We start from the raw sequence: 72,089 nt of genomic DNA on the forward strand, positions 1-72,089 counted from the left end.
TAAAACCAACAATTAACATAAATAACCTCAGCAATCTTAAAAATGAAGAACAAAGTGGGAGTTGCCACATTTCCTGATATCAAGCTGTACTAAAAGGCCATTGTACTCAAAACAGTTTGGTACTGGCATAAGAACAGGCATACAGATGAATGGAACATAACAGATAACCCAGAAATAAACCCATGCATTTATGGTCAATTAATATTTAACAAAGGAGACAAATGTATATAATGGAGTAAACAGCCCCTTTAATAAATGTTGGAAAAATTGTATAGATACATGCAAAAAATAATGAAACTAGATCACCAACTTAAACCATTTGCAAACATAAACACAAAATGGATAAAACAGTTAAATGTAAGTTGTAAAACTATAAAAATCCTATAAGAAAACACAGGCAATAGACTTTCAAACATCTCTGAAAGTAATATTTTTACTGGTATATATTCTTGGACAAGTGAAATAAAAGAAAAATAAACAAATAAGAATATATCAAACTAATAAGTTCTTGCACAAAAATATACACCATTGATAAAATTAAAAAAAAAAAAACACTCAATGAGAGAGATATTTACCAAAACATCTAATATAGGTTTAGAAACCAAAATGAATAAAAAAGTTCTAAAACTCAATACCAGGAAGGTAAAAAGTTCAATTAAATAATGGGCAAGGAAACTGAATAGACACTTTTCCAAAAGGACATAAAAATGGTCAACAGGCTTTTGAACAAATGCTCAATGCCACTAATCTAATCATCAGCGAAATGCAAATTAAAATGACAATGAGATATCACCCCACACCTGCCAGAATGGCTTTCATTAAAAAAAATCAACAAACAGAAGTCTCCAAAGTGGCTCTACTAGGTAAGGAGATCACAACTGGAAGAAGCCTATAAGTTGTACAGAAAATAATGGGTAAGCAGAGAAGCAAAAAGTCCTATGCTTCAACAAGATAAGTCCTCAGAAAAAACCCTGGAAGAATCAGAAGTAATTAAATTATCAGATGCAGAGTATAAAATAATGATTGTTAGAATGCTTAAGGATTTCAAAGCTACATTAGATGGACTTAATAAACACCTCAATAAAGAAATTGTAAGCATCAAAAAGGGCATGGAAATCATAAATGAGAACCAGACAGAAATGACAAACACAATATCAGAAATGAAGACCCACTAGAAGGAATTGAAAGCAGGCTGGATGAAGCATTGGGATTGAATCAGCAACTTAGAGAACAAGATAAGTGAAAAGATGAAAGCAGAAAAGCAAAAAGAAAAGAGAATCATAAAGTCTGAGGAAACCCTGAGAGAGCTCTGTCACAACATGAAGAGAAACAATATCGACATAATAGGGTTTCCTGAAGGAGAAGAGAAAGAACAGAGACGAGAGAAGCTCTTAGAAGAAATTATAGATAAAAATTTCCCTAAATTGATGCAGGAAAGAGTCACACAAGTTCAAGAAACAGAGAAAACCCCATTAAAAAAAAGAAGCCAAAGAGACCCACACCAAGACATATCATAATCAAAATACCAAAGCTAAGAGATAAAGAAAGAATGTTAAAAGCGGTAAGAGAAAAAGTCAATCACCTACAAAGAAACACCCACAAGAATGACATCTGACTTCTCAACAGAAACACTTGAGATCAGAAGGGATTGGCAAGAAATATTCAAAGTAATGCAGAACAAGAAACTACAACCAAGACTTCTTTATCCAACAAGACTGTCATTTAAAATTGAAGGAGAAATAAAAATCTTCCCAGACAAAAAAAAAAAAAAAAAAAAAAAAAAAAAAAAAAAAAAAAAAAAACCTCAAGGAATTCATCACAACCAAATCAATGCTGCAAGAAATGTTAAAGGACCTGCTGTAGACAGCAGCATGTAACATGTTCATGGGTAGGAAGAATAAACATCATTAAAATGTCCATATTACCCAAAGCAATTTATAAATTCAATGCAATTTCTATTAAAATACCAAAGACATACTTCAAAAATATAGAACAAAGATTTCAAAAATTCATATGGAACCAAAAAAGAACATGAATAGCCTTAGCAATCTTGAAAAAGAAGACTAAAGTGGGTGGCATCACACTCTCATACGTCATTATACTACAAGGCCATTTAACTCAAAATGGCTTGGAACTGGCATAAAAACAGGCATATATCAATGGAATAGAACAGAGAACCCAGAAATAAACCTGCACCTTTATGAACAATTGATATTTGACAAGGGTGGTGATAGCACACAATGAAGTAAAGAGAGTCTTTTTAACAAATGGTGTTGGGAAAATTGGACAGCTACCTGCAAAAAAATGAAACTAGACAACCAACTTATACCAGTCACAAAAATAAACTAAAAATAGATAAAAGACTTAAATGTAAGTTATGAAACCATAAGCATCCTAGAGGAAAACATAGGCAATAAGCTCTCTGATATCACTCACAACAATATATTTGCTGATGTATCTCCATGTGCAAGGGAAATAAATAAAAGAATAAACAAATGGGACTACATAAAACTAAAAAGCTTTTGCAAAGCTAAAGACACTATGAACAAAATAAAAAGGCAAACCACAAAATGGGAAAACATATTGAACCATACGTCTGATAAGGGGTTAAAAACCAAAATTTATAAAAAACTTGTAAAACTCAACACCAGGAAGATAAACAGTGAAATCAAAAAATGGGCAAAAGAAATGAATAGACACTTCTCCAAAGAGGACATACAGATGGCCAATAGATATATGAAAAAATGCTCACATTAGTCATTAGAGAAATGCAAATTAAAACCACAATGAGATACCACCTCACACCTGTCAGAATGGCTCTCATCAACAAAACAACACAGAATAAGTGCTGGCGAGGATGAGAATAGGGAACCCTCCTGCACTGCTGGTGGGAATGCAGACTGGTACAGCCACTGTGGAAAACAGTATAGAGATTCCTCAAAAAATTAAAAATCAAACTGCCTTTTGACCCAGCCATCCCACTTTTGGGAATATATCCCAAGAACACCATAGCACTGTTTCAAAAGGAGAAATGCACCCCCATGTTTATGGCAGCATTGTTTACAATAGCCAAGATCTGGAAACAGCCCAAGTGTCCATCGGTGGATGAGTGGATTAAAAAGCCATGGTACATAACCTGACCAGGTGGTGGCTCAGTAGAAAGAGTGTCAGACTGGGACACAGAGGACCCAGGTTTGAGACCCCGAGGTCGCCAGCTTGAGTGTGGACTCATCTGGCTTAATCAAACAGCTCACCAGTTTAGACCCAAGATTGCTGGTTCAAGCAAGGAGTTACTTGGTCTGCTGAAGGCCTGCGGTCAAAGCACATATGAGAAAGCAATCAATGAACAACTAAGGTGTCACAATGAAAAACTGATGATTGATGCTTCTCATCTCTCTCCGTTCCTGTCTGTCTGTCCCTATTTATTCCACTCTCTGACTCTCTCTCTGTACCTGTAAAAAAAAAAAAAAAAGCAGTCATACATATACACAATGGAATACTATGGGGCCATGAAAAGGAAGGAAATAATATTTTTTGTGACAACATGGAATAATCTGGAAACTATTATGTTAAGTGAAATAAGCCAGGCAGAGAAAGAAAAAAATATGATATGGCCTCACTTATCTGAGGAATCCAACGAACAGTATGAACTGAGGAGCAGAATACAGACAGAGGCATGACCAAAGGATCCAGAAGGAAAGTGGACAGAAGTAAAGGGGATGATAGGATGGGATAAGAGCAGAAAAGCAAATCCTGGAGGGAAGGGGGAGGGCATTATTGGGAGGGGGACAAGAGGGATGTCCTAGGGAATACAGGGGAGAGGAGGTTGAATTCAGGGGAACTTAGAATCTATGTAAGCACAATAAATTAATTTAAAAAATAAAAATATCAATGAACAGTAATTGCTGACCACGGTGTCGAGAAAACGGAACCCTTTCGCACTGCTAGTGGGAACACAGATTCATGGAACCACTGTAGAAAACACTATTGTATTACATCAAAAAAATCAAAACTAGAACTCCTCACTTTTAAAAATATATCCTAAGAATGCCAAAACACTAATTCAAAAAAAATACACACACCACATATTCATTGCAGCATTGTTTACAATAGTCAAGATCTGTAAGCAGACCAAATTTTTATCAGTGGATGAGTGGGAACTAATGTGGTGGTACATATACACAATGCAATACTACACAGCTGTGAAAAAGAAGGAAATTTTACCTTTTGTGATGGCATGGTTTGACCTGGAGACTATTATGCTAAGTGAAATAAGCCAGGCAAAGCAAGTCAAATGTCATATGATCTCACTTATATGTGGAATCTAATGAACAAAATAAACTGATGAACAAAATAGAAAGAAAGAATGGGTTACAAGGAACAGAAAAGCTGTCACAGGAAAGAGGGTATGAGATTAAGGGAAGTGAAGGGATTAGCTGAATTATATATACGAAACACATAGATACAGACAACAGGGCATACATTCCCAGAGGAAAACTGAAGATAGAGGTATGCAGTGGAGAGGCAAAGAAGGTGAAACAGGGGTGGAAAGAGACTACGCATAGGGCATCAGGGGGCATGATGTGGTGGTATATAGAGGGTGTTATATTGAGTGGGACTCTTGAAACCATGGCAACACAATTAAAAATAAAAAAAAGAAAAAGAAATAAAAGAAGTGATTCACAAACAGATCTGCCTACTTTTAAAAGCAAAAGGGTAGTAAACACTAGGAAAATAAATACTTTGACTTTATTTTTGTTTTTGTGAGTATATATGGAGGAAGGATAGAGTTGTCAGAGTACTCAATAAATTGAAAATAGAACTTGGGAATCATTAGGATGTATGTGTCTCTCTCATTAAGGCTGATAACTGCATATTATTAAATTTTTATAAATGGTAACTGCATTCAAACTCACTTTAATCTTGTTTCACAGGTCTCAAAATGATGTTATTTTAAAACTTTTTATCGATTTACAAGTTAATAAAAGCTCTCTCTGCACAAAGAAGATTGTTATCTTTTTGAATAGACTGCACTTTTAATTACATGAAATGATCTCCAAGTAAAACTTTACAGAGTTGAATCTTTGCACCAATAACCTCTGCTGTTTTGCAGCTAGTGGCCTTTGAGTACACTTATTTTTGAGGGCTTTCATTTTCTTAAACAGTGATGAAATAATGAAGGGAAGATAGATGGAAAACCAAGATAGGCGACATAAAAACAAGCTGCTACACATTTGATTATTTTCTGATTATCAGAAGCCACTAAAAGGAGGAGAAGAAAAACTCTCTCTTGGCAGATATAAATTACATTTTCTTACTTTTTAATTTTTTAATAAACCATATTCTATTGAGGAAAGCTCTTATATTCAATATAGAACACTATTATTTTAATGCTGGAAAGAACTTTAGATATTATTTAGTTTTACACTTCATAACATAGTTAGAAAACCAAGATTCAGAAAGAATATATGTTACCCATGCTGAGTAAGTGGTAATCAAGACTAGAACCCAGATCACCTGACTTTCCAGGTTTGTTTATTACATTGGGCTACATTATTATATATCGTGTTCTTACATGATGATAATAATAATAACTAACATTTTAAGCACTTATTAATTGCTCTTTAAATAGTAACCAATTTAAACCTTACCCCACATTTCCAGCTAATTGCTGTTACTATACCTTTTACATATGAACACTCTTAACTCCAGAAAAAGTAAAATAATTTTTCCAGGATCACCTAGCTAGTAAGGTGAAGTCATGATTCACAGCCAGTCAGTCTGGTCACAGAGACTTTTGTTAACACTTTGCCATATATTGTGATATGTATATACACTTAGGTGCATATCCTTTTTCCCAACTAGATATAATTCAGGTACCACTGTGTCTTAAATATTGTACAGATAAAATCATGGACCATATATTTATTTTTTTTAATAATTTTATTATTTTAATGGGGCAACATCAATAAATCAGGATACATATATTCAAAGATAACAAGTCCAAGTTATCTTGTCGTTCAATTATGTTGCATACCCATCACCCAAAGTCAGATTGTCCTCTGTCACCTTCTATCTAGTTCTCTTTGTGCCACAACCCCTCCCCCTTTCCCTCTCCTTTGCCACCCTTCCCCGTAACCACCACACTCTTATCAATGTCTCTTAGTTTCACTTTTATGTCCCACCTACTTATGGAATAATGCAGTTCCTGTTTTTTTCTGTTTTACTTATTTCACTTCGTATCATGTTATCAAGATCGCACCATTTTGCTGTAAATGATCCGAAGTCATCATTTCTTATTGCTGAGTAGTATACCATAGTGTATATGTGCCACATCTTCTTTTTCCAGTCATCTATTGATGGGCTTTTTGGTTGTTTCCATGTCCTGGCCACTGTGAACAATGCTGAAATGAACATGGGGCTGCATGTGTCTTTATGCATCAATATTTCCGAGTTTTTGGGGTATATACACAGTAGAGGGATTGCTGGGTCATATGGTAGTTCTATTTTCAGTTTTTGGAGGAACCACCATATTTTCTTCCATAATGGCTGTACTACTTTACATTCCCACCAACAGTGGATGAGGGTTCCTTTTTCTCCACAGCCTCTCCAACATTTGCTATTATCTGTCTTGTTAATAATAGCTAATCTAACAGGTGTGAGGTGGTATCTCATTGCAGTTTTGATTTGCATTTCTCTAATAGCTAAAGAAGATGAGCATCTTTTCATATATCTGTTGGCCATTTGTATTTCTTCCTGGGAGAAGTGTCTGTTCATGTCCTCTTCCCATTTTTTTATTGGATTGTTTGTTTGTTTGTTGTTGAGTTTTATGAGTTCTTTGTATATTTTGGATATTAGGCCCTTATCTGAGCTGTTGTTTGAAAATATCATTTCCCATTTAGATGGTTTTCTGTTTATTTTGTTATCAGTTTCTCTTGTTGAGCAAAAACTTCTTAGTCTGATGTAGTCCCATTCATTAATTTTTGCCTTCACTTCTCTTGCCATTGGAGTCAAATTCATAAAATGCTCTTTAAAACCCAGGTCCATGAGTTGAGTACCTATGTCTTCTTCTATGTACTTTATTGTTTCAGGTCTTATGTTTAGATCTAAGACTGGCAGAGTTAAATGACCAAATTGGAGGAGGAAAATAAAATATCAAGAATGAAGATAAGAGAAACAAATGAACAAATATAATAAAATGGGATAGGTTATAAAGTCTGCAGATTATTCTTGATTTTGAGAGGTTATCTTCTTGCTTTTTCTTTTCTCCCCCTCTTCCTGGTCGGTGACTCCGTATCCCGGTTCTGCCCCTTTGGCATGCTCAGGTAGAGGTTTGCTGTTGATAAGTCTCTATGGCGATGTCATGTATTGTGCTTCAGTCTCGTTGGCAGTCAAGGCTCATTAGCATTTATAGGCTCCGACAGTGAGAGAGTCCATGTTCCTGGAGCCTTTCTCCTAGTTTTTCCTTCCTCAATTTGTAGTCTGATAATCCAGCTATGGGGTTGCCGCTGCCTCTGCCTGGATAGTAAGAGGCTCAAAGAGCTGGCAACTCCCCACTCTATTCCCACTCTGCACAGGGCTCTGGGTAAGGCTCAGTCAGTCAGAGCTGCTAGCATAATCAGGTGGGGCTTCCGCCCACTCAAAGACCTCTGGCTCTGCCGCTCTGTCTGGTAACACGGGCGGGCACCCACTCCCGGGGCGCTTGGAGGAAACTCTTGCTCACTATCTGCACGCGCAGACCAGGATATCAGGCCAGCAGTCTCACACTCTGAGTGAAACCCCCAACGGCATGGAAAAGTTCCAGTGTTGAAATTGGCTCTGGCTCAGTCCTTGTGCGTGGCTTTTGCAAGGCGCTGGGGTGGCCCGAGACTCTGCTTTTGGCCCACACAAAGGCCCCCATCTCTGCCCCTCTGTGCGATAACACGGGCGTGCACTTCCGAGGCACTCGGAGGAAACTCTCGCTCACTATCTGCGCGTGCAGACCAGGATATCAGGCCAGCCGCCTCTCCCTCTGAGTGTAACCCCCACCAGCATGGAAAAGTTCCACCGTTGGAATTAGTTCTCGCTCCGTTCCATGAGCGGCTTTCCCAGGGTGCTGGGGTGGCCTGGAGACTCCGCTTTCGGCCCACACAAAGGCCTCTGACTCTGCCTTTCTGTGGGATAACACGGGCGCCCACTCCCGGGGCTTTGGAAGGAGTCTCTCACCCACTATCTGCAAGTGCCGACCAGGAGATTGGGGAAAATGGCTGCCCCACTTGTCTTTCTTTGTCTGGGTTTGGCGCGAGTGTTAGTTTGTATTGCCCAGGTTGCCATAGGAACAGTTTTTTCTCGGCTTGGATCTCCGTGCCACAGCCTGGTTCGGCCATTTGTGCCGCGGCCTGGATCTATTCACCCCTTTGCCCACCTCAGTTTCTATATTCACAGTTCCCAGTGAAAGCCTCCCTGTTTAGTGGACCATATGTTTAACCCTGAGGAAGGTAGTAATGAAGACAAAACAAAATGAAGTTTGGCAGGTGACAAGGTAAGTTTATATCAGAGCTACCACATTGGCTCTATTTGTAGGCTTCGACTGCCTGTCCTGGGCCTCTCCTGCCAACAGTGATGAAAATATACTTCGATTCAAGTTTTTAATCAACTTCCCTTTTCAACATAGTAAGCTGTTGTTATAATAACTATAATAGATGCTTTCTGATGGCTTCATGGAAAAAAGGTGAAGGTTTGAGTACAGGTAAGGTGTAACTTGCCCCCCCGTGTCTGACTTTCCTAAAATTAAAGTGGTTGTACCCAGAAGAATCAAGCTGTCACCACTTGTATTACAAAGAAACACTGAGAACTCCATCAATTGAAGGCACTGATCACATACTCGTGATGACCAATCAGTCATTATATACTTCCCCTCTGCCAGTCACTCTGCCATGTGTTGTGGAACATGCAGAAGTCAAAAAAGACTCAACCCTTTTCTGTGGATCCCTCACAAATGCTTGTGACAGGCTTCTAAGTAAGAAACTGAGACTAGACGCAGGGTAACATGACTGTCAAATAAGAGTACTGGCTATATATATAATTGGCACAGACAAGTAATTCCTTTTACTTCGAATAAGGAAAGCTTCAAAGATCAGGTAAAATTTGAGCTGAGACTTGGAAAATGAGAAGATTTCACAGGCAATGTTGAGGTAGAAGGGAAGAGAAGAGTTCTAGAGTGAAAAGTAACAACAAAGACCTGTAGGTAAGAAATTTTCAAGCATATTTTGATGAGCCTTCAGTTTGTTATTAGGAGTGGTAAGAAGGTAAAACTGGAAAAGCAATTAGAGCCTCTAATGTAGAGGGCCTTAAGCATGTGACCAAAGAATTTGACTTTATTATTTTAGAAATTTAGCATCATTTAAAGTTTTTTATCAGAGAAATGATAGAAGTACAACTGTGCTTTAAGAAAGGTAATGACATTCTTGTGTAGAATAGATTAAGGACTATTTAGGAGGTTGTTATGATTAAAATAAAATAAAATAAAAAGTGATACAAACTGAGCAGAGTCATGATAAGTATATCTTTGGGGTACTTCCACAAGTACTTACAGACCACCTAACTGACCACTGTCTATCCCCACCAATAGCTGTCTCAATATATTCCCTGAAGATCATGCTATGTGAAGAAGAGGCAAGATGAAATGAGTTAATCATTGATGTTTCAATCCCAAGTACACGTAAGAAAACAGACTTTCTCACTACTATAGCCAGTATGTTCATTTAAAAGAATCCCAGGCCCTGACCAGATAGCTCAGTTGGTTAGAACTTTGTCACAATATGCCAAGTTTGTGGGTTCAATCCCCAGTCAAGGCGTATAAAAAATCAACAAAAAAATGCATGGATGAGTAGAAAAATGAACTGATGCATCTTTCTTTCTCTTTCTAAACTCAATAAATAAATAAATAAATAAATAAATAAATAAATAAATAAATAAATAAATAAATAAATATTTTAAAAATCCTGGGATGACAATAGCTGTATATCTAGAATCACCATGAGCTAAAGTGAGACTGAGGTCGCTAAACTTCACAAATAAGTGGTCAGACATAGATTTACAAACAGCAGTTGTGCAAGTATGTGGCAGGCTTTAGATGAACCCCTGAGTGCAGGTCAATTATGAAGAAAAAGAAAATTGCTTGTGAATTGTGCTTTTGTATTCTCTTGTCTTAAAGTGAACATTTATTTCACAGAAATATTCCAGTGGAATTAAAACCATTTAAGAAAAAAATATTTCTATAATTTTCAGATATATTTGAATTTATCCATCTTTGCATTTCATTTCAGTGAGAATTCAGTCCAGAAATGATTCCTATCACTCTTAGCAAGTAAATCTAACTGCTTTATAGAATTTCTTATTCTTTTTTTATGCTTTTCCACGTGATCAATTTCAGTTGCTCTGAGGCTAGAATAAAAATCAAGGCTTCAGTAATATTAGGGGTGAAATTATTTCTTGAAAATTGCTGCAGGTCTCTCCTCCTTCTGAATAGGTGGGAAGGAAAACATTTGAGGAACAGCTGCCTTCAGGAAGCATTATGTTTCAAACTGGCTTCCTTTGCTCATGGGGGACATTAGAAGAGTGAAGGCAGTTAAAATTTGTGTGCAAATCAGCTATTTCCTTGTTTGATTCTATGAAAAATGCACCACCACTTATCTCACTGGTCTTAAATCAAATTCTGTCATTGTAGCACTAGCGTTTTCTGCCTCTTTGTAGTCTGCTTTCTGTTTTAATCTTTGAATAATTTCAAGGGTTGTGCTTTGAGAATCTATATTTCCCAAGAATTCCACAAAACCCTGAACATTTTCTAAAGAAAAAGACATATTTGCACTCCAGAGGATGTCACTGATATAGATTGCAATGGGAATGATGCTGTCTAGGAGTTATGTAACACTGAAGTTCAGCAATAGCACTTATCCTCCAACCCAGATTTTCAGCTGAAAACAAAAAGAAATTATGTAAGGGTTACTATGATCAGCTCTTTGTCATCTTCTTTATTCTACTTTCTCCCTATCATTTGTTTTTCTTTGTGGAAAAGACAATAATATATGCTGACAAAAATTCATATTCTTTCTTCCTTTCTTCCTGAGAACACTATTAGACTATACTTTTCACGTCCCTTACATCTACATAGGATCATGTGACTAATTCTCAGCAATGGGCAGAAAGGCTTAGATCACCTCTGGGCCAAAGAGCTTAAGAGTGAATACATTTTCTGTGTTCTCGCCTTTTAGATGCCAGAAGGATATGAGAAGATACTGAGGCCAGATGAAAGTTGCATAACACGGAAGCCCTGCATGTTTGTATGCCCTCCCAGACCTTTGGGTAAAAACAAAAGGCAACCATGTAATGGTATTATGGAAAGTCCTAATGTGAAGAGCCTGAGCTTAACCAGGCATTGGCACAGTGAATAGGGCATGGGACTGAGACACAGAGGACCCAAGTTTGAAACCCTAAGATTGCCGGCTTGAGCGCAGGCACATCTGGCTTGAACACAGGCTCACCAACTTGAGTGCAGGGTCACGAGCATGAGTGTGGGACCATAGACATGACCCCATGGGTGCTGGCTTGAGCCCACGGTCACTGGTTAGAGCAAGGGGTCACTCGCTCTACTATAGTCCCTCAGTCAAAGCCCATATGAGAAAGCAATCAATGAACAACTAAAGTATTGTAACAAAGAAATGATGCTTCTCATCTCTCTGCCTTCATGGATCTCTGTCTGTCCCTATCTGTCCCTCTCTCTGACTCTCTGTCTCTGTGAAAAATGAAAAAGAAAAGAAGCTAAGAGCCTGATGACTGAGTAGAGCTCTCCAGCTGTCCTGTACTGGAGAGTGACATGAAAAAGACATATACTTTCTTTATGTTATGCTAATGAGATGTGGAGATTTTTGGTTATATCAGATATCATAAGCTGATTTAAATATATTCTCAATCTATTTAAACTTACCCATTGTCCTAACTGCTTCTACAGATCCCACCCCAAGCCTAACCCCCTCATCTTGTAATTGAAGTATTTATGCTCCTAGTCTTTTCTAAAGTAACTCTGTTCACTGTGAGCTGAAAAATTTTGATCATATAATAGCTGTTAATGAGTTTGACAGTTCCTTTGGAGATAAAGGATCTGGATGAGGATAATGTTTAGGATGGTTCATTTCTATCATGATATCACTTGGTATCCAGTAAGGACCTTAGAGCCAGAAATGAGTAGACAATCTAACCTTTATGTCAGTCAGATAAACTAGACTGAGAACTCTATAAAATCAGGAACTGAGGCTGTCATTAAAATAAAAAAGGAATAAGTTCAAATCCAACTTTGTCATGTGATCTTAGATAAATTACTTCCCTAGGTTGCAGTCTCCTCATATTACAAATATAAATGATAATATTAGCTTTTTGGGGGGTTATTTAAGTATTAAAGATGATTAGGTATACAAAATGCTTAGCATATTGCCCACCATATAAGAACCACACAGGGAATGACGTCAGGGAAATGGCGCCATGAGGGTTGCTCCCAATATCTCCTCTTGAAATTTCAACAAATTCAATAACTAAAGACAGAGAAAAAATCTCAGAAGCACCTGAAACATACACACACCAGACAAAGCTATCATTGGATGAAAAGGTGGCTCAATATATAATCCACTCTGGAGGAAATAAGACAAAGAACGGAGTATTTAATTTTCCTCACTGATCTGAGGAAAGGGTGCTTTAATCTGGAATGGAGAGAAGTGAAGGGTCTGGGGCTTAGGGAAGAAGCTAGGTTAGGGTGGATGATCAAGCAGAAGAGAGAGTGCACTGGCTTGGTCTGAGATCGCAGATGTGAGGCGAGCACGGGCAGCAGACTCTGAGAGAATTTGCTGGTGCAAGGTACATGCAGAAGCCAGCACTGGCACCAGAAACTTTGTGCATTCCCAGGTCCATGATCGTGGACAGTGTGCAAGTGGTTCCATCTGGCACCTCTGGCATGGGTGTGTGTGCTCACGGGCTTGAGGGCTTGCCCAAGATTATCACTGGTGGACATCTGCAGAGGTTGTAACCAGCATCTTTGTTTTGTCCTGGCTCCTTGACCAACAGCACAGACAGTGCACAAGGGCTGGGATACCTAGGCCTGGACTTGTCTGGGTGGGGCACCTCCGTGAACCAATACAAGTTTCAAAGCACACTCTTGCATTCCCAGCTCTGACTGAGATCACAAGCACTGTGCACCTCAGTGGGTGGGAGCAGACCTCCGTGTGCACTCTAGAAGTCATGAAGGCTGGGTGCACATGTGGCTTGCTGTGGGCTACCAAACAGTGTACAATGGAGAAGCCTGTGGAGCACTGAGATGCACTAGACAAGCCTGGGGGCCCTTAGAAATGTGCTTGATCTGCAATCAGCTCCCAGCATGGCATACTGAGATGTGGTAGACCTGTCTGCCATCCCTTAGAAAGGCACTAAATCGTCATTTGGCTTCCAGCCCTGCCTGCTCTTGCTGGCAGCTCTGGATGGCACAGCTTTACCCAGAACTGTGCTTTGAGTGGTACTGGAGGAAGGACCTGGCTGCTCTTAAAGCCTCTTGCTCTGCAAGCACTGGCTGGGGCAAACCTCACAGCTAAGTAGCCAGGCTGCTAGCTCAGGTGGGAGAGACATGTGGAAAACTAACTGAGTCTCCGATTGTCAGATCCTCTAAGCCCTAACAAGCCCTGCCTGCCATAGCGACACGACAACAAACCTCTGCTCAAGAACCCTACAGGGGCAAAACCTGTAACAGCAACACCTGCCAAAAGAAAAAAGAAAAATTTGCATTTTTTATCAATATAACTTTTTTTTCTTTTTTTTCCCCACTTTGATCATTGTATCTCCCTTCCTTTTTATTCTTTCCCTTTTTTTTTGAACTTCATTTTCTATAGTTGTTTCATTCTTTTTTTTAATGAGGGCTACATTTTAAAACCCTTAACTATTTTTTTTTCTTTTTTTCTTTTTCTTTTTCTCTCATTCAATTATCATTTATCAACAAATTATTTTATTTTGGATTCATATTTTTTGTGGTATTTTGCATGTTTTTTAATTCATTTTTTTTTACCTTTTGGTCATTTTTCCTCAGTTTCTGCTCCCTGGTCTCTGTAGTTTTTGTTCTACATATCATTATAGAATTTTAATTTTTCACTGTATCTTTTCAATCTTTACTTTATTTTTTAATTATCTCTTATTAGTGTTATTAGCAACACCACTTTCAAATGCCATTAAAAAAAAGAAATCAAATATCATGAATACAAAAGACAAAGATGTATCTCAGTTTGATGATGAAAAATCTTTAGAAAAACAAATTCAATTGCTTGGAAACTTTGGAAATAAATGACAGAGAATTAAAAATTGAAGTCTTAAAAATACTAGGGGAAATAAAAGAAAGCACAGAAAGGCAATTTAGAGAGATCAAAAAACAATTCAATGAACAAAAAGAATACTTCAACAGGAAATTGAAACTATAAAAAGGAACCAAACAGAGATGAGAAACTCAATACACAAACTGAAAAACGAGGTAACAAGTTCAGCTAATAGAATAGGTCAGATAGAGGAAAAAATTAGTGACATAAAAGACAGGAAACTAGAGGAACTACAGAGAGAAGAGCAGAGAGACTCACGAATTAAAAAAAAATGAGAAAACCCTACAGTAATGGACTCACTCCTTCAGGAAGAGCAAAATAAGAATAATGGGTTTATCAGAAGAAGAGAAAGAAAATGGAATGGAGAACATATTTAAACAAATAGTTGATGAGAACTTCCCAAGCCTGTGGAAAGAATTAGAGCCTTGATTCCAAGAAGCAAATGGAACACCGAGTTACCTTAACCCAAACAGGCCTACTCCAAGGCACATCATAATAAAATTATTACGAACCAATGACAAAAAAAAAAAAATCTTCAAGGCAGCCAGGAAAAAAAATAATACAACATAGAAAAGAAGGCACATTAGGCTAATATCAGATTTCTCAGCAGAAACTCAACAAGCAAAAAGAGAGTGGACCCCAATATTTAAAGTACTGAAAGAGAAGAACTTACAGGCAAGAATACTATGTCCATCAAAGCTATCCTTCAAATACAAAGGGAAAGTAAAATTATTCACAGACATAGAAAAGATGAGGGAATTTATCATTAAAAAAATTCCCACTTCAGGAAATACTAAAGGGGGTTATCTAAACCAATACAAAGAAAAAAACAAAACAAAATTACAAGTAAAAGCTCCAATAAGATCACAATAAAAAAAAGATTAATCTGTGATAACAAAAGCAAAAAAAAAGGGAGAGGACAAAGATTAGCAGTAACAAAGGAGGATGGAGTGCAGAAACACTCATGAGATAATGTACTATAATTAATATGATATATATCCTTTTTATTACCTAATGGAAACCACCCCTGAAATACATGGCTTAAAAAAAGAAGAAAAAGAAGAAAGTATAGAATATAACCAAACAAAAATGAATGACAGAAAAACAAAAGAGAAGAACCAAATAAGATACAGAGCTATCAGAAAGCAATATATAAAATGGTAATACAAAACACTCAAGTGTCAATAATTAAATTAAATGTAAATAGATTAAACTTTCAAATAAAAACACACAAAGTAGCAGAGTGGATCAAAAAATATCCAACTGTATGCTACCTTCAAGAAACACATCTAAGGTATAAAGATAAAAACAAATTCAAAGTGAAAGGTTAGAAAATGATTCTCCAAGCAAATAACATACAAAGAAAAAGCAGATGAAGCCATACTCATGTCTAACAATGCTGACTACAAGACAGCAAAGGTAATCAGAGACAAAGATAGTCATCTCATAATGGTAAAGGGGACATTGAATCAAGAAGATATAATACTTCTTAATATATATGCACCAAACCAAGGAGCACCAAATTATATAAGACATATACTAACTTATCTAAAAATAAAAACCAACAAAAATACAGTAACACTAGGAGACCTCAGTACATCGCTAATAGCTCTAAATCATTCATTCAAACAGAAAATCAATAAAGAAATATGGGCCTTAAATAAAACATTAGAACAATTGGATATAATAGACATCTACAGGAAATGTCATCCCAAAATGCCAGAGTATATATACATGTTTCTCCAGTGTACATGAAACATTTTCAAGAATTGACCATATTTTTTGCCATAAAACTAAATCAACAAATTCAGAAAGATTAAAATTATAACAAGCATATTCTTTGACCATAAAGCTTTGAAAACAGAATTCAACTGCAAAAAAGTAAACAAATGCACAAAACTGCAGAAATTAAACAACATACTTCTAAAAAGTGAGTGCATCAAAGAAGAAATAAAAGCAGAGATCAAAAGATACATATAGACAAATGAAAATAACAATATAATATATCAGAATTTCTTGGATTCAACAAAAGCAGTTATGAGGGAAGTTCATATCACCACAGACTTATATGAACAAACAAAAGAGAGCACAAGTAAACAACTTAACATCACATCTTAAGAAAATAGAAAAAAAAGAACAGAAAACCCAAAATCAACAGAAAAAAAGAAAATAATAAAAATCAGAGCAGAAATAAATGAAATAGAGAACAGAAGAACTATAGAAAAAATCAATAAAACAAGGAGCTGGTTCTTTGAAAAGATCAACAAAATTGACAAACCCTTGGCAAGACTCACTACGGAAAAAAGAGAAAAAACTCATATAAACGAAATCCAAAATGAAAGAGGAGAAATCTCCACAAATATCATAGCTACACAAAGAATTTTTGTAGAATACTATGAAACACTATATGCCACCAAATTTAACAATCTAAAAGAAATGGATAAATTCCTAGAACAATACAATCTTCCTAGACTGAGTCATGAAAAAGTAGATAGCCAGAATAGCTTCATAAGCATGGAGGAAATAGAAACAACTATCAAAAACCTCCCAAAAAATTAAACTTCAGGGTCAGATGAGTATACTATTGAATTCTATCAAACATTCAATGAAGACTTAGTTTCTATTCTACTCAAAGTCTTCCAAAAATTTGAAGAAGAAGCAATACTTCCAAACACATTTTATGAGGCCAACATAACCCTCATACCAAAACTTGGCAAGGATGGCACAAAGAAAGAAAACTACAGACCAATATCTCTAATGAATACAGATGCTAAAATACTAAACAAAATACTGGCAAATTGAATACAACAACATCTTAAAAAATAATTCACCATGATCAAATGCGAGTCATTCCAGAATCACAACGATGGTTCAACATTCATAAAACAGTTAATGTATAACACCATATCAACAAAACAAAGAACAAAAAACATGATCCTATCAATAGATGCAGAAAAGGCATTCGATAAAATACAACATTATTTTATGTTTAAGACACTCAACAAAATGTGTATAGAAGGAAAATATCTCAACATAATAAAGGCCACTTATGACAAACCATCAGCTAACATCATATTAAATGGCAAAAATCTGAAAATGTTTTCTCTAAAGTCAGGAATAAGACAGTGCTGCCCACTCTCTCCACTCTTTTTCAATGTAGTGTTGGAGATTCTAGCCAGACTACTAAGACAAGAGAAAAAATAAAAGACATTCATATTGGGAAAGAAGAAGTCAAGGTTTCACTTTTTGCAGATGATACTTTCCTGTATATCGAAAACCCCAAAGACACCACAAAAAATACTATTAGAAACAACAAACCAATATAGTAAGATAGCAGAATACAAAATTAATATGAAGAAGTCTATTGCCTTACTATATGCCAAGGGTCGGAAAACTATGGCTCATGAGCCAGATGTGGCTCTTTTGATGGCAGCATCTGGCTTGCAGACAAATCTTTAATAAAAATAATAATAACGTTAAAAATATAAAACATTCTCATGGATTACAATCCATTCATTTCCTGCTGCTCATGTCCATGGTTGCGGGTGGCTGGAGCCAATCACAGCTGTCCTCCAGGACAACACCAAATTTTTATTGGATAATGCATAACGTACACGGGTCGTTGTATGGCTCTCATGGAATTACATTTTAAAATATGTGGCATTCATGACTCTTTCAGCCAAAATGGTTCCCGACCCCTGATATATCCCAACTATGAAAAATCGCAAAATGAACTCTAAAAAATAATCCTTTTTAGGGTTGCAACAACAAAAAATAAAATACCTAGAAATAAACATAACAAAGAATGTAAAGGAACTATATAATGAAAACTACAAAGCATTGTTAAGGGAAATCAAAAAAGATATAATGAAATAGAAAAATATTTCCTCCTCTTGGATAGTAAGAATAAATATAGTTTAAATGGTCATATTATCCAAAACAATACACAAATTTAATGCAATTCCTATCAATATTCCAATGTCATTTTTTATAAAAATGGAAAAAAAATAATCAAGTTTATATGGAATTATAAATAACCCCGAATAGCCAATGTAATCCTAAGGAAAAAGAACAAAGCTGGGGGCATTACAATACCTTACTTCAAATTATATTATAGAGCCATGATAATCAAAACAGCATGGTATTATGTTATTGGCAGAAAAATAGACACCCAGAAATGAAACCATATATATATTTATATTTATATTTATATTTATATTTACATTTACATTTATATTTATATTTATATGGTTGAATCATCTTTGATAAAGGAGCCAAAAACACACACTGGAGAAAAGAAAACTCTTTAAGAAACTATGCTGAGAAAACTGGAGAGCCACGTGCAAAAGAATGAAACTCAACTATAGTTTGTCTCATTGTTCCAAAATTAATTCAAAATGGATCAAACACCTAAATTATAAGACCTGCAACAACAAATTACATAGAATAAAACATAGGTACTAAACTCATGGTCCTTGGCCATAAAGAATATTTTATGAATTTGACTCCAAAGGCAAGGAAAGTGAAGGCAAAGATAAAATAATGGGACTACATCAGACTAAGAAGCTTTTGCACAGTAAAAGAAACTGACACCAAAACAGACAGCCAACTAAATGAGAAATGAGATTTTGAAACAACAGCTCAGATAAGAGCCTAATATCCAAAATATACAAAGAACTCACAAAACTCAACAACAAACAAGCAAACCATCCAATAAAAAAAAAATGGGAACAGGACATGAACAGACACTTCTCCCAGGAAGAAATAGAAAAAGACCAGTAGAGATATAAAAAAAATTCTCATCTTCACTAGCTATTAGAAAAATTCAAATCAAAACTACAATGAGATACCACCTCACATCTATTAGACTAGCTATTATCAACAAGACAGGTAATAACAAGAGTTGGAGTAGCTGTAGAGAAAAAGAAACTCTCATTCACTGTTGATAGGAATATAAATTAGTACAACCATTATGGAAGAAAGTGTGGTGGTTCCTCAAATAATTAAGAATAGAACTACCATATGACCCAGCAATCCCTCTACTGGGTATATATCCCCAAAACTCTAAATTATTGGTACGTAAAGACATATGCAGCCCCATCTTCTTTGCGGTATTGTTCACAGTGGCCAAGACATAAAAACAACCGAAAAGTCCTTCAATAGAGATTGGAAAAAGAAGATGTGGTACATATATACTATGGAATACTACTCTGCCATAAGAAATGATGACATAGGATCTTTTAAGACAACATGAATGGACCTTAATAACATTACACTGAGTGAAATAAGTAAATCAGAAAAAAAACTATGAACTGTATGATTCCATACATAGGCAGGACACAAAATTGAGGCTCATGGACATGAACGAGAGAGTAGATGGTTACCAGGGGGAGGGGAAGAGAAGAGAAGAAGGGTGTGGGGGGAGGGGAGGGGTATAAAGAAAACCAAATAAAAGGTGATGGAGGACAATTTGACTTTGGGTTATGGGTATACAACATAATCAAATGTCAGAATGATCTGGAGATGTTTTCTCTGAATCTATGTACTCTACTTGATCAATGTCACCCCCTTAAAATCAATTGTCTAAATAAAAATTTTAAAAAGAACCACTCAGTAAAAGGTGATTATTATAATAGAACGCATATCATGGTATAACTAGTCAAAACTTTGGCATTTTGTTATACACCTTATGTATAGAAGGTGAACTAGAGTTTCAGAGGAATAATAGAATGCTTTTTTTCCCTTCCCTGATCATTCAGCCCCGAATAAACAAGTTCCATGAAAACTTCAGATACTGCTCTCACCTTAATTCCCTTGGCACTTGGACATGGCTTTATTTCTTTCATTCTTTTTTTTTTTTCTGCATTTGCCTCTTTGATTAGATGTCATTGTGGCTGTATCTTTTGGGTTAATTTATTGGAGGTAGACAGGAGCAGATTTCCTCTATCTGTAAATCTCTCAGTAAAACCATGAACAGTTCAAGTGAACACAACTCTTTTGCCTCTAGCACACTAGAGTTTCAAACAACAAAGAGTGGACTCCCTGTCCATTTGCTCTACTGACTAGACTACTGATCTTAAGAGACATTAAAAAATGTCTAGTTTTATTTTTATTTCTAAAGAAAAAAAAATCATGGTATAGTTTATAAATCACATCTTAATAAACTGCTTAATTACCAACAGAGAATTCAGTGGATATACACAAGAACCAGACTTTTTTATTTCTCTCACAAGTATCTCAATTGGCACCTTTTCTGTCAATTACTCAGTTTTGTATTTAGGCTTCAGATTAGTCATGGCAACTAGTTCCTAATTTAACAGCAATAAAAGAGGCTTTCAACTACCCTTTACTTCCCAAAGCTGCAATCAAATCAATAGCTGCATTTACTACTTCCTGGCTCTGTGGGGTTGAGCCAGCCACAGCCACTAGAACAATGACAATGTTCAGGGCTTTGTTATTTTTCATAGAAAGAGATCTCACTATTGATCACTAAGGCAAAGAAAAGCTGGTGGCAAGATGAGGGAGATAATGGAAAAAGATGAGATAAAATCCAGCTGGGTATCCTTGAGTTCATTCTATGGATAACTGATGAAAGTTCAATTGAGAATTTGAAAAAGCAGGAAAAGGACCTCAATTCTTTAAGAACTGCAAGAAATATCTGACAGTCCTTGCTGTCTTAGTGTATTTTATATTTTTCACAGCTGAACTACCCTAATGATCAAACATGACATACTTTGTGCTTACTGTTAGATTCAGGGAGTACTGACATGCTGGGGCTGCCAAGAGTGTACAAGGTCCCTGTGACGCTGAGAACAAAGAGTTCAGCAACATCCTGCATTGAGTCAGAGACCCTTATCAGAAGTTTATGTTTGAAATTCTCCACTGAGTAATACCCCCCCGTAACTGTGCACGACCTCCCTAGCCAATGACTAACAGCCACATCAGCTTCTGTATGATGCTTGCTCATCCTAGATAGCCACCCTATAAAAAGGAGCCATTTTAGAAGCTCGTGGCTGCAGTGCTCCAGTCTCTTTGGAGGTGTGGGTTGCCTGCAGTCCCTGCGCAGGTTTGGGGGGCTGCAGTGTTCCCCTGTGTGGGTTACCTGCAGTCCCTGTGCAGGTTTGGGGGGCTGCAGTGCTCCAGTCTCTTCGGAGACATGGGTTGCCTGCAGTCCCTGCGCAGGTTTGGGGGGGCTGCAGTGCTCCAGTCTCTTCGGAGGCATGGGTTGCCTGCAGTCCCTGCACAGGTTTGGGGGGCTTCAGTGTTCCCCTGTGTGGGTTACCTGCATCCCTGCACAGGTTTGGGGGGCTGCAGTGCTCCCTTGCATGGTTGCCTGCAGTCCCTGCGCAGGTTTGCAATAAAACTTATAAAATTTACTTTGTGTCTGCTGTGGCCTATCTCTCCTGGGATGTAACAGATGGAGGTCCCAGCGAGATAGACCGTGTAAGACCCCTCCTCACAGAGTGGGCTGCAGCAGATGTTGGCAGCTGGCCAGCCTCCGGCAGTTGCCATTTGGAAACTGAATTTGGCTGATTTGAAACCTTTGGAGTCTTGAGACTGTTTGGTAAGAAAGCTTCCTCTTTGAATATTTGGAAACAGAGCTCTGGTTAGAAAAGGGTGTAGTGGAGCAGGCGGGATGCCACCTGATTTCTCCCCACATGGTCAGTCGGGGAACGCAGGACACTGCCTTCTCCCTTTGGTTTTGGTTTAGAAGTTTTGTTTGTTTTGTGTACATATTTGGTTTGTTTGTCTGCTACTGGAATGGCCAATTTAAGAGCAGACTGGCCAAACCAAGGATTGCTTAGACCCATGGCAAACATAGAGAGTTTAGCGTACTATCACCAGCACCCACCTTCAGGCAGGTGGCATGGTCAGTATGCAGCCAGCATAGCAGCAGAGGTAGAGAAAGAAAAGGCAGCCAGGCTGCAGCTGGCTGCAGGAGAAGTGGCAGGCTCCCCTCACAGTTTCAGGCACTTGCCCCTCCCCCTTGGGCACCAGCTCAAGGGCTTAACCACTGCTTAGTCAGGCAAAAGATAACAGTGCAGTAAGCTAGAGGTTATCATCACCTTGCTACAGCCCCTGCCCTCCTCTTCTTTGGCTCCGGGGAATCCCCACCTGCTATCTGGAGCCAGCCCCGAGGAGAAGATTTAGGGGAGAAGATTTAGGGAATACAGCCCCTTCTAAATCCACTGCTTTAGGCTTCTTTAAATACAGGATTTTCAATTTTGCTCTCCTAGTCAAGCCCCTCAGTGAGATCTTCTGAGCATGGCTTTTAAGGTCTATAATAACCAAGGAAGTAACAGAAAAGGCAAATAAGGCCCAAAAGAAGTCAGGAAATACCAACTTTTGGCTCCAGCACCCTAAGGCGCTTCATAGCATGTCATCAAGGCCCTGCTCCAGAGTGGAAAGAAAGGTCATTGAACTGAAGCCTGCCAGGCTTCCCATCCCCATCAAGGGACACGTCTGTGCTGTGGAAAGAGGGACATAAGAAGGTAAGCTGCCCCCTTGCTCCATGGAGGGAGGGTTCAGTCTCTTCTAGCCCTGCTCCAGCTACCTGTGACCTGACCTTGCCCAGCGTGCTGGGAATTGCCACTGAAGGCCCAAGGACATCGTTCACGAGCCTAAGGTATTTCTTCCAAGTAGCAGATAAGCTAATAACACAAGGGCCATCTACTATGCCTTGCTTGAATATTTAAGTTTTATTTATCCCTCAAAGATCTCTACTGTGGGTATTGACAGTCTGGTTTTATTGCTTTATGTTTAGTGTCTTCTTTATTTCTCTTATCTCAATGCCCCATGCCTATTATAGGCTGGGACCTGCTGCTAATTCCAGCTAGAAGCAGTAGTCACTAGGACTTAAACTCTAACTGCAAAGTGTAGAAATGTAACACCCTTTCCCTAAGTACTTGTAGGTTTTATAGGTTACTCAGCAAACTGTTCAAAGACTATCCAAGAGGCACTTCTAGCAGTACACCACCCAAGGACTGACTCCCACGTAGACGGGTCCAGACACCATGAACCTGACCACTCCCACTACTGCCAAGGCAGAAGGCATACCCACCTGGGTCCACCGCAGCCAGCTGAAGCTTGCAGTCCCAGCAGAGAAACCTTTGTGGACAGCGAAGACTGACCCCACCAACACTTGTAAGCTGACCCTGAGAAGGACAGCATGCCCTGCTTCAGCCACAAACCAGAAGTTAACTGGTCCACACATGGAGACTTTGGGGAGGGAAGGAAACTAAGGTAAAGGAAAGCCAAGTAAGTCATCTTAAGGTTTGATGCATGTACTGCTATGAGTCATACAGAAAGGGGGTGTAAGTCCCTTGGCTGAGAGAGAAGCTATAAGGTAAATGAAAGTTATGTATGTGCTCATAGCTACCACTATAGAATAATCTGTGAATATTGGTCATATGTCCAATAGGCTACTTATGAAAGGGACACCTCCAAAAAGCAATCTTTAAAAGAGGATTACTTAGTACTAACTTAGTCTTTGCTGAAGGTTAAGGTTTTTAGGAATTAAGAATTCTGATAAATTAGAAAGGAATTGTATGGTTTTGATAATAGAAGGTATAAGGTGTAGAGGTACTTTTGAAAAGAAAAGGAAAAGCAAGTTGTTATGAAGGCCAGTTATTCCTGGATAAGAAAGTGCATAAAAGTTGAAAGTTTGTGTAAGTTGCAGAAGGTTAGTGTAAGTTGCAGAAGGTTAGTGTAATTTGCAGAAGGTTTGTGCAAGTTGTAAGAAGTTAGTACAGAGAAGAAAAATGCAAGGCAGAAAGAAATTAGTCCGTAAAGCTTGTAGTACTAAGGGCACACTATCAGCGTGCCAGCACATACTAGGGAGGACCCCTGACCTAATTAGCTTATAGCTACAGCTAAAGTAGAAAATTCTCATGAGCCCCAGCCTTATACCATTCTCCCCACTGATGAAGAATCAAGGATTTGATTTATGCCCAAAAGAGATGGGGGAATGTTAGATTCAGGGAGTACTGACATGCTGGGGCTGCCAAGAGTGTACAAGGTCCCTGTGACGCTGAGAACAAAGAGTTCAGCAACATCCTGCATTGAGTCAGAGACCCTTATCAGAAGTTTATGTTTGAAATTCTCCACTGAGTAATACCCCCCCCGTAACTGCGCACGACCTCCCTAGCCAATGACTAACAGCCACATCAGCTTCTGTATGATGCTTGCTCATCTTAGATAGCCATCCTATAAAAAGGAGCCATTTTAGAAGCTCATGGCTGCAGTGCTCCAGTCTCTTCGGAGGCGTGGGTTGCCTGCAGTCCCTGCGCAGGTTTGGGGGGCTGCAGTGCTCCAGTCTCTTCGGAGACGTGGGTTGCCTGCAGTCCCTGCACAGGTTTGGGGGGGCTGCAGTGTTCCCCTGTGTGGGTTACCTGCATCCCTGTGCAGGTTTGGGGGGCTGCAGTGCTCCCTTGCATGGGTTGCTGCAGTCCCTGCGCAGGTTTGCAATAAAACTTATAAAATTTACTTTGTATCTGCTGTGGCCTATCTCTCCTGGGATGTAACACTTACTAACCTTTTTCAACAAATATTATGAAATCTTGTTACCCTGCTGGAGGCTAATACTATTTTCTTTCTACTTTACTAGAAGATATTTATTTTAAACAAAAGTGCTTTTGTGTGTTGTTACTGCTATATAGATGTGCCTTTCTTCAAGCAAGTAGGTTCCAGAAGAGATTCCTAAATTGATTTTATATCAAATTATATTTCTTTTCTACAACTCAGTACAATCATAGAGTAGCTTTATTATTATTTTTGCTCAACTGATAGAGGTTGAAAAATTTTGTGTGCTTCAGCCCACTAGTCCAATATTTAATGATATAAGAAAGGTTCCTATCAAAAGGGAGCTTACTGTTCTGGAAGATTTCTTTACAAGTAACGATTTTAACAACTGCAATTGTCATTTGGTGGTAACTGTTTATGCAACACACTGGGCAATTTACATGCATTATCACATTTAACTTTAAAAGTGCTTTTCAAGATAGGTATTATTATCCTTATTTTGCAAGAGGAGAACTTGTGTCTCAGAGATATTAAGTAATTTAACCAAGTTCACATAGTTATTTAACAGTAAAGCAAAGCTTCTAACCCATGTCTGTATGATTTCAAAGTTTGCTCTTTAGATTCTCAAACAAAAAATGAAAGAAAAAGAAAGAAAGAAAGAAAGAAAGAAAGAAAGAAAGAAAGAAAGAAAGAAAGAAAGAAAGAAAGAAAACTAAAGGAGTTCATTACTACCAAACAGTTATTTTAAATTGCATAAGATGTTAGATCTGCCTGAAGAACAGGGGGAAGAAGGAGGAGGAGGAGGAGATAGAGAAGACATAAAGAAAAGAACATAGCTATAAAGAAAAAAATATGTCAACATATAGTCACTATAAATAATAATGTTAAATGTAAATGGATTAAATGGTCCAATCAAAAGTCATAGGGTACTTGAATGGATAAAAAAACATGATTTTTACATATAATGTCTACAAGAGATCCATTTCAAAACAAAAGGTGCACACACAATGAAAGTGAATGAATGAAAATAATTCCATGCAAATGGAAAAAAATAAACAAAAAAGGCTGAAGTAGCAAATTATATCAGACAAAACAGACTTCAAATCAAAGTCCATAACAGGAGATTAATAAGGTCACTACATAATACTAAAGAGATTGATCCAACAAGAAGATATAAACCCTGTAAACGATTATAAACCCAACAAAGGACCACCCAAACAGATAAAGATTATTTTGGTGAACTTTAAGGGAGAGATCAACAGCAATGCAGTCATAATAGGGGATTTTAACACCCTATTGATATCAATGGATAGATCTTCTAGATCAGTGGTAGTCAACCTGGTCCTTACAGCCCACTAGTGGGCATTCCAGCTTTCATGGTGGGCGGTAGCAGAGCAACCAAAATATAAATAAAAATATAGATTTAACTACATTAAGTTGTTTTATAATAATTTATTCTACCAAACAGTGAAAATCCGACATAAAGTACTTGGTAAGTAATTATTATTATATGCTTTAACTAGTTGTAACTCTGCTTTATAAATTTTATAAAGTTACTTCCCTACTTTATAAATCACCATTACTGTGGAACCGGTGGGCGGTTAGAAAATTTTACTACTAACAGAGATACAAAAGTGAGCAGTAGGTATAAAAAGGTTGACTACCCCTATTCTAGATAAAAAGTCAACAAGGCAACAGTGAACTTAAACATCACACTGAATTGTGTAGATTTAATTGATATTTACAAAACATTTTATCCTAAAGTAGCAGAATATACATTCTTCTCTAGTACACATGGAACAGTCATAAAGATATGTCACATGTAAGGATGCAAAATGAGTCTTAATAAATTCAAGAATATTGAGGCCCTGGCCAGTTGGCTCAGCGGTAGAGCGTCGGCCTGGTGTGCGGGGGACCCCGGTTCGATTCCCAGCCAGGGCACATAGGAGAAGCGCCCATTTGCTTCTCCACCCCCCTCCTCCCTCTCTGTCTCTCTCTTCCCCTCCCGCAGCCAAGGCTCCATTGGAGCAAAGATGGCCCGGGTGCTGGGGATGGCTCCTTGGCCTCTGCCCCAGGCACTAGAGTGGCTCTGGTCGCGGCAGAGTGATGCCCCGGAGGGGCAGAGCGTCGCCCCTGGTGGGCGTGCCGGGTGGGTCCTGGTCGGGCGCATGCGGGAGTCTGTCTGACTGTCTCTCCCCATTTCGAGCTTCAGAAAAATACAAAAAAAAATTCAAGAATATTGAAATCATATCAAACATCTTTCCTGATGACAATGGTTTGAAACTAGAAAAAATTAAATTAAAATAAAACAACATCATTCAAATGCATGGAGGCTAAATAACATGTAATTAAACAATGAATGGTTAACAACGAGATCAAATAAGTAATCAAAAGTTACCTAGAAACAAATAAAAATAAACACACAACAAGCCAAAATCTATGGGACACACACACACACACAAAAAAAAAACAGTATTAAAAAAGCTGATAACATTTGAGGCTTACCTCAAGAAACAAAAACAAACAAACAAAACAAAACCAAAAAACCTCAGATAAACAATCTAACATTATACCAAAAAGAATTTGAAAAAGAACAACCAACAAATTTGAGAGTAAAAAGCAGGAAGGAAATAATAAAGATCAGAGTGGAAATAAATGACAGAGAGACTAAAAATACATACATACATACATACATACATACATACATACATACATACACACAGAAACAAACAATACAAAGGATCAATGAAACCAAGAGTTGATAAATACAATATATAAAAACTTTTAACCAGACTCATCAAGAAAAGGCAGAGAAGACCCAAATAAAATTAGAAATGAAAGAAGACGGGTAACTACTAATACCACAGAAATAAAATGGATTGTGAGAAAATACTGTGAACAACTCTATGCCAGTGAATTGGACAACTTGGGTAAAATGGATAAATTCCTACAAACATAGACTCTTCCAAATCTGAATCAAGTAGAATCAGAAAACCTTAGTAGATCATTTATAAGTAATAAAATTGAAACCGTAATAAAAACGTTCGCAACATCTGACAAAAGTTCTGAACTGGATAACTTCACAAGCAAATTTTGCCAAACATTGAAAGAAATAACAATTATTCTTTCTTCTTAAACTATTTTTTAAAAATTTAAAGGAATAAAGACCCATAAGTTCTTTTTATGAGACCAGTATTATTCTAATTCCAAAACCACATAGACATTACAAAGAAAATTGTAGGGCAATATCTCTGGTGAACTTTGATGTAAAAATCCTCAACAAAATATTAGCAAACCAAATCCAGCAACACATTAAAAAAATTATACACACTGATCAAGTTGGATTTAGTCTGGAGATGCAAGGTTGGTACAATATTTTCAAATCAATTAACATGATATATCACATAAACAAAATAAAGGATAAAGATCACATGATCATATCAATTAACACAAAAATGCATTTAATAAAATTCAGAAAAAAATTATGATAAAAACTCTCAGCAAACTGGGGAAAGAAAGACCATATTTAACATAATAAAAGCCATATATGACAAACCCACAGCCAATATCATACTTAATGAAAAAAATCTAAAAGTGTTTCCCTTGTATTCTTAAGATCAGGAAAAAAGCATGGATATCTGCTTTCACCACTTATTTTATTTGTATGTGATAGAGATAGAGACACAGAGAGAGAGAGACAGATAGAGGGACAGATAGAGACAGAGAGGAAAGGGAAAGATGAGAAGCATCAATTCTACATTGTGGCACATTAGTTGTTCATTGATTGCTTTCTCATATGGACCTTGACCATAGGGCTACAGGACAGCAAGTGACCCCTTACTGAAGCCACCGACCTTGGGTTCAAACCAGCAACCATGTGGTCATGTCTCTGATTCAACACTCAAGTCAGTTAGTGACCCAGCACTCAAGCTGGTAAACCCAGAGTCAAGCTGGTGAGCCCTCATTCAAGCCAGATAAGTATGTGCTCAAGTTGGCAACCTTGGGGTTTATAACCTGGGTCATCTTTATCCCATTCCAATGCTCTATCAACTGCACCACTGCCTGGTCAGACTCACCACTTGTATTCAAGATAGTACTGGAAGTACTGACCACAGCTATCAGACAGGAAGAAGACATAAAATGCACACAATTTAGAAATGAGAAAGTAAACCTGTCATTATTCACAGATGACAAGTTGCTGTACAAAGAAAAACCTACAATATGAACAAAAAAAACACACACACAAAAAGCCTACTAGATCTAAAAATCAATTCCACAAAGAAGCAGAATACAAAATTAAAATTCAGAAATTGGTATTATTTTTATACACCAATATTGAACTATAAGAAAAATCATTTAAGAAAACATTCTCATTTATTATTAAAAAACAAACAAAAAACCTAGGGATAAACTTAACAAAGATTGCAGAGAATCTATATACTGAAAATTACAAGACATTATTGAAAGAAATTGAAAAAGACACAGTGAAATGAAAAAATATTCCATGTTCATGGAATGAAAGAACCAACATAGTTAAAATGTATATATCACCCAAAACAATGTACAAATTTAATGCAATCCCCATCAAAATTCCAATGTTATTTTTTTAAAAAAAAATAAAATTTAAAATCACCAGGTTTTTATAAAACCATAAATAATCCTAGCCAAAGCAATCTTGAGGAAAAAGAATGAAGCTGGAGGTATCACACAATCCAATTAATAAGTGGGAAGAAGACTTGAACAGATACTTCTCTCAAGAAGAAATACAAATGGCCAACAGATATATGAAAAGGTGCTCATCTTCACTAGCTATTCAAGAAATGCAAATCAAAACTACAATGAGATACCACCTCACACATGTTAGATTAGCTATTATCAACAAGACCGGTAGTAACAAGTATTAGAGAAGCTATAGAGGAAAAGGAACCCTCATTCACCGCTGCTGGGAATGCAAATTAATACAATCATTATGGCAGAAAGTATGGTGGTACCTCAAAAAGTTAAGAATATAATTACCAAATAATCCAACAACCCCTCTACTGGGATCTAACCCCAAAACTTGAAAACATTGGTACAGAAAGACACAGGCAGCCCCCATGCTTACTGCAGCATTATTCACAGTGGCCAAGACATAAAAACATCTAAAGTGTCGCTCGATAGAGGATTGAATAAAGAAGATGTGGTACATATATACAATGGAATACTACTCAGTCATAAGAAATGATGACATAGTGCCAGTTACAACAACATGGCTAGAACTTGAGAACATTATACTGAATGAAATAAGTAAATAAGAAAAAGCTAAAAACTATATTTCTTAGTTGATTTCACACAGAGGTGGGATATAAAACTGAGACTCATGGACATAGAAAAAGTGAAGTGGTGCCTGAACATGCAGTGGCACAGTGGATAAGCATTGGACTGGACAGGGACGCAGAGGACCCAGGTTCGAAAACCCGAGGTTGTCAGCTTGAGCAAGGGGTCACTCAGTCTGCTGTAGCCCCCTAATCAAGGCACATATCAGAAAGCAATCAGTGAACAACTAAGGTGCCACAACAAAGAATTGATGTTTCTCATCTCCTTTCCTTTCTGTCTGTCCCTATCTGTCCCTCTCTTTGTCTCTGTCACAAAAATAAATAAATAAATAAATAAGAAATGGTTTCCAGGATGAGGGGGCTGGGGTGAGGAGGGTAATGGTAGACAAATAAAGGGTGATAGAAAATGCTTTGACTTGGCATGATGGGCACACAATGCAGTCAATAGTCCAAATGCTATGATGATGTTCACCTGAAACTTATGTATCCTTATTTATCAATGTCTCCCCATTAAATTTAATTTCTAAATCAAATAATTTAAATGTAAGTCATGAAATTATAAAAAATCTAAAAGAAAACATTGGCAGTAAAATTGTAGACATTTTTATGACAATATCTTTGGCAATATATTTCTTTGGGCAAAGGAAACAAGAAAAAATAAACAAATGGGACTACATCAAACTAAAAAAATCTTTTGTACTGCAAAAGAAATCAGTTAAAAAGAATGCAAAGGGAATCCACTGCATGAGAAATCATATTTGTCAATGATACATCTGATAAGGGGATAATTTCAAAAACATATGAAGAACTTATACTACTCAGGACCAAGAAGACAAATAACAATTAAAACTGGAAAAAAGACCTGAATAAACTCTCCTCCAAAGAGGACGTACAAATGGCCAATAAACATTTGGAAACATGTTCAATGTCACTAATCAACAGAGCGATGAAAATTAAAACCATAATGAGATATTACCTCCCACTTCTCATAATTGATATCATTGATAAATCAACAAAAAAATGTTGGCACAAGGATGTGGAGAAAACGAAACTGTTGTGTACTGTTAGTGTGAACACATACCGGTTCAGCAATTTTGGAAAACAGTATGGAGATTCCTCAGAAAATTAAAAATGGAACTGCCTTATGACCCAGCAATTCCACTTCACGGAATTTATCCAAAGAAACCCAAAGTGCTAATTTGAAGGAATATATGTGTCCCTATGTTCACTGCAGTGTTATTTTCAATAACTAAAATGTGGAAACAGCTCCTTTGTCCATCAGTAGATGAGCAGATAAAAAAAGCTTTGGTACATTTACACAATAGATAACCCGTAGGCATAAAAAGAAAAAGGAAATCTTACTTTTTGTGACCTTATGGATGGACCTGGGAATTATTAGAAGTGAAGTAAGCCAGACAGAGAAAGATGAAAGATAAATACCATATGATATTACTTATATGGGAAATTTTTAAAAATATTTGTTTGTTTATTTATTTATTTATTTTTAGTGAGAAAGGGTGGAACAGACAAGGAAAGACAGAAAGGGAGAAAGATGAAAAGCATCAGTTCTTTGTTGTGGCACCTTAGTTGTTCATTGATTGCTATCCAATATGTGCCTTGACTGGGGACTCCAGCTGAACCAGTGACTCCTTGCTCGAGCCAGTGATCTTGGGCTTCAAGCCAGTGATCTTTGCACTCAAGCCTGAGACCATGGGTTCATCTTCGATACCATACTCAACGGCAAAACTCTGTGCTCAAACTGGTGAGTCCACACTCAAACTGGCAACCTTGGAGTTTCGATCCTGGGTCCTCTGCATCCCAGGCCAATGTTCTGTCCACTGCACCACTGTTTGTTCAGGCAGTGTGGAATCAAATGAACAAAAACAAACTGATGAACAAAATAGAATCAGAGATATGGATATATGAAACAAGCTAACAGCTGTCAGAGGGGAAGGATGGATGAAAGAAGGTGAAGGTAGATATATATTTGTATAAAACACATATACACAGAGAGTAGTGTGGTGTTAGCCAGAGGGAAAGAGGAGTGAGAGGGGTAGGTGAAGGTGGGCAAAGTAAGCGGAAATGGGGACATAAAGGGATTTTGTTTGCCCAATGGACACATAATGCATTCTGCAGGTTTTTATTGAGTTGCACTTTTGAAACCTGTACGATTTTGTGAGTCAATGTCATCCCATTAAATTCAATAAAATAAACTTTTTAAAAAAGCTTTGCCCCTTTAACTGCTCATTGACCTCCCTAATTTTGGGCAGCAGTGTATAATTTACCAACAGTGTATCTATAAATTTAAGTGGGAGAGAGATATCTCAAACTCTAATCTAATCACTACCTGGAGTTTTGTCTTCACTCTGCCACTAACTTGCTTTGTCATTTTCAGAGAGTGGTTTGCCTTCTCTTGTTCTCTCAGTTATGTCAACTTTAAATTTAGAAGATTGACCTAGGAAATCTTTAATATCCATTTATCTCCATAAATGCATGGCTATACAGTTTTTAAGTTCCTAAGAGAAATATGTTAAGCCTTAAAATCCACTTAGGTGCCATTTGATGCCACAAGTTTTTCACAAATTGTCCCAAAATGAATATTCCTCTGCACTAATTAGCTATGGCATAAAATTGATCACTATGAGGTCATTTTGGTCATGTCTAGTCATGCAAACTCCTTTTCGCCTCATTCTTTAAGCTAGTACATCTTGTTCTGATCCTAATAAGGTCTAATGAACAGTTTCACTAAATTTTTCACTTTTCAATGGCCTATTTTTATTTTCTTGTCTAAATGTTCTTTGCCAACAAAATAAAATCCTACCTAGGAAATAGACTTTTGTTTTCAATTAGCCTTTTTGAAGGTAAGTAAAAGGCCCTGAAAGGCCTCTCATTAACCCTGGGGTAGTTAAAAGCAGGATGCCAGTCACATCTTAAGCACTGCAGATACACTGTGCCTTGGGTTTGACTCTTTTTCCCCATCTCTGCTGCACTTTCAGGTAACTATCTGGAACACCAACCTCTGAAAAGAGCTGCATCCTTCCATACCTAAATGAGGTTCAAAAGCTATGTAAATAAATATACATAAACTGAACTGGAATAGCTGGGGTTTTCTCAGTGGGGACCTCTAATGACCTCTGAATTGAAAGGGACACAGCTGATCAAGGAATCATTATTAAGATTAAAGGCTTATACTAAAATCACTGTGAGACTTAAGGTACTGAATTTACAGTGGTGATGGCATGAACTGGAAAGCACTAACTAGCCATATTAACATACTACTTGAAAGATAAAGGAAGCAGAAAAAGTTGGGGTATTTCTCTACAGTTTTTCTGAATTTGCAATGGAAAGTGGGCAGTTAAGTTTTAGGAGATAGTTCTGTTTCACAACCTCATAATAAAAAAAATTGACAGAGAGAGAGAGGGAGAGAGAGAGAGAAAAGGACAGGCAGACAGGAAGTGAGAGATATGAGAAGCATCAATTCTGCATTGCAGCACCTCAGTTGTTCATTGATTGCTTTCTCATATGTGCCTTGACCATGAGGCTATAGAAAAGTGAGTGACCCCTTTCTTAAGCCAGCAACTTTGGGCTCAAGACAGGACCTTTAAGCTCAAGCCAGCAACAATGAGGTCATGTATATGATCCCATGCTCAATCCAGCCACCCCATGCTCAAGCTGGAGAGTCTGAGTTTAAGCCAGATGAGCCTGCACTCAAGCCAGAAATATTAGGGCTTTGAACCTGGGTCCTCTGTGTCCCAGTCAGACACTCTATCCACTGCGCCACTGCCTGTTTATTCCACAACCTCATATTTTTTGTTGATGCAAGAGAACCTCCTTTTCCTTTAAGTAAGTTTTTTACAGCATAGTATTAAAGAAGTGAGTATTTGAGTTCGACCAACAATGTGAAATTCGAGAAACTTACCCACTCGGCATGCCAGAACATCAGTAAGAAAGCAAAAGGGCCTGACGAAGCAGAGTGGATACAGCGTCGGACTGGGATCTGGAGGACCCAGGTTTGAGACCCCTAGGTTGCCAGCTTGAGTGCGGGCTCATCTGGTTTGAGCAAAGCTCACCATCTTGGACCCAAGGTCACTGGCTCGAGCAAGGGGTCACTCAGTCTGCTGAAGGCCCATGGTCAAGGCACTTATGAGAAAACAATTGATGAACAACTAAGGCGTCGCAACGAGAAACTGACAATTGATGCTTCTCATCTCTCTCTGTTCCTGTCTGTCTGTCCCTATCTATCCCTCTCTGACTCTCTCTCTCTGTCCCTGGAGTGGGGAAGAGGCAGCTGAGGTCAGTGGACATGTGTATAAGGCATACTACATTTACAGCAATTTTTTTTTTAGAATTGTTCTGGATTAAATCAGAAACTGAGTTGGGAAGTCATTAGGTTGAAAACAAGAGCGGAAAGAGGCTTGGAAAACTGCCATTCAAGGGAGCAGTGAGAGTATGCATATCTTACAGTGAAGTCCATGCCTGGCTATTGGGCAAAACTTTGCTCTGAGTCCTAGCCTCACTGCAAAAAGCAACACATCTTGTTACCATTAATTAAGTTTTTAGTGTGCTTTTTGTAAATTATAAGGTGAGGACCTTTAATAGCTTCTCATATACAAACCATGAATAAAACTAATCAATGTGACTTCATACCACCACTACCTATGTGTTTCCTGAGGACATACACATAAAAGTGTGAGATCTGGGCTGGAAATACACTTATTTCAAATCACTATTTCGTGATTAAATTCAATTATTCCTTATTTCTCCTCCCATACATGTCCAGTCATATTATGTTCAGTAGTCAAACTTTCTTATATGACCTTGGGCATGATCCTTAACTCCTCTAAGTTCCTTCAAACTCAAAATAGTGTGTTTCTATTAGAATAAATCTCATAGTGTTGTTGTGAATATTAAGTGATAATGCATATAAAACACTGTAATAGTAACTGGAACAGTGCCACGATCCAGCACGCTAGTAATTCCAGATCCTGAGTGGGAACGGCGCAGAATTAAGAAAATAGGCTTAAAGAGAAATAGGATGGGCTCGGGAGGCTTCTGCAATGTCTTTTGCTTGACAGAGTGAGAGAGCCTTTGGTCTACTTTATTATATAGTGTAGAGAATTAAAGCCTTTAAGCCATATGCAAATAAGGAAGTCTCTGATACAAAGTCACTTGACTGAGGCATAAACGGGAATCCTCATAAGAGTGTACCAGCCCCCACCATGCAACAGTCAAGGGTGTGGGGAAAAGCTTAGTCTTATAAAAAGTGTTGAGAAGATTTTAGTAATAAAAGGATGTTTTGAGAAGATTCTAGTATTAAAAAGTGTTGAAAATATCTTATTCTTAAAAGGGTGGGGAAGAGCTTAGTCTTAAATTAAGCCCTAGGCTAATTTAGGAATTTGTTAGCTTACAGCCTGTCTCCCACAGACAGAGAAAATTTTTCAATAATAACAATAATAATAATGCAGCATCTTAGGCTGTTAGACAAAAGTCCTTTGAAATTGTGATTAATGAAACTTGAGTAGCCTAGAAGCCATATAACATTTAATAATAAGACAACTAAAGCTGGTAATCTTTTATGAAGCATTCAAGAACCATGAATGGCATAAAATACAGACTACCAAAAAGGAAAGACTTTCCTTGTCAATAATAGTAACCAATAGCCTGACCAAGGGGTAATGCAGTGGATAGAGCATTGAACTGGGACACAGAGGACCCAGGTTTGAAATCCCGAGGTCACCAGTTGAGCAAGGGATTATATACATGACCCCATGGTTGCTGGCTTGAGCCCAAAAGTCATTGGCTTGAGCTCAAGGTTGCTGGCTTGAGCAAGGAATCACTCGCTCTGCTATAGCCCTCCCCCCAGTCAAGGCACATGTGAGAAAACAATCAGTGAACAACTAAGGTGCCACAACAAAGAATTGATGCTTCTCATCTCTCTCCCTTCCTGTCTGTATGTCCTTATCTGTCCTTCTCTTTGTCTCTCTGTCTCTGTCAAAAAATACACAAAAAAACAATAGCAACCAATAGTAGAAATGCCATAAGAAATTATAATATATAACCATAAGGTCACAAAAAGCAACAAATGATAAATAAAGCTTGTGACAGAAAAGATATGCAAATGTGAAAACGGTTGATCAGCTGAGATATTCTCACATCAATTGCTGGAAATTGGGAATGGAATGGTACCGGTTGATCTGACCTAAGGACGAATTTCATTGCCTCATAACTTCGGCAATTTAGTGATGTCAAAAGAAGAATGGGTTGAAAAAGTATTTCCCAATATTCAAACCAATTATAAGAATCACGATTGGCTGAGTGAACAAGCTATTCTTGCAGCCAAAACCAAAGAGTCTACAAATTTAACAATATTATTCAGTCTAACATTCAAAGTGAGGCAGTCACATACAAGTCCGTTGACACTGTTGTGGAAGCAGATGAAGCAGTTACTTATCCAACAGAATTTTTGAATTCACTCGATCTGCCAGGGATGCCACTGCACGTACTGCAATTGAAAATCAGCGTGCCAACTATAGTGTTGCAAAATATCAACTAGCCAAACCTTTGCAACGGCACATGGTTTGCAGTAAAAAAAAATTAATGAGCAATGTCATAGAAGCAACAATCTTGACAGGACCTTTCAAAGGTGAAGATGTCATCATTCCTTGCATTTCTATGATTCCAACGGATATGCCATTTCAATTTAAGAGATTGCAATTCCTAATTCAATTGGCATTTGCAATCACCATCAACAAAGCTCAGGGCCAATCTTTAGAATTGTGCGGTTTAGATCTAGACACGGATTGCTTCTCACATGGACAGTTATATGTTGAGTGTTCCAGTGTCGGCAAACCAGATAATCTCTATATCTGCACAAACAATGGAACAACAAAAAGTATTGTATAGCCCTGGCCGGTTGGCTCAGCGGTAGAGCATCGGCCTGGCGTGCGGGAGACCCAGGTTCGATTCCTGGCCAGGGCACATAGGAGAAGCGCCCATCTGCTTCTCCACCCCCCCCTTCCTCTCTGTCTCTCTCTTCCCCTCCCACAGCCAAGGCTCCATTGGAGCAAAGATGGCCCCGGCGCTGGGGATGGCTCCTTGGCCTCTGCCCCAGGCGCTAGAGTGGCTCTGGTCTCGGCAGAGCGACGCCCCGGAGGGGCAGAGCATCGCCCCCTGGTGGGCAGAGCGTCGCCCCTGGTGGGCGTGCCGGGTGGATCCCGGTCAGGTGCATGCGGGAGTCTGTCTGACTGTCTCTCCCCATTTCCAGCTTCAGAAAAATACACACACAAAAAAGTATTGTATACCCACAAGCATTGTGAAATTAAACATATTCGAAATGTACACTTTCTCTTTTTTTTCTTTTCCATTTAACCAGACTGAGCCACAGCAATGCATGGCCGGGTACAGCTAGTAGTAAATATAGAAAAAGGAGCACAGTTACCCCTGCAGTAAATTAGTAAGACTTACCTGCTTAAATCAGGCTGATCCTTGAGATAGGCCAAATAGAGAAGGTTTTGATGCCTAGTGCAGTCCTTTATATATGGAAGGTGCCTGATGAATATTTGTAGAATAGTTGAATGAGATAAGATGTAATTATAGTGTTTGGGGCTTTGCTTAAACACTCTCTGTTGCAGTTCTTGCTTTTTTTTACCCCTGTAACTCAGCCTGCCTAATTCCGGAAGACAATCTGGCCTGAGGTAGTGTCACATTAGGAGTAGCAACCTTATTAGGAGGTAGAATCAAAAGTCAATCTGGGCCTTGGCCAGTTATCTCAGTGGTAGAGCATCAGCTTGGCATGTGGATGTCCTGGGTTTGATTCCCAGCCAAGGCACACAGAAGAAGTGTCGATCTACTTCCTCCCTCTCCCCCTCACTCTTCTCTCTATATCTATCTATCTCTCTCTTCTCCTTCCCTCTTGCAGCCATGGTGCGATTGGAGCAAGTTGGCCACAGGCACTGAAGATGGTTCCATGCCTCCACTTCAGGTGATAAAATTGGTTTGGGTTTTAACAGAGCAAGGGCCCCAGATGGACAGAGCATCACCCCTTAGTGCACTTGCTGGGTGGATCCCAGTTGAGGCTCATGCAGGTGTCTGTCTCTGCCTCCCCTTCAATAAATAAATAAATAAATAAATTTTTTTTTGAAAAATGTTAATCTGACAACCCGAAGCCTGGTATCTGGGGTGCTTGCAGTAAGCTGCAGTCATATTTTGACAGTTTGCGCTCACATTCTAAAACTAGACTTGTACCTTGGTTTATGTTTAATTTGCATTTCTCCTTTGGGACTAAACTCCTGTCTGAATCTCTTGTCACTGAGGTTGAACCCTGATTGACTTTAAGCCTTTGCTAGCTCTTTTCCATGAAGGGTAGACCTCAATCTCTTTTGGCTCCAGTCTGGCCTGGGTAGTATTCTAATATAAATTTATGTCTGTATGATGGCCACATCCTTGAGACTCCAGTTGTTGTTCTTTACCATCAGCTTCCCCTCATCCCTCATTTAGATACTGCTTCCTAGATAAGTCTTGACTTAGGGCAAGCTTCCTTTTTTTCCTCCACCTTATCATGCAACTAAAACTTAAACATGCTTTACAGAAAGTCTTGCTCATTTGAGTTACAATACCTTGACTCTAGAATATATCATCTAGTACAAACAAGATCTAATTTTTGTGGGTAAATCTTTGAATTTTTCAGGAAACTTTCTTTAAAATAAAGATATTAAAAGGGGAAGGAGCTGTATATATTAAGTCAATATTTCCCAAAGATTCAACATAGATGATCTCCCCCAAAGCCTGGGCCCTAAAAGCAGAAAACCTCCAGATACATGGAGATTATGGTACATGAGAAAGCAGGAAAAAAATGATAGAGTTTAAATAGAGAATCTGTGTAAGAAGACAATGTTATGGAGTCATTAATTGTGAAAAAAAAAACACAGACAGCTTCTGAAACAAAATAGTAAAGAACGGTCCCTGAGTTAGGGTTCCAAGGAGATCAAATATTGTGGATGGCCTAAAGACATAAATTTTGCATCCTCATATTTTAACAGAAGGCTATTTTTGTCCCCAGTAAAGAGAGATGTTTTCATTCTGTCATGATCAGGTTACAAAGCATGAATCTGAGGCAGGATTTGCCGGTGGTTCTACTCGATGGTCTATGTCTATGGACAGTCTGTGTGCTTTTCTTTCCATTTTCACCATCATATTTCTATTTCCTTTAAGCTCTCCTCTAGCACTAACAATTATAAGGTTTAAGGTGGGGTTTTAAAAAATCCCAAAGGCATTTACTCTGTTTATTATCTGTTCATTGCATTCTTAGGACCATTCTATCCACTTTCTAGAATTTTTCTTTTTCTTTCTTTTTTTTTTTTTTTTTTTTTTTGCTTTTAAAGGAAGTAAGGCTCATAACAACATCATATTTATAAGTAATACACAGAGGTCCCATGATAGTTCAGTCAGTAAGCAAATTTATTACATCACTCTTGACAGATAGCCTCATTAAGTTTTCATAAAGGATCTGCATTAATACAAACTCACTATCTTCTCTGAAAGGGAAATGGTGTGTTTGCAGTGGCACAAGTCAGGATAATGTACTCACTTAATGAAAAATACTGTACTAAGTCCTTTTTTAATTACATAGGTTTTGGGTATACCTCATTATAATTTGACATATGTATTCACTACAGATGTCATCACTCTCAAATATCTAGTTACTACTATCTGTCACCATACAACTGTCCACCCCAACCCCCTTCCTTTCTAGTAACAACTGATCTATTCTTTGTATCTACGTGTTATTTTTTGATTAATTTTGTTTGTTCATTTAAGTTCTACTTTTAAAGAAAAAGAGGAGTGATGAGGTAGGTGGCCAGTTTTGAAAAAATATCGCAAAACCAAAGATCAAGTAGGCAGTCTGTTCCATGGCTTATGTTCAATTCTGTTCATTGTATATATGGAGGTATTTGTTGTCTGGTTGCTTCATTCTTAAAATATTGTATTGAAGCTGATATACCAAGATTAAATTAAAGGTTGATGAAGATTTACATCTTGTTCTTCTAGTTTAATTCCAGATACTCAGTGACTTCATGTTTCAGGCTCTTAAAGCCCAACACTATGGTGTGCACCACTTAGACTTGTTCACAGACTTAGAATCCTTCATAAATTTTTTGTCTTGTGTCACAGTACCTGTGACCCAACTTTCTGCTAGGGTTTTACTTATAAATCTAATGTTATCAACTTTTTTCAGGTGGAAGAGTGTATGAAAGTCACAGCTCTCTTTTTGAAATACTATAGAATGCTGTTGCATTAGATGTCAGAGTTCATGAAAAATATAATTCATAAGTAACCATATAATTATAGCATTTTCTGCATGTATAAGGCTAGGCTAACTTTGGTCACAAGATTGATTCTAGGTCATTTTACAAAGGGGAAAGAACATACCCTAGAGCAATGGCAATTGGCCAGAAAAGAAAAAACTTCAGAGGACAATATACGTTCCTCATTCTACTTGAGCTTCAGTTAAGGAATATTTTCATTTCTCTATGTGGGCAAAAGCATAAAAACTGAGCTTCTGAACATCCTTTCTCTAGTACATAATGGTTTAGGATTGTATCAAGGCACAATTTGAGGGGACAAAAGGATAAAAGCCAAAGTAGGTGCTGACAAATGGGTGAAAAGCCAAAAGAAGATATACAGGCTAGAAGGATATATTTTGTAGTATAGGAACAAAGGGTGTGGCCAGAGTCATAAAGACACCTTTAAAATATTAAACCCTAAATCTGTCCTGTCCAAGGACTGGGTCATTCTAGTCAGTGACAGTGAGAATAAAAAGGACAAGGCCCAAGAGCTAAAATGATGAGAACAATGATGTTAAGTGTCCTTGAAGGCAAACTGCCTATGCACTTTTGTGTGTAGGTGTTCATTTTATTAAGAACAAAACAACATACTTACAGGAAAAGCGTTATTTTCTAAACACATGTATTGTCTAACTTTCACAATGTGGAAGATCAATTAAATTAATGGAAATTTACATATCTATATTTCATACAAAGTACAACTTATACCTTTGTAGCTTTGGGAATGTTATTAAACCACCCAGCTTCCTTATCTGTAAACTGGGAATAGTAACTATGCTTAGTTTCTAGAATGGTTTTAAGGATTAAATAAGACAATATACATAATGCAGCTAGTGCTGTGTCTAGTACATTATAGATAATCAATATATAGATGTCTATTATGGAGGCAAACTTTGATTATAAGTCAAGCATAAAAATCATTTGCTCAACCTAAGACACCATTAATACCATATGTGAAAAGCAAATGTATCTTTGAGAATTCAAGTAATTTAATTTACTCATGGAAAATTATGTAATTAAGAAAGGAAGACAATCTTATTAAAATAATTAGTCATGGCAAAATAAGTTTGGACAAAACCCTAAAGTTATCTGAAAATATTTCTTTCATAAATCTAAGCATGCAGAGGGTTCTCTCTGTTATTGAACTTAACATACCACCTGACGCAACCCCCTAAAAAATACCTGGCTCAAAAATCAATCTTATTGACTACTTGAAATCAGGAGGTAGACTTAAAAAAATTTAATAAAAAAGCTATACTGACTTGATCAAATTCAAGCATTTAACTTCAGTGTGTTGAATTATTTTACTATAAGTGTGTGCAGAGCTAGAGTCTAAAAGGAAAGCTTTTTAAAATCCAAGTTAGGAAAATGCTGAACTAACTTGGCAATCTCTTAAGTACCAAAAGTGTTCTTGAGAAGCTGCAATGCTAAGTGCCTGTTAAAAAATCAGAAATCAGACAGCAAACCATGTGGAGAACAAGGTTAAATACCATCAAAGAGAAGGGCTGAAAGAAGGTCAATAATTTCCTGGACAGGAAAAGATGAATGGAATATTTTTCCTGGTCCACACCACCACAGACAGACCTCTGCTAGATGGAAAAGTATTGATGGAACTTGAAGTGACCAGGTAAAATGCAGACTGTCTGCCCTCAGCTTCAAAACTCAAACTATGAAATGTAAAAAGAACTGTTAGGGAACAGGAAACATCTCTCTTTGATCGTAAGTCTGAGCATAGCTAATTGAAAATTTACCATTCTTACACACAACACATATTTGATATACATGAAGTTTTTTTTGTGTTTTTTTTTCTGAAGCTGGAAACGGGGAGGCAGTCAGACAGACTCCCGCATGCGCCCGACCGGGATCCACCCGGCACGCCCACCAGGGGGCGATGCTCTGCTCATCCGGGGCGTCGCTTTGCCACTACCAGAGCCATTCTAGAGCCTGAGACAGAGGCCACAGAACCATTCTCAGCGCCCGGGCAAACTTTGCTCCAATGGAGCCCTGGCTGTGGGAGGGGAAGAGAAAAGACAGAAAGGAAGGAGAGGGGGAAGGGTGGAGAAGCAGATGGGCACCTCTCCTGTGTACCCTGGCTGGGAATCAAACCCGGGACTTCTGCATGCCAGGCTGACGCTCTACCACTGAGCCAACCAACCAGGGCCATGAAGTTGTTATTTAACATGAGATGTTTAATAATCATAAAAATATTTGTTAATACTTAAAGTATAGCACTTAAGTTTAATTAAATATGCTAGATAAATGACATTTAAACCTAAAATCATTGATGCTAAAAAAATTTTCCAAAATTCATTTTTTGGTTTTCTCTATGTTTGTACCTACTTCCTTATAGACACTGTGCCAAGTGTAGTGTCACAATGACTATGAACATTAATAATTCATTGCCTCTGTCTTCAATGACAAAAACATCTCTTAAGTGAGTCCTTAGAATCCATCATACTGACTAAAAACAAAGGGTTAATGAATAGAATTATAGTAAACTACCACTAACATTTCTTGGGAACTTCATATATTTTTAGTTTAAATGATTCATACTTACGGCCCTGGCTGGTTGGCTCAGTGGTAGAGCATCAGACTGGCGTGCAGGAGTCCCAGGTTCGATTCCCGGCCAGGGCACACAGGAGAAGCGTCCATCCGCTTCTCTACCCCTCCCCCTCTCCTTCCTCTCTCTCTCTCTTTTCCTCCCGAAACCAAGGCTCCATTGGAGCAAAGATGGCCCGGGCACTGAGGATGGCTCTGTGGCCTCTGCCTCGGGCGCTAGAATGGCTCTGGACGCAACAGAGCGATGCCCCAGAGGGGCAGAGCATTGCCCCCTGGTGGGCATGCCGGGTGGATCCCAGTCGGGCGCATGCGGGAGAGTGTCTGACTGCCTCCCTGTTTCCAGCTTCAGAAAAATGCAAAAAAAAAAAAAAAATGATTCATACTTATTAACTCATTTACTCTCCTCAATAACTCTTGCACATCAATATAAGTAGTATCTCCATTTTACAGGATAACAAATTGAAACACAGAGTAGTTGAATAAAGAGACTTTTTACCCAGTAAGTGGTTCAACTGGGAATTGAACACAGTCTAATCCCAAAAACTCCTACTTTAAAAATTATATTATATTACCTCAAAAGCAGGAGTATCTTCTTTGATTCAGAGAAGACAAGAATCTGTTTAGGAATGCAACCCAGAGACATGTGAAAGGTTGCTGAGTAGCACTCAGAGTAGCATTCATGGTCAGATGGCTTTCCCAGTGTCCAAAACAATCTTCTGTGTCCCAGCTTAGGTTTGATTTTAAGCTTGATTTCATCAAACCCATGTTAGGTATAACCTTCAGTTCCCACCTTTGAGCATTCTTCTGAACAACCTCAAATATCTAAACTTCTGATTCTAAAGTAAACTTTATTCTTTTATTTCTGAACATTTTACTTCACTTTTACATTGGAATCTACATTCATTCTTCACAATTATGCAATATAGTTAAGAGGGTTTCATCAAAGCCAAAAGAACAACAACAACCAGGTCATAAAATTATATCTATAGATTGATTTCAGAATCCTCATAGGAATTCAATCCCTGGTCTATCAAGAAAAACTTTAAATTACAATACCACTTTACAACATGTTGTTTTATAAAGCATGCTACAGTTATTCAGTCAATTTGTGCTAAATTATAATTGGGATCTTGAAATCCTTTCTGATAGTGCCTATTGTCAATCTCAGTTTCCCATATCCACATATCTAGTACGTGTTATGTTGCCCTTTCTTGGTGTAAGGATATTTCATAAAAGTCAGGGTTTTATGACAGCCGCAAAGAGATACCATCAATGCTATGGGAACAATTTTATATAAACCACAAGACTAATTAACAGGATGCTCATAAAACAGGAAAGCCTTAAAATAATGAAATACAACATTGGTTGCTAAAGTAAGAAACATAGGGTGGGAGTCAGGAGAAGGAAAAGATTCTTATGGTGCCTGCTCCTCTCAGTGCATTATCTCAGAGTTTATCAGTTCTATTTTAGAAAGAAAATAAATTTATTTATTGATTTTCTGAGAGAGAGAGGAAGGGAGAGAGACACAAAAACATTGATCTGTTCCTGTATGTGCCCTGACCCAGGATCGAACCTGCGGGAAAAAAATAAATAAATGTTTTAAAATTTCTTTAGCTATAATAAAATTTTAATTACTTTCTTCTGGCTTTCTTTTAATATAGAAATCTGGTGGGTAACCTTCAAAAGAGCTATGAACCTCAGAAGTTGTGTGCAAAATTTTGTGTGTCTATGCTTTGGGTGAAGATTAAGGGCTGCCTTTTCTTAGCATTTCAATGTGGCTCTGTCCCAAACCATTGTGCTGAGAGAGGTTGTAAAGCCTAGTGAAAAACAAACAAACAAACAAACATTTCCTAGATGATATTTAAGATCACAGTCAAACTAGCAATTCTTCTTTTATATATCATTACTACTTTCATTTGCTGGATTGAAATTTCAGAGTCACAATTAAACTTGGGAAGTTTTAGTATAATATGATTTATTACAGTAAAATTTCACTTCTGGTATTTAAGTCATAGTGGCTAACTATAAAAAGAAGAGAAAAGAACTATCAGCAACCATCAAAATTGTACTTAAAATATCATAGAAAAATAAAACTCCTAGAATTAATACTAGGACCAATGGACCATTGTTTTCTTTGACTGGAATCTTCATTTTTATATGGTTTTTCACACATGTGTTTGGGCCCTATCCTAAAACCTGCTAAAGGACACTCAGAGGAAAGGTCACCTAAATGTATTTATAAGGATTAAGAAAGCTCAGAATTTGTTTATGGGGCATTATTTGTACTACACTTTATATTCACTGCCATGAAAGCAGAAAACAATTGAATTAATCCTCACAGCAAAATAGGACAATATTGTGCCAGGTCACGTTTGCGAATTATCAGATTTCCACCCTTCAAACTTGAGCTATTTTTCTGCAAATACTCTCAACTTAATTTTATATTCTACATAAAATTGAAACAAAGTCAACTGTATTCCTTCTCATTTGTCAGGATTTTATTCTTCTTAACAAAAATAAAAAACAAAAAAGGAAAAAATAAATTGAAACAAGTACATGATATAATGCATATAGCTGTACATCAGTGGATGACTTTATTTCAGTTACAATCTTTTCTAGTTTATCCATATATAAAGAAACAGTGAGGGAAAATATTCTACAGTTTAGTGAACTAGAGAGGAGGGTATTCAGCTTTCCCTGGAATACAGCATGATTGTCATCAATTTTATCTCAGGATGAGGCCAGACCATCAGTTTAAACAATGATTGCAGCCATTATTCCAGAAGGAGAATCGAATCCATTGTAGCTCTTACAATAGAAGCTCAGATGATAGAACTGTCACCTTGGCTGGATAGGTTAAATGGTTAGAGCTTCATCTGGATACACCAAAGGCTGCAGGTTTGATTCTGATCAGGGCACATATAGGAATAGATTGATATTTCTATCTGTCTGCCTTCCTCTCTCTTTAAAAATTAATCAATACATTAAAAAAGAAAAGGTAATAGAACTGTCTTCCAGTGAAATTTACTATGAAGTCAGAAACAAATATGGAACACTCACTGTGTGCAGAGCATTAGGCCCAAATAATAATACAGATAGGACCACTTGTAAAGGTATGGTCACTGACTACCAACAATTGACTTAAACTCTACATGAGTTAAAGCAGGCTGCATGACATAAATCACACTCTTTTTCTTCTAATGTAAGTGTAATGTCTATATTGTATTCCTTCAATTCATTTTTTCTCCTGACTTGCTCAAACCTGCTTATCTGAACATCATTATTTCCTGTATGTTAGAAGTAGCAGCACTTTAATAATATGGGTGTGATAGTCTAACATACAGACAGATAGAGTGCTTCCCATCTAGCTCAGAGTAGAGTGTGGGCTCCAAAAAATCAAATAATTGGAAAGAGAGGCCAATTACTTGTGCAAGGCATAATGGTAAAACTCATTGGGATTCACTTGCCCTCTTACTTTTCTTACCCCTTCTCACATATTCTGCCTTCTTGGTCATCAAGAATCACCGTCATTAATGCTGCGTCTGAGCCTAGAGACACAGAATACTTTCCAGTCATTGGTGATCTCTACCCTTCCCCATTATACACAGCTTGGGCAAGGACAAGAAGAGGGCACTCAATTTTAACATGATTTTTCTCCATGTCAGCCATTCTATAAAGTGCTCAGGTAACAAGATAGAATTTGCAGAGCTTTTTGGAAAGTTGTTTAAATCAGAACAGACTGAAGAAGAAAAATATAGGGACCTAAATTTATCTAAACTTACTCATCTAAATATGCAATTATTATCTATTTTATGCTAATTAGTTCTCTTGTGTGAACAAACATTATATGAATGAAGAGTTTACAATGAAATATAAAGCATGTTAACAAGAACACAAGTACACAGTTGAGAGTATAACAGTAATATTAACTAGCATGGATACCAGATTCTCAACCACTAATAACTCAGTGAGAAGTGTTACAGTTGTTTGAACAACTTTATAATTTAATTTCTTCACATGCAAAAAGAGATATTGCTTCCCCATTTTTTTACAAGAATGTTGGGAATAGATATATACATATAAGTAGAGAGGTACATATAAGTAGATAGGTACATATATGTAAATATGTATATTCATTGCATATAGTGGCATTATTACAAATACTGACCTTCAAAAAGTAAAAGGAGAAGAAGGGGTGATGGTCATCTTTTCTGAAGTATCTTTCATTTATTCAGTAAATATTTATCAAGTGCCTACTATGTAGGCACTTCACATAGTAAATTCCCCAACTTCAAGGAGCTTGTGATCTCTAACATGGGAAAACATAAAAAATTTACAAACCAGTATGAAATAAATCCCCTTAGAGTGGTACAAAGTAGTTTAAAAATTCAGAAAGGAGTTACAACTTCTCTGCTTCAGGTAATCACAATAAAAACAGCTACTTTTTATTGAGTGATTACCATATACTCAGCATATGTTAAGTCTCTCATACATTAGTAAAATTCCTCCTCACAGGAATAATGGTACCTAATTCACATGGCTATTGCCATTTTCAGGTTAGGAAACTGAGGCGCTAAGATGTTAGGTAACTTGTCCAAGGTTACAAAGGACATAAGATAACTCACCCTGAAATAGTAGAGCCATGATTTGAGCCTGGCATATATAACTCTAAAGTTCACATATGGGGAGAAGCCATTTGAGTTGCACTCTAAAGAATGGGAGGTTATTGTTGGTTGAGGGTCAGGAAGGTGCTTCTATAGACAAGGGGATTTGTGAATAAAGCAACAGAGAGTGATTAAAGCAAGATGTGTTCTAAAAAACATTAAAAAAAGATTTTTTGCTAAAGTCCATACGGAATTCAGTGGGACAAATAAGGTCTGGAGCAGATTTTGGTAGACCTTGAATGCAAGTATATGCTCAGTTGGCAACTGGGAGGCACTGAACTTGCAAAGCAGGTGATGAAGTGATCAACAACAATTGTTTAGGCACATTTATCTGGAGAGTTGACAAGACATATTAAATTTACAAAGGATGTGGGAAGAAGTTTATTTAGTAGACTTCAAGGTGTACAGAAGATAATGAGAGTATGAAGTGATGACTACTGAGAGGTGGAACTACATCTACAGACATCGTCAAATAATAGTGACAAACGTGGGCATTAGAGAGGAAGAGAAAGAGAATAAAAATGTACCTGAAAAACTGCTTCATATAAAAGTAAAAATAAATAATAAATAAATAAATAAATAAATAAATAAATAAATATGAAAAGATGGTCTTGGGGAAAAGATTATGAGTCTCTTTGTTTTTTCATAGGCTGGATTTGAGTTTTCTGACACAGCTAACAAATATATAACAGCAAATACAATTCTACTGGCCCTTAGACCTGACTGTCGTGGATTTTCACACATGTAATTTAGATGACACAGTCAATCTCTTCAGATCTTTATGAACAAAGTATTCATGTTTCAAAAAGTGGGAAATGGGCCATCTTCCCAGAATTTCACATTCAATCAGTTCACTGCATGGCTATTTCAAACAATGTCTCAAACAGAGAATTTAAAAAGAGATGCCTGCTTCACAAAAACATCTTCTTTTGTAAGCTTGGTAATAATGAGTCATTACTTAACTCCAACTTTTTATTTGTTGGGACACAATGTAATGTTGGCTGGTAATTTTTGAAATGGTACCTTTCCAATTGGAATTATATGATTTCCTTGGCATTGTGACCGTTACTGAATACTTTGAAATCTTATCTAAAATATCACATTATAACAAAACCTCTAAATAACATTTGTGTAGTACATCATAGTTCACAAAGAATACCCACATTTATATTATCTCATTTGATTTTTACAACATTATTAATGTATATACTATTATCCTTATTTTATTAATGTAAATATTAAGGCTCAAAGTTTTATAATTTCCCAAGATTATAACATTTAACACATTACAGAATAAGGATTTGAATCCATGTTATCTGATCTACTGTTCTTGTTTCTATGACATAAATCATCTTTGTATAGCCAAATATAATTAATTTCACCAAATCAATGACTTTTAACCACCATCACAATCACTGGAAGCTACTGCAACATCAATTAAGCTCTGGCTTATTCTCAATGAAGTTAGCTAAAATGGTTAATTCAAATTATCTTTAATGTTCAAGGATTAATTATTTTTTTACAGGGACAGAGAGAGAGTCAGAGAGAGGAATAGACAGATAGGAATGGAGAGAGATGAAAAGCATCAATCATCAGTTTTTCATTGCAACACTTTAGTTGTTCATTGATTGCTTTCTCATATGTGCCCTGACCACGGGCCTTCAGCCAGCAACCCTGGGTCCAAGCTGGTGAGCTTTTTGCTCAAGGCAGATGAGCCCACACTCAAGCCGGCAACTTCGGGGTCTCGAACCTGGGTCCTTCAGCATCCCAGTCCAATGCTCTATCCACTGTGCCACCACCTGGTCAGGCTAGGATTGATTTTTAAGAGACATTGGGAATAAAGAGTTACTAGCAATTTATTATCAACTTTGTCACAATTCAATGTTAATATTAGCTGCTAGTTATTCATTCATCCATTGGACACATATTGAGTGAGTACCTACTATGTCCATGCAGTGCACTGTATGATGGGGATAATATGATTCTAATGGTTAAGTAGAGAGAACACTGAATAGAAATATGACTTTGTTCTGGCTCAGTCACTATTTATTTGTAATACCTTAGGAAATACATTACATGTCTTCTGAGCTTCATATCTTTAGAGGACTATGTTCAATTCAAACAAAAAATGTTTGTGATTCCAAGATGATGATAGAGTAGGTCAATGTTCCAACTGTCACCTCCAGGATCAAACTGAACTACAATTTAATTTAAGAACAATCATCTTGAAAAAGCAACTTTGGATTAAATGAAGAATAGTCTGTAACCAAGGATCTAGAAGAAGCCATACCGAGACTGGTAGGAAGGGCAGCGACACAGAAATGGCTGCCTGCTCTGAAAAGTGAGAAACAGCTGAGGGTCCACAGGGACTCTTAATGTGGGGAGGGTTGCTTTGAGAGGTGTGGGTCCTCAGTCCTAGGCCCAGAGTCCCAGCCTAGAAGAGGTGCCAATACAGCATCTGCAGGTGAAAAGATCAGATTTTTCTCTGCAAGAAAGTGACTGAACTCTCAGAGAAGCATGCTCTGTCTTAAAGGGCCCACACCGAAAATCTCATTCACAGCCACTTACCCAGGGCTCCACAGGAGGGAGAGTTAAAAGGACTAGAGTTTTATAAAGAGAGTGTAAATTTGGAGTCCCAGGGAGAGACAATGTTGGGGATGGCCACCGGAACCCCTATGCTGAGTCATTTTCTACTACTGCAGTTGCCATCTTTTTTGGCTGGAGCAATTCCCTGTCAGAAGCATCAACCTAAGGAAAAGCAACTGTTCTGCCTTCAGGAGTCTCTTCTGTTACAGTAGGGGTTAAGGTTTGTTTTGAGAGGCCAGAAAGCAGGGATGTATCAGTGACTCAGTTTTCTGGTGTTGAGACTGGAGTTACCACTTCCAAGGCCTTAGTGAAGACTGGTGCTTCCACTTCATGGGAGACTCAGTAGAAACTGTCAGAAGGGTGGACAGACCACATCTTTGGGTTTTAGAGGTCACACCCACTGAACTTCTGGAGCCACACCCTACTGAGGTCTGTGAAAAAAGTCTGGACATATTGACACCTGGGGTCGAGGGGTGTAGCCACACTCACCTCTGCTCTAGCAGAGGTTTTTTCTGTGCCCAAGCCCAACAAGCAGCCAGCAGACAGAGGCCTCAGAAGAAGGGACTCAGGGAAACTTGACTTTTTAAGTTGAATTTTCCCCAGGCCCAGAGAGGGTAAAAGCCAGCCTAGGTATGCAACTGGCATTTCTACTTGCACCTGGGCCCAGTAGAGGCAGCTATAAACTCTGGATTGCTTGTAAATCCAAAAATATTGCTGAAGGACTGACAAAGACAGTGTCTCCCACTGGCCTGTGCTGGGTTCCTGTGAGGGAAGCCGAGGGCTGGCATACCTAGTGGCCAGCTACGAAGAGCATTGGTTCAGAACCTAACAACCCTTGTGAGAGTGGTATCCTAATGAAGGGTTCCTCACACCAGGCCCAGCAGAAGTGAGTTCCACTCTCTGTGATCAGCACTGGCACAGTGGCTCATGTGCATTGGATAGGGTAGAGCTTCATAGACAGCCGTCCTGAGTACTGGATATTTTACCCTGAGAAACTAGACTCCAAAGGGGGAAAGAAAAGAGGCTTGGAGCATGGACATTTAAAGTATGAATCCCTTTAAAATTATTGTTGGATCTCGTTGAGAGGTTTAGGCACTTTCTGAGGGGAAAATAGCCCCAGGAAAAGAAAATATCAACCTTTGTCCATGATACCAGGGTGTCATCAGTTGTAACAACTTCCACAGAAGGTCCTATCATTCAACTTGATCTGTAATGGCTGCTCACTTTGTTGGGAAGAAATACAATTTGAATATCCAACAGTGGCTGAGGGATTAAGCTCTGCAGTAGGGGCCACAGTCCTTGTACTGAGCTACTGACCAGGAGACCCCTGATGTAAGGGGTTCCACTAACATTGTATTTGCAACCTCAGATGCCCTAACTCAACAAGCTTGCAATCTGTACAGGGGTTGGTTGGGTGAGGCCAGTCTGGGCCCAAATGACGTTTTTTCTACAGAAGACTCTATGGGAAGATTAGGCAGCTGCAAGAAGAGGTGGAGCAGCTAAAAGGTGGAGGCAAATCTTACAGAGCTTAGGGCTTTTACAGAGCTGCTGACATCTCTAAGCAAGAGGAAGCTGAACTTTATATACAAGTTGGCCCCTCTCACACTACCCAGGCACAGAAAACGTGGACACAAACAAGAAAAAGAGAAGTATCTGCAAACAAGTAGCCCACAACAGGTTACAAACAACAATTAATGCTAAGATAGAGAAATCTAGAACCAATATAACTGATAGCTGGTGGCATAAAGCACCAACCTCAGACTCAGCTAGATACACAAGCAGCACACTTGAAGGAAAAGTCTATACACAAACAAAATATGTAGACAAAGAAATATGACTCCAATGAATCAAGAGTAATCCCCAGAAAAAGAACTAAATAATATGGAAGTACCCAAAGTACCAGAGGCAGAATTTAAAATAATAATTTTTAGAATGTTCAAGGATCTTATTGCAACAATGGATGAAAATAAAGAGCACCTAAATAAAGAGATAGTAAGCATCAAAATAGCATTCAATCATAAAAAAAAAAATTCAGAAATGACAAATACAATATCAGAAATAAATACTGCACTAAGAGGAATCAACAGCAGGTTGGATGAAGAAGAGGATCGAATCAGTGATTTAGAAGACAAGATAAACATACGCACAGAAGTAGAGCAGCAAAATAAAAAGAGGCTCTAAAAGACAGAGGAAAATCTAAGACACTTCTGTGATAACATGAAGTGATACAATATCCACATCTTAGGAGTTCCTGAAAAAGAAGAGAATAAATTGGGGAAAAGAGAATCTGTTGAAGAAATCATAGCTGAAAATTTCCTAAATTGATGAAGGAAAATGTCATAGAACTTCAAGAAGCATAGAGTCCCATTAAAGAAGAACCCAATGAGGCCCACACCAAGACACATCATAATTAAAATGCCAAAGTTAAGAGACAAATAAAGAGTACTAAAAGCTGCAAGAGAAAAGCAATTAATTACCTACAGAGGATCCCCCTTAAGGATGACATCTGACTTTTCAACAGAAATATTTGAGGCCAGAAAGGATTGGCAAGAAATATTCATAGTGATGCAAAACAAGGACCTACAAACCAAGACTACTTTATCCAGCAAGGATATCATTTTAAATTGAAGGAGAAATAAAAAGTTTTCCAGACAAAAACAAAACAAGACAAACTCAAGAAATTTATTACAACCAAACCAGTAGCGCAAGAAATGTTAAGGGGCCTGCTGTAAAAAGAGTAAATAAAAAAAAATTGAGAAAAAGAAAAATGTAAATTTAAAGAATTAAATGGCAATAAACAAATACATGTCAATAATATCCTTAAATGTAAATGGACTAAATGCTCCAATCAAAAGACAAAGGGTAACTGCATGGATAAGAAAACGGGACATACATATGCTGTATACAAGAGACCCACTTCAAAACAAAAGATAGACATAGGCTGAAAGTAAGGGGAAGGAAAAGTATTTCATGCAAATGGAAATTTAAAGAAAGCTGGGGTAGTTATCTGAGAAAATAGACTTTTACAGTAAGGGATAAAGAAGGTCACTACATATGATAAAGGGAGTAATCCAAGAGGAGGACATAACTATTATAAATATTTCTGCACCTAATATAAGAGCACCTAAATATATAAAGCAGATTTTGATGGATATAAAGGGCAAGATCAACAGCAATACTATAATAGTAAGATATTTCAATCTTACTATTGAACATCACTAACATCACTAGATAGATCCTCAAGAAACAAAATAAACAAAAAAACAGTAGACTTAAAGAAAACACTAGATCAACTGGATTTAATAGATATCTTCAGAACCTTTCACCCCAAAGCAGCAGAATATACATTCTTTTCAAGTGCCTATGGTACATTCTCTAGAATAGACCACATGTTAGAACACAAAACAAGTCGAAATAAATTTAAGAAGATTGAAATCATATTAAGTCTGTTCTCTGATCACAATGGCATGAAACTAAAAATCAACTGCAATAGAAAAACTGAAAAACATTCAAACACTTAGAGGATAAATAGCATGTTATTAAATAATGAAAGGGTTGAGAATGAGACCAAGGCATAAATAAAAGATTTCCTTACAAAAAAAATATAAATGAACATACAACAACTCAAAATTTAAGGGACACAACAAAAGCAGTCCTGAGAGGGAAGTTTGTAGCAATACAGGCATACCTTAAGAAGCAAGAAAAAGCTCAAATAAACAATTTAACTCTGCATCTAAAAGAACTAGAAAAAGAACAACAAATAAAACCAGAAGAAGTAGAAGAAAGGAAAAATAAAGATTATAGTGGAAATAAATAACATAGAGGCTAAAAAAAAATACAAAAATTAATGAAACCAAGAGCTGGTTTTTAAAAGGGTAAACAACATTGAGAAATCTTTAACCAGAATCATGCAAAGAGAGAGAGAGAGAGAGAGAGAGAGAGAGAGGACTCAAATAAATAAAATTAGAAAGGAACGTGGAGAAGTAACAACTGACAAAACAAAAAAACATAGGATTGTAAGAAAATACTATGAAGATCTATATGCAAAGAAATTGGACAATTTAGGTGACATGGATAAATTTCTAGAAACATACAATCTTCCAGAGCTCAATCTGAAAGAATCAGGTAACTTTAACAGACCAATTACAACAAATTAAATTGAAACAGTTATCAAAAAACTCTCAGCCAACAAAAGTCCTGGACTGGATGGCTTCACAAGAAAATTTTACCAAACATTCAAAGAAAAAATAACACCTATCGTTTTTGTTTTTGTTTTTGTTTTTCAGAGACAGAGAGAGAATCAGAAAGAAGGAAAGATAGAAACAGACAGACAGAAACAGAGAGAGATGAGAAGGATCAATCATCAGTTTTTCGTTGCAACACCTTAATTGTTTATTGATTGCTTTCTCACATGTGCCTTGACTGAGGGCCTTCATTAGACCGAGTAACTCCTTGCTCAAACCAGCAACCTTGGGTCCAAGCTGGTGAGCCTTTCTCAAACCAGATGAGCCTGTGCTCAAGCTGGTGACCTCAGGGTCTCGAACTTGGGTCCTCTGTGTCCCAGTTTGATGCTCTATCCACTGCATGTCACTGCCTGGTCAGGCTAACACCTATCTTTTTTAAACTATTTCAAAAAATTCATGAGATGGGATGACTTCCAAACTCCTTTTATGAGGCAAGTATTATCCTCATTTCAAAACCAGGTAAATATACTGCAAAGAAAAAAAAGAAACTACAGGCTAATATTTCTCGTTAACATAGATGTAAAATTCTCAACAAAATATTAGCAAACCGGATTCAGCAATACATTTAACAATTCGTACATCATGATCATGTATGATCTGAGGAAGCAAGGCTGGTAGAATATTCACAAATTAATAAAAGTGATTCATCACTTTAACAAAAGGAAGAATAAAATCACATAATAATATCAATAGATGCAGAAAAAGCATTTGATAAAATCCAGCACCCACTTATGATCAAAACTCTCAAGAAAGTGAGAATACAGGGTCAAACCTCAACATAATAAAAGTTGTCTATGAGAAACCCACAGCTATCATCATACTCAATGGACCAAAATTAAAAGTAATCCTTTTTACATCAGTAACAAGGTAGTAGTGCCTCCTTTCAGCACTCTTATTCAACATAGTTCTGGAAGTCCTAGCCACAGCAATCAGACAAGAGGAAGAAATAAAGGCATCCAAATTAAAAGAGAAAAAGTTAAATTATCATTATTTGCTGATGACATGATACTGTACATAGAAAACCCAAAAGCCTCAGTCAAAAAACTACTAGAACTGATAAATAAATTCAGCAAGGTGGTAAGATATAAAAATCAATATTCAGAAATCAGAGGCATTTTTATACAACAGCCATAAACTGTCTGAAAGAGATATTAAAGGAACAATCCCTTCACTATTGCAACAGCAACATCAAAAAAATAAAGTACCTACGAGAAATTTAACCAAGGAGGCAAAAGACTTGTACTCAGAAAATTATAAGACATTGAAAAAATAAATTAAGAAAGATAGAAATCAGTGGAAGCATATATCATGTTCATGGATAAGAAAGATAAACATCACTAAAGTGCCTATATTACCCAAAGCAATCTATAAATTTAATGCAATCCTTATCAAAATACCAATGGCATACTTCAAAGATATAGAACAAATATTTCAAAAATTTATATGGAACCAAAAAAGAACACGAATAGCCTCAGCAATCTTGAAAAAGAAGAATAAAGGGGGTGGTATCACACTTTCGGATGTCAAGTTATACTACAAGGCCATTGTACTCAAAGTGGCTTGGTACTGGCATAAGAACAGGCACATAGATCAATGGAACAGAACCCAGAACCCAGAAATAAACCCACATCTTTATGAACAATGGATGTTTGACAAAGATGTTAAGAGCCAACAATGGAGTAAAGACAGTCTCCTTAATGAATGTTTTTGGGAAAACTGGACAGGTACATGCAAAAAAAAAAATGAAACTAGACCACCAACTTACACCATTCACAAAAATAAACTCAAAGTGGATAAAAGACTTAAATGTAATTCACTAAACCATAAACAGCTTGGAAGAAAACATAGGCAGTAAACTCTCCAGTATCTCTCATAGTAATATGTTTGCAGATATATCTCCACAGGCAAGTGAAATAAAAGATAAAATAAATAAATGAGGCAATGTCAAACTAAAAAGCTTTTGTACAGCAAAAGACACCATTAACAAAATAAAAAGACAATCCACACAATGGGAGAACATATTCGCCAATAAGTCTGATAAGGGGCTAAATACCATTAATTTATAAAGAATTTCTAAACTCAACACTGGGAAAGTAAACAATCCAATTAAAAATGGGCTAAAGAACTGAATAGACACTTCTCTAAAGAAGACGTACAGATAGCCAATAGGCACGTAAAAAAATGTTCAACATCACTAATCATCAGAGAAATCTAAATTAAAACCACAATGAAATACCACCTCACAGCAGCCAGAATAGCACTCATCAACAAAACAACACAGAATAAGTGCTGGCGAGGATGTGGAGAAAAGAGAACCCTCCTGCACTGCTGGTGGGAATGCAGACTGGTACAGCCACTGTGAAAAACAGTAAGAAGATTCCTCAAAAAATTAAAAATCAAACTGCCTTTTGACCCAGCTATCCCACTTTTAGGAATATACCCTAAGAACACCATAGCACTGTTCCAACAGGAGATATGCACCCCCACATTTATTGCAGCATTGTTTATAATAGCCGAGGTCTGGAAACAGCCCAAGTGTCCATCAGTAGACGAGTGGATTAAAAAGCTGTGGAACATATACACAACAGAATTCTAGGCATCCATGAAAAAGAAGGAAATCTTAGTTTTTGTGAGGGCTTGGATAGACCTGGAGACTATTATGCTAAATGAAATAAGCCAGGTAGAGAAAGACAAATGTCATATGATCTCACCTATATGTGGAATCTAATGAACGAAGTGAACTGAGGAATGGAGTAGGGGCAGAGACAGGGTCACAGGGAGCAGAGAAACAGCTGTCAGAGGGAAGGGAGATGAGGGGATGGGATAAGAGAAGGTGTAAGGATTAGTGAAATTATATATACATAACACATAAATACAGATAACAGGACAGCAAATTCCAGAGGAATGGGGGGAGGTAGTTAGGGGAAGGGGGTCAAAGAGGGTGTAATGGGGGATAAGAGACTTGGGGGTGAGGGTGATATATCGAGTGGGACACTTGAATCCATGTTAACACAATAAATCAAAATTAATAAAAAAATTTTAAAAAGAAAATGAGAAAAATATGTTTGTAAAATATATCTGAAAACTCTAACATCTAAGAACATATGAAGTTTGATAAAGAAAGAAGAGCACAAAATTACAGACTAAGACACATAAGTATGGAATGGGAAACCTAATTAGCAATTTAAACTATACAGTTTGTTCTTCATTTTTTTATTTTTTTAAGAAGAAAGAGAGAGAGGGGTAGAGGGACAGCTAGGGATAGACAAACAGGAAGGAGAAAGGTAAGAAGCATCAATTCTTCATTGTGGCACCTTCATTGTTCATCGACTGCTTTATCATATGTGCCTTGACTGAAGGGCTACAGCCGAGCCAGTAACTTCTTGCTCAAGCCAGCGACCATGGGATTCAAGCCAGCAATCTTTGGGCTCAAGCTAGTGCCATGGGATCATGTCTATGATCCCACGCTCAAGCCAGTGGCTTTGCACTAAAGTTAATGAACCCACACTCAAGCTGACAACCTCAGGGTTTTGAACCTGGGTACTCTGTGTTCCAATTCAATGTTCTATCCACTGTGCTTCTGACTGTTCAGTTTATTTTTTAATTTTATTTCTTTTTATTGTTTGGTTTTAGTAAGAATGAAAGGGAGAGGGAGAGAGAGAGAGGAAGAGAGAGAGAGAGAGAGAGAGAGAGATGCACAGGAAAATAGATCTATTCTTGTATGTGCCCTTACTGGGGATATAACCAGCAACCTTTGCATTTTGGGACAATGATCTAACCAAACAAGCTATTGAGACAGTGCCAAACTATTGAATTTAAAAAAATAACTTATGTCTCACACTGTTGGGTATACACAGAAACAATCATGGTCACTGGCTATACTCAAATACTGGCAACACACACATGCACATACACTCAGAGAATTGGTCAAACAAGAAATAGTCAAATTCTTACCAGTATTTTCAAAACAATTTTTCTTTACTAGAGAGAGAGAGAAAGTGACAGATAGTCAGGGACAGACAGACAGGAATGGAAAGAGATGAGATGCATCAACTCATAGTTGCGGCACCTTAGTTGTTCACTGATTGCTTTCTCATGTGCGCCTTGACCCTCCAGGGTGCCAGACCAGATTAGCTAAAGTTCCCTTGCTCAAGCTAGCAACCTTGGCCTCAAGCCAGGATCCTTGGTTTTCAAGCCAGTGACCTTTGAGTTCAAGCCAGCAACCATGGGGTCATGTTTGTGATCCCATGCTCAAGCCAGCGACACTGCGCTCAAGCTGGTGAACCCCCACTAACCTGATGATCCCATGCTCAAGTCAGTCACCACTGGGATTGAATCTAGGTCTTCAGCAACCTAGGCTAATACTCTATCCACTGCATCACTGCCTGGTCAGTCTCAAAATAAACTTTTAATGAATGACTTCATCTGATTTTTTACTCACTAATTTTTATACAGATATAGATATTGTCAAAAGTTCAGAACATGTTCTTGTCAGAACCATGAATTTGATAGTATAATGAATTTCTAAACATTTTGAAAGAACATTCTTTCTACTTAAATAATCCCAAATTTAACCCTTCTTCTTCCACCCCACTGAAAATTCTTTAACTTAAATCTGTGTCACCTTTAGCCATAGGTACCACAACAGTGTGGGTTTTAGAGTCAGGCCAACTTGTTTGAGCACTGGTTCTGCCACATATTAGCCATGTGACCATTACCAGAGTAATTTAACTTCTTTGAACCTCAATTTCTTTCTCCTTCAAATGAGTGGATAACACTAATACTTACTTGATGAGATTGTTAAATAATTAAAATGAAAAATATATATAAATTACAGAAACATGCAATGTCTGCCCTATAGCAAACACTTTCTAGGTAGTGTGACACATGAGGATATAAACATAGAGCAGTGGTGACTTCAAAATAATCTATTTTGGAGAGGTGTGAGAATATTAATCTGGTTAGAAAGGGGCTTAAAGCTGTTTGTGTAACACTTCATTAAATTGCAGAAATGTCCAGTAGAGAAAGAGCTGAAAGAAATAGGGGTATTAAGCATCTCCTCAACTACTCCTTAATGCAGCCTCTGACATAGACATAAAAACATAGAAATAGGACCAAAATGAAAACACATCATTACTTTGTTTAAAAGCTTTTTGATAACTCACCATTGTATATTGGTTAAAATTTATTTATAACAACTTAAAATGTCTTCTACAATGTAATCACAAATTCCTACTCTAGTTTCTTCCTCTGATATTGCATTGACTAATTATATCAAGGGTATATATGCCCGTATCCTACTTATATTAGACTGCTCACTCTTCTCAAAATGTGACACACATTTCCATTCTTCTGTGTTGTTGATTATGTTATTCCTTCTACCTGTATTTCCTAACCATTCTCATATGTGGAAAATTTAGAGCCATCATTCAAATCACAAACAAAAATGTCACTTTTGTCATGAAGCTTTTCCCAATAACAAGAAAAAAATTATTATGGTTATTGACTATAATGGCAAACTGAGTTATTGAGAAAATATATATTTGGCATATTTAGTTTAATAAGGTAGAATCCCATTAAACTAATTTCATTTTTATTTTGTGACAGAGATAGCGAAAGAGACAGAAAAAGGGAAAGACAGGGACAAACAGGAAGGGAGAGAGATGTGAAGCATCAATTTTTCTTTATGGCTCCTTAGTTGTTCATTGATTGCTTTTTCTTATGTCCCTTGACTGAGGGGCTTCAGCAAAGCAAGTGACCCCTTGTTCAAGCCAGTGACCTTTAGTTCAAGCCAGTGACCATTGGATTATGTCTATGAGCCCATAATCAAGCCAGCAACCCCACACTAAAGCCGGCGCCCTAGGGGTTTTGAATCAGGGTCTTTTGTGTATCAGTCTGAGGCTCTATCCAATGTGCCACTGCCTGGTCAAGCTAAACTAATTTCTCTCTCTCTCTCTCTCCCTTATTTTTTTTACAGAGATAGAAAGAGAGAGTCAGAGGGATAGATAGGGACAGACAGACAGGAATGGAGAGAGATGTGAAGCATTAATCATTAGTTTTTTGTTGCGACACCTTAGTTGTTCATTGATTGCTTTCTCATACTTGCCTTAACTATGAGGCTACAGCAGACCGAGTAACCCCTTGCTCAAGCCAGTGACCTTGGGTCCAAGCTGTTGAGCTTTGCTCAAGCCAGATGAGCCCGCGCTCAAGCTGGCGACCTCGGGGTCTCAAACCTGGGTTCTCCACATTCCAGTCTGATGCTCTATCCACGATGCCACTGCCTTGTCAGGCTAAACTAATTTCTTTTTTTTATTTTTAAATTAATTTCTTAATTAAAGAAATTATCTCTCCAAAATGATCAAGGTAAAACTAGCTTCACATTTCAACTGAGTACCTTTCAGTCATCTTGGAATTTATTTGTATATAACAACTTCCTCTAATTATTGAAAACAAATGTGGCATTAATATGTCCTCCTTTTGTAAATTCAAACAGAAAGCACTCACATGCATTACATAACATTATTATATAATAATTAATATGTAATATTAACATTACAAAAATATATAAAATTCTAAAGCTTTACTTATTTATTCAACCACCATACAAATTATGGTTACTCATTCCACATATGTGGTTCCTGGAAGAACACAAAGAGTTAACATGTTTGTGTCAACACTCCATTTTGGAATGGCACTCTTTTTTCTATTATTGGAATTTTGTTCCAGTATTACATTACAGAGCTTCCCTAATGCTTGCCTATGGGGATGCAAGTAATGGTGCCATCTGATACTTATCATAATTTCATTCAAACTCATATTGCTTTTACATTGTATTTCCCTTTGCCATTCTGGCTCCTAACTGCCAGAAGCAGGCTCAAATTTTACCTAAATGGGAGCATTTTGACTTGAGGAAAGAACATTGTTCAGTGCCATTTGCTTAATAGTATACATTACTGCAGAGAGAGGGTTTTGACCCAGTGCCAAGTCTCTTTATCCAAAGCATTGGAAATTTTAAGGGCAAGATACCAGCCCCTGCAGAGATATGAAAATCCTTGCTGAGCAGCAAAAGTGGGAATAAAAAAGAATCTCATTGAAACCTGTTACCCCAAATCGGGGTAACTGGGCTGAGGCATTTGTTTAAAATGAAAGAAGAAAGGGGAAAAAATATGTCCCTTCTCTTGCCTGATAAGTGCATCTTCACTGGTTCTCCTCCCAAGAGTCCTCTGCATATATAATGCTATGTAATTTTTTTTTAATCAAGAGAGACAGAGACAGAGATAGGGACAGACAGGGACAGACAGTCAAGAAGAAAGAGAGATGAAGAGCATCAATTCATTGTTGAGGCACCTCAGTTGTTCATTGATTGCTTTTTTATATGTGCCTTGATGAGGCAGCTCCAGCAGAGCAAGTGACCAGTTGTTTAAGCCAGCGACCTTGGGCTCAAGCCAGTGACCTTCAGCTTCAAACTAACAACCTTTGGTTTCAAGCCAGCAACTGTGGGGTCATGTCTATAATACCACGCTCAAGCCATTGACTCTGCACTCAAGCTGGTGAGCCCACACTCAAGTCTGCGACCTCAGGGTTTTGAATCTGAGTCCTCAGTGTCCAAGTGCAATGCTCTATCCACTGCACCACTGCGTGGTCAGACTTTGCTATGCAATTTCTAAGTGTTAATCAAAGAGACAGCATGGAATAAGGTTTCAAAGCAAGTAGGTAAATCATGCAAGATAACAAGAGCCAAGGGACAGATAAACAGTATAATTTCACTTGAAGATATGTTAATGAGAGATACAATAAGCCAACCCTATGAGAAAGTGTAATTGAAGATGTAGAAGTAATAATGATACAACCTGATGTAAAGAGGGAAGGGAATTTTCAGGAAGCAGTCGGGCTTTCTGTTGTCAAAGAAGTTTAGAATATTTTCAGTGTTGGGATATAGAAGCAAGAAATCAAATCAGTAAAAGAATAGTGTGTGTGCAGTGGGGGGGGGCAGGCATAAAATAGTGTGAAGAGAGAATATAAATAAAAAAGAAGCTTCTTGTATTGGAAAAAGTGTGATGTCAGGCCACATGGTGGTCCCCTACTCCTTTCAGCATGTGTCCATATTCTAATCAAGAATCACCTCTTCTCCTTTCCATCCCCACAAGTTCTCATAGCTCCATATTGCTTCTGATTTCTCAGGATTTCCACTGACTATCTGTTGGGCAGATAAACTATATTATGCTCACTTTGTTAAAGATGGCACTGCCACATGGAAGCCTGTCGCCCAGGTGATATTAATGTGTGTTGAAGGTAGCTGTCATGGTGGCCATGCCTCCTGGCCATACATTTGGTGTAGTCTGTGGCAGGATTCAATACAGATGAGTAAGGAGTCACCTTTGAGTGGTAGAGTAGAGGACTGGCTGCTGTTATGGTTCCCCATGGCTGTCCTTTTGAGGACCATAGGCTGGCTGACTTTTACAGCCATGTGTGAGAAAACCAAGAGCTCTGTGGAAGACGCTGCCTGAGACCTGCAAACCGAGCAGTGGAAGGAGCTAGAGCAAATGTGGAAGAAAAAGATGCTGATCCTGGAGCTGGAGGAATCACTGGAGGAGGAGTCCAACCAGGTTTGCGAGATTCACTTGGAAATGGAGCAGCCGATGGAGGAGCAATCACAGGTTCGTGAATTGCAGCTTGCCTTGGACATTGAGGAGAGCCAACAGCAGCAGGAGGCTGGGGCTGAGGCTGAGGCTGAGGCTGGGTCCAGAGCTGCAAGGTTTGCAGAACAGAAGGCTGCGGCAGCCTGGGGCTCGAGCCTGGCAGCAGGAGCTGATGTCTCCAGGTCCTCTTTGGAGGATGAGGAGAATGGGACTGGAGTTGCAATCTGCAGTCTCCAGAAGGTGAGAGCCCAGCAGCAAGGAATACTTACTATGTCCCTGGTAGGTCTGCGATTTTGGGACATAGGGCTGAATGCCATCATGCTCTCTGGAGCAGAGTTGGAAATGCTGACTGCCATTGCCACGTGCTCCTCTTTTGGACAGTGTAAGACCTGCCAGGATGGCATGGATGAGGGGGGTGGCTGACGCTCCATGTACATGGACTGATTTCCTGGACTACAACCGGAGTGGGCACTGGCTCCTTTGTTGGATGGACTTATGGATTTTGGACAATGTAAAATACCCTGATGGGGGTGGGGGGTGGCTTTGCTGGAAGCACTCCCCTGCCCCGGGAAGCTTTTCCCATGGCTAGAAAGAAGGCCGAGGACATTTTGCACTTTTGGCAAAGTGCTCAGAAACTGTTGAAGTGTACCTTTGTGATTGTTGAAATTGTATGATTTGTCATGTTGTAATTTGTGTAATGTGCCTAATTTCCTTGCACAGGGATGCTGGTGGTGTAGATTGTGGGTAGTAAAGTGAGCATAGGGGTGGATTGTTGGGCAGATAAAATATAATATGCTCACTTTGTTAAAGATGGCACTGCCCACATGGAAGCCTGTTGCCCAGGTGATATTAATGTGTGTTGGGGGCAGGCTGTGGGCAGGCAGGATCCTTGTAGCCTGGGGCTTGGTTTGAGGACTAAGCTTTTCCCACCCTTTTTGATGTGGGGTGGTACAATCCCATCATGCCTCAGATAAGTGACTTTGTATTAGAGAATTCCCTATTTTGTATATTGGATTAAAGGTTTTGATTTCTACACTATAAAATGGGGGCAGAACAGAAGCTTGCTCTCTTGGTTTCTGAGATTAACATTAGAGGGGAGAGCAGAGAGAGAGAGCAGAGAAAGGCCACGTGGAGGAGGCCAGGAGAAGCAGCCAAGATGGTGGAGTGTTGAGTGAGAAGCCAGTTTGTGTAGAGTTTGTGCAGGGAAAAGGAAGGAGATGGGGAACAGAGGTGAATAAGTCTGGTGAGCTAGAAACCTTTGATTCTAGGAAACTCGGATAAGTCAGTAGCTTTGTGAGCACTGAATGAGTGGGTTTTGGAGCCCAGTGAGTGTTTTTACTTGCCCACCGGGTGCAAGCTAGGACTAAAAATGATGGCCCACCAGTTTTGGTCTCCGTTGTTTCTTTACCAACTGCCCGAATCCAATGTGAATCTGCATGGGCCAGGCTGCTGTGATGTTAGTGCTGTATACTGGCTTTACACTATCCCACCATGCTTAGCCTTATACTACCAGACCAAAATTCTAAAAATTTTTTTCTATCAACATAATGTTCCCTCCCAGATAGCTTTGTAGATGTGATATTTGTTTTCCTCAGAACTCTGATCTTACAGAGAACTTCACGGGAGTGGGTAGGCTCAGCATTTCCTGTGTCAACAGAAAGCAAAGCTCCACTTTTGTTCATTTAGAATATTAAAGTGCAGAATAATTTTTTTTTCTAAATAGTGTCACTGTTTATATAGACAGGAAAACTATTGTGCTAAACACACACAATTAGTCACTCCTACTAGGAACTACCTTTTGAAAGGAACACTTGTCTAGGTGGCCAGCCTTTCAATCTGGACTTACATGGAGAATGACAATCTTTGTCAGAAAGGACTTTCAAGGTCTTTGCAACCACATTCTATAAGTAGTTGTTTAAGCTTCACACTAACTCTAGATACAGAACTACCAAAAACAGGCTCAATCTCTCCTGGCTAAACAAAACAAAATTTGTTCAGAGACTTTACAAGGATGGATTGGCTAAGAAACTCCACACAAAATTTTCAGGAGCTCCCTCCAGGATTGCCAAGCATTCCAACATAATTTATAGTTTTCTCTTCTGTATTATTCTGGGGTTGTACATTTCTACTCAGTTGTTCTTGAATCTTTTATATAAATGTATATTAACTTTAAATGCCAAGGTTATAAGCTAAAGGCATCCAAACACAAATTGTGTATATATGAACACTTTGAACTTTAAATCTAGATCTCTTGTTACAAATCAGCCTTTCACCACAATTGCCAGTTATTTAGTTTTTCTAAATTTCAGACTATTAAAACTCTCTTTGTGTGTTTTTTACATTTTATTTTCTCATTAAGCTCACACCAAAATACCAACCCGACAAAGTCTAATAAAGGATTATATTAAAATATCATCTGTAAAGATTTCTATATTTTAATGACCATTTATTATTTATTAGGTGTACTTAGTATTTTCTCTCAAAATGCAAACACTTTAGCACTTTATTTAAGGTCCTCTATGATGCTGCTCTATCTTAAAAGGCCACATATGACAAACCCGTAGCCAACATTATACTCAAAAGGCAAAAACTGTAAGCATTTCTCTTAAGCTCAGGAAAAGATAAGAATTTCCATTTTCACCACTCTTATTCAACATAGTACCAGAAGACCTAGCCACAGCAATCAGACAAGAAGAAGAAATAAAAAGCATTCAAATTGGAACAAAACAAGTAAATCTGTCATTATTTACATATGACATAAAACTATATAGAGAGAACTCTAAAGATTCCACCAAAAAACTACTAGAATTGTTTTAAAAAATCAGTAAAGTATCAAGATACAAAATAAATATCCAGAAATTGGTAGTATCTTTATACAACAATAATGAATCATCAAAAAAAGAAATTAAGAAAATAATTCCTATCACAATTGTGTCAAAAAAGCAAAATGCTTACAAACAAATTTAACCAAGGATGTAAAAGACCTGTACTTAAAAATTATAAGACACTGCAGAAATAAATTGAAGAAGAAAGACATAAGTGACATCATGGAATACATACTATACAAAGCAATCTATAGATTAAACACAATGTCTTTTTTTTTAATTTAGTGAGTGAAGGAGAGGTAGAGAGAGACTCCCTCATGCACCATGACTGGGATCCACCTTGCAAGCCCACTAGAGGGTGATGTTCTGCCCTTCTGAGGTACTGTTCTGTTGCTCAAAAACCAAGTTCTTCTCAGCACCTGATATGGAGGTCATGGAGTCATCCTCAGTGTGGGGGCCAACTTGCTCCAATCAAGCCAATGCTACAGGAGGGGAGGAGAGACAGAGAGAAAAAGAGAAGCAAGAGGGGGAAGGGTGGAGAAACAGATGAGTGTCTCTTCTGTGTGATTTGACCAAAAATTGAACTTGGGGCATCTACATGCTGGGCCAACACTCTACTAAGAAGAAAAACTGCCAGGTTCTAAACACAACTTATATCAATATACCAATGATGTATTTCACAGAACTAGAAAAACATTCAAAAAATTACAGAGTCACAAAAGACCCCAAATAACCACAACAATCTTGAGAAAGAAGAATAAAGTTGGAGAATCACACTACAAAATATGAAATATAATACAAGGCCATAATAATAAAAACAGCATGGTATTGGTCCCAAAACAGACATATAGATCAATGAAACAGATTTGAGAGCCCAAAAATAAGCTCCTGCCTTTATAGTCAATTAATATTTGACAAAGGAAGCAAGAACATACAATAGGATAAAGATAGTCTATTCAATAAATGACTTTAGAAAATTAAAGAGAAGTATGCAAATAAATTAAATTAGACCAACTTCTTACACTATACACAAGAATATACTCAAAATTGATAAAGACTTAAATGTTAGACTGTAAACCAGGGGTCCCCAAACTACAGCCCGCGGGCCACATGCGGCCCCCTGAGGCCATTTATCCAGCCCCCGCTGCACTTCTGGAAGGGTACCTCTTTCATTGGTGGTCAGTGAGAGGAGCATAGTTCCCATTGAAATATTGGTCAGTTTGTTGATTTAAATTTACTTGTTCTTTATTTTAAATATTGTATTTTTTCCCATTTTGTTTTTTTACTTTAAAATAAGATATGTGCAGTGTGCATAGAAATTTGTTCATAGTTTTTTTTATAGTCCGGCCCTCCAATGGTCTGAGAGACAGTGAACTGGCCCCCTGTGTAAAAAGTTTGGGGACCCCTGCTGTAAACCATTAAAAGCCTGTAAGAAAACACAGGTAGTAAAATTTTAGATACTTCTCATAGCAATATATTTTCTGATATATCACCTCTGGCAAGGACCACACACACACACACACACAACAAAAACAACAACAACAACAACAACAAATACAACTTTATTAAACTAAAAAGATTTTGTACAGCAAATAAACAATCAAGAAAATGAAAAGACAACCTACAAAATGGAAAAACATATCTGTTAGTCATATATCTGATAAGGAATCAATATTTAAAATCCAGAAAGTATTTATAAAATTCAAAATAAAAAAATAGAAACAAAACAATAAAACAAACAAACTATCCAAGTATAAAATGCACAACGGGCAAGAATAGACACTTCTCCAAAGAGAACATGCAGATGACCAATAGACATATTAAAAGATGTTCAATGTCACTAATTATAATGAAAATGCAAATGAAAACAATGAGATATCATCTCACTACTGTCATAAATAAATCAACAATAGCCTGACCAGGTGGTAAAGCAGTGGGTAAAGCATCAGCCTGGGACACAGAAGATCCAAGTTAGAAACCCTGAGGTTGCTAGCTTGAGTGCTGGCTCACCTGGCTTGAGCACAGTATTACTAACTTGAGCATGGGATCATAGACATGACCCCATGGTCATTCCTTGAACAAAGGGTCATAGGCTTGGCTGTAGCTCACCCCCCAGGTCAGGGCACAAATGAGAAAGCAATCAATGAACAACTAAGGTGCCACAATGAAGAATTAATACTTCTCATCTCTTTCCCTTCCTGCCTCTGTTCCTCTCCCTGTCCCTCTCTTTCTTTCTAAAATAAATAAACAACAAGTGTTGGTGAGCATGTGTAGAAAAGCAAATCTTTGTGCACCGTTGGTGAGAATGCAGATTGGTACAGCCACTGTGTAATGCAGTACAGAGTTACCTCAAATAATTAAAAATAGAACTGCATTATGACCCAGAAATCCCACTTCTGGGAATATATCCAAAGAAACCTTAAATTTTTATTTGAATGAATATATGCACCCCTGTGTTCATTACTGCATTATTTATAATAGCCAAGATTTGGAAGCAGCCCAGTGTCCAGAAGTAGATGAGTAGATAAAAAGCTTTTGCACATTTAAACAATGGAACACTATTCTGCTTTTTTTTTTTTTAAAAAAAGGAAATCTTATTTTTGTGACAGCAGGGATGAACCCGGAGATCATTATGCTAAAAGAAATAAGTCAACCAGAGAAAAACAAGTACCATATAATTTTACTTATATGTGGAATCTAATAAACAAAGTAAACTAATAAAATATAAACAGATGTATAGCGACAGAGAACAGACTGACAGTCGTCAGAGCAGAAAGAGGTTGGGGCCTAGGTGAAAAAGGTAAAGGAATTAAACAAAACCAAGAAAAACTCATAGACACAGACAACCTTATGATGAGTACAAGAAGGAAAGCAAGTGGGGAAGTAGAAGAGTTTAAAGGGGGCATAAATAGTGATGTAAGGAGATTTGACTTGAAATGGTGAACACACAATACAATATACAAATAATGTATTATAGAATAGTACACTTGAAATCTACATAATTTTATTAATCATTGTCACCCAAATAAATTTAATTTAAAAATCTCCAACCTTTGTTTACCATAGAATTCTCTTATCAATCTCTACTCTGAACACCCTGGATTACTCACTAATTATTAATAGTTTATATCTCTCTTTGGTTCATACTGTTCCTTCTAGTCATATTGCTTCCCCACATGCTATGCTTACCAAAACTGATAATTTTTCAAAGCATAGATCAAAGAATACCTCTTCATATAATCTACCTAATTTCCCCAGTGAGACTGGATACCACTATAAAAATTTTGTGCTTATAGCTCTAGTGAGCACTTACCACATTTCACCGTCTGGTTGTATACCAGATCTGGATCCTGCTGCCTAATAAGTGGTATATCCCAAAGGGTAGAATCCAGCTCTAGTTTATTTTGGTCTACCAACTATGGCTTCACACACACACACACACACACACACACACACACACACATTTTTTTTTTTTAGTATGAATCACTGGCCATAATCATGCTTATTTTAGCATATAACTAAAGAAAGCTTTTTAAAATGTGATTTATACACTTGGTCATATATTTATTTTGAAGATCACTATTAATACTTTGATATTTTAATGAATTGAGAGGTCTGGACAAATTATTTTAGTCCAGGACTTGATTTTAATGAGCGTACCATTGAAAGAAGCATAGAAATCACTTTCTTGGAAAAGGTTGTAATGGATCTAGACCACATAGTAAGAAATTCTTCTTTTCTTTGTGTGTGTGTGTTTTAGGGGGTATCTCAATATTTGATAGAATACAGGAAAAAATTATTTTTTTCTGTTCTTTCTGCTTTACAAATAATCTTAACTTTGGAAATTCCATTTTATCAGTTGATATAGTTATGCAAATGTCATTCCAGCACGAAAAAAAAAAAAATTCCCACAAACTGAATCTATTTACTTAAAATTATATTTAAAATATAGAATTCAAGATGTCTGTGGCGTAGGTAAAAACTACAAACACCTCTTCTCAGTGCCAAAGTGGATTTACAGCTAAATTACTGAACAACCAACCTTTTAATGACCAACTAAAAAACAGCTAAACATTAGTACTATATCCAAATATTATAAAAGAAGCTACATATATATTGGTATGAAGATAGAAGAGGGATGGCTCCTTTAACCATGTACAGGGGCAAAAAGCCTGGAGGGATAACTTGATGGCAAGAGTCCCCCTTGAGGAATGTTGGGTCTCAATCCCCTGCTATGACTCCCAAATCAGTGTACCAGGGGTGGGAAGAGGTGTCTGCATAGCATCTGGCAGTGAAAATCAGCAGACTCTGTCTACTGGAAAAACAAGGGAATGTCTTAGAATCACAGGTGCTCTCCTATTGGTCCATCACACAGCAGTTTGCTTTTGGCAACTCATCTGGAGCTCTGGTAGAGAGATGGTGATTCAAGACATATGCAACCATTAAGTGAAGATCTGAGTAGAGTGGCTCAGGAGAGAGATCTGTAAGGTTGGCTACTGAGGTGCTGTCTCAAGTCAACAACCCACACAACCTTCAGGCACCATCACCCAAGGTCAGGCACTCTTATTCTTACATTACTATTTGGGGAAGTGCACTAACTTGATTTTCCATATACTGATGACACCAACATGCCAAGCTCCAGTATGACAGAAAGGACTGTTGGCTGCACCCAACAGAAGGGGGTTAGGCAAGCACCTTCCTCAATGGAAAACTACCTGGTCAAGATCTCTGGTAGTGCAGCTGAGGAGCTAGTGGAACATGAGCAGCTTTCTCCCTTTCTGTAGGCCAGTGCCAGCACCATCTGAGGACTGCTCTTGAATTTGCATTCCCAGGCCCAGCTGGCCTCATCCAGAGGGTGCAGTACAGTTCTTTAGAAGGAAGGGAGCATAGCTCAGAGTTGGAATCTTAGTCATGACCTTCTTGAAACATTTCTGCTGGCATAGCTGAGGTACTAGGGAGAAATGTGCATCTTTCTCCACACCCATGGTCCTGTATTATGCCCAGTGGAGAGCTGTCTTGATTTGTAATCATAAATCTTGTTGACCTCATGCAGTTGGGCTCAGTGCTTTAGAGGAAAGTGGGTACAGAAGAACTTAGACTTTCCAGCGCCAACCCCAGCAGAAGGATTCCTTGATGTCTCAGAGTTCAGGCATCAAGCTCTGAGAAATACATTCTCCTTAGAGGCTCTAGCCCAGAACTTGAATAAGAGTGTCTACAGAACTAAAGGAAGTAGTGCAGCTTGCCCCCCTCCCATAACCCAGCCAATACCACCCCCAACAGAAAGCTTTCTTGATCTGTTTGTTCAAGAGGCAGTGGCCCTATTTTGCTGAGCTTACTCCTGCAGAGGGGACAGCAGGTTTCCTCAGAACTGAACCTGTGGTATGCTCCTCCTTCTGGGTGAGCCAGAGTTAGAGATGGTGGGAGATTCTGAAAGATATGGCTCTGAAGCAGGACCCACATTATCCTCACTGAGTAGCTTCCCACAATGTCCACTAATAGAAAATCTACAAACCCCATCCTCATGGTCTGGTCACCCCACCTTATCTAACTTGAGCCCTGTGGAAGGGTCAGAAGAGCATGACCAGCTTAGATCTACTCTACAGGCTTTATCCATAAGACACTGTATGAAGTCCAGTCAAATTTGTGGAGGGATAGAAAAACTGACAGGTGGACACTGACCTCAGGGAGCCTCAGATTTTCATTGATCTTCTCACAGCTCAGAGCTTCAGGAAGTTGATCCTGGAACATAACATGACTGCTCCTATATACATCCAGGTCCAGTGGACACAGCAAAAGCAATAAATAACTCTGTAGCTCCAGATGGGTAACCCAAAACTGGTTACACACACATCTCACATTGACTCACATCAGAGCCTGCACCAATGAGGGCCAAAACAAATGCAACAAGCTGTGGTCTTCAATCCACACCAAAGTTCAACCCAATTAGACACAAAAATGACTCAGGGGAGGAAGCTTCTGGCAGACATTAAACCCTGCCAAAAACAACTCTGT

The sequence above is a fragment of the Saccopteryx leptura genome, chromosome X (assembly GCF_036850995.1).
Source record: "Saccopteryx leptura isolate mSacLep1 chromosome X, mSacLep1_pri_phased_curated, whole genome shotgun sequence".
In the NCBI taxonomy this organism is placed as follows: domain Eukaryota; kingdom Metazoa; phylum Chordata; class Mammalia; order Chiroptera; family Emballonuridae; genus Saccopteryx; species Saccopteryx leptura.